At 47.0% G+C, this 58,281-nt stretch overlaps 2 protein-coding genes across 2 annotated transcripts; both read right to left on the reverse strand.

Moving 5' to 3' along the window:
• Positions 1-267: 267 nt before the first annotated feature.
• On the reverse strand, positions 268-27,643 carry ENDOD1 (endonuclease domain containing 1). The gene is made up of 3 exons (XM_059186140.1): positions 27,177-27,643; positions 1,926-4,520; positions 268-1,828 (listed from the first exon to the last, which is right to left on the reverse strand). The coding sequence occupies exons 1-2, from the start codon at positions 27,474-27,476 to the stop codon at positions 3,318-3,320; spliced, it is 1,503 nt and encodes a 500-aa protein (XP_059042123.1). The 5' UTR covers positions 27,477-27,643; the 3' UTR covers positions 268-1,828; positions 1,926-3,317.
• A 26,721-nt stretch (positions 27,644-54,364) lies between these two features.
• LOC131831824 (lysine-specific demethylase 4D-like) lies at positions 54,365-56,347 on the reverse strand. Its single transcript, XM_059174175.1, has one exon. It carries the CDS (start codon positions 56,345-56,347, stop codon positions 54,365-54,367), a length of 1,983 nt encoding a protein of 660 aa, XP_059030158.1.
• Between the last annotated feature and the right edge of the window lie 1,934 nt (positions 56,348-58,281).

Raw genomic sequence — 58,281 nt, forward strand, 5'->3', positions numbered from 1 at the left:
GCCCAGGACCCTGAGATCATGACCTGAGCCAAAGGCAGATGCTTAAGCAGCTGGGCCACCCAGGCGCCCCCAAAACATTTCTTAAACAAACTTAGATGTGAGCAGAAAACTGCCAGAGTTGATGTGCATAAAGAAGAAAATGGGCAAGAAATAAAAATCACAGATAATCACCAAAGCTCATTTCAACCATTAGCATTTTCTTCTTTTAGATATCTTATGGTTAATAATACAGATAGGCTAATAGAGATGGATGGATAGAAGAGCTAATGAGTTGTCAATGATTACTTTATTGAGCATTGCAAGGTGCACAGCATTGTACATAGCCTGAAAATGTCAAGGTAACTTTTGTCACACCCTCTGTTAAGGCTTCCCTTATTTCCATGGTCTTGTGGGCTTTGTTCCTGTGCTCCAGAGAGCACGTGCTGGAACCGATTCTGCAGCACTCCTACACTGTGTTTCAGCGGTCAACAGCACCATGGGTCCACTCCACTAGGTTTCTGGACTCCTCCAAGACGGGATCCATGTATTGCTGGTCTCTGCAACCTTCATGTTCAAATTAAGGTTTTGAATCTTGGACGGGATCCATGTTTGACAGATGAATGACCGACAGAATGGTGAGTGCTTCATTCTAGGTCCTTCTCCCAACTCCCTAGTCTGCATGTAGGTGGAAGTGCTGATGGGGAGTGAGAAGCCAACATTCAAAAGGCACAATGGAAAAGAGGGGGGGGGGCAAAGGCGTGGCTCATCCATAGACTAGAAATTAGCTCTGTAATAATGAAGAGCTGACTTCCCCAGGGCCCGAGAACATAACAGAGTGACAGAAAAATCTTCCAAGCTAAAGACAGGGGTCATCAATCCAAATTCTCACCTCAAAGCTCAAAGCAGCTTGGAAGGACCATCCAGCCACCTGCTGGTGTCAGTGTCCATAAATCAGGCTCAGCTACCTCACCCTAAGGGTTTATTTTGCCTTTTTATCCATTCCCAGATTTCACAAAAGGCCACACAAAAATAAATAAGACACTAAACAACTAGAAGTGAAAAGAAGGCATTTCCAAATGGCTCTCAAGAGGCGGTTTGGATGCCCCTGTTCCTTGCCTGGTGCCAAGGGGTTCAAGCTTCCATAGATGCCCTCTCTGGGCCTATCAGTATGCAAATACATACTGTGAGGGAACAAACATTCTTCGGGGGGCGGGGGCAGGAAGCATGGTGCTGTGCATGGACGGCTAATGGTTTCATCCCATAGGCTCAATCCATCCGATTGATGAGCCAGGGCTTGGGCTCTGTTGGTTGGGTGATGGAAAAAAACCAGGGAGGCAGCTGAGTACTGACACACACACCACCATATCTGACATCCCAGGTGCGACGGGACATGTGTGAAAGACATTGGCTCCTGATCTGCCATGAGCCAGCAGAGAAACTAAAGACAAGCCTGGTGCCTCCCTGTGCCTCCGTTTCTTTATCAGTTGAAGATTTGGCCAGACCATCTATCTGGTGGCTTTAAAGCTTCCCTTCCTTTCATCCAACAGGATTCTTGACCCATCAGTACCAAGGCAAACCTTCACCCTTCCACGTACCTCCACACGGCTGAAATGAAGGGAGGCCCACTACAGAGTCTTACACTCACAAACAGAAGTGTTGCTAAAATGCTGCTTAAGATTCTTGGATAAGTCTAGTGCGACACCCCCTACCATGGACCAGTATGGTGTTCATAATCCCCAACACTGTCTCACCAACTGATCTACTCTGGGTGTGATTCAATTCTTTTTCTCCAAAATGGAACTCACTACACTCACATTTCTGATCTACCTACCTTCTGGAAGTATTGTTTCTCTCCATTATTCCCTCCTTGTTGCCTTCTGGATCCCAGGTGTTTACAACCAACTTTCAGATGAATGGTACTCTACACCCCAATGTCAGTATTTTACATTTGGCCCATTTCTATCTCATGGCAACTCTTTAAAATGTTCAGAAAAATCCAGATGATTCCATTTCAGCTGTGGAAGGCAGAGCAGTTTGGAAGATGCTGCTTTCTCCTTTAGGGCAAGATTTAAAATGATAAGTGCTTGATCAGATTAGCTCCCAAATCAAAATTGCATTAATGGGAGAGTTGTGTTTTCTAGCCTCAAACACACTATAAAATGAATTTCCTAAGACACGGTGATTCTTAATCAAGTTTATGCTTATATAAACTTATATATGGATATGGGTTATTTGTTTTTTTCTGAAATGGATAGAATAGTTGTTTTCTTCTTCTGTGGCTCTTCTGTATACATTTATACCAAAACAATCATTTAAGGATAGAGGTCAGAGTATTTTACTATAATGAGTACTTGTCTGAGGCATAACAAAGACTGACCTAGAATGCTGGAGAGTACAAATTTTCCTATTGGCTAACATATCAGTCTTTGAGCTCATTCTTGTCAGCCAGAGACTTAATCTATGTCGAATTAATCCAAGCTTAGCTAAGGATTCTCAAACCTACACCACCTACTCAGAGCAGGGTTCTGAACTTTGTACTCTCCTCTTTATGCCCAAGAAGACTGTGCTACACTGTTCAAAGGGCAAACAATTTTCGCCCTTGCATTCAAACTTTGTTATGCCACATTTAACACAAAATGCTTATCATTAACTTAAAAAAAAATGCAGCAAAACTCATCTTGGGAGGGGGGAAAAAAAACAACTAAACACACACACACACACAAACGAAAACAAAAAACACAAAAACTTACACGTCCTTCAAAGCCATGGAAAGCTCAGGGATATTAGCAAATCTTTGTCCCTAAGAAAGTTATTTTAACAAGAAAGCATGTCTGCACTTCACCAAGGTCACCTGAGTTAGAAAGAAAGAGAAGCAAATGAAAACAAATCGACCAGCAACATTATATAAGTTGTGCCTCACACCTCATAACAGAAACAAGATTCCCACCCCACTCTCTCAGAAACTCTTTGGGTTAAGGTTGTCTCCTTCCTAATTCTTCCCTTCTCTGTAATTCCTAGTTATCAGAAATGAACACCAGAGTATCTCAAGCGGTCCATCTAGCAGCAGAGTGAAGGAAGATTATAATGGTTTGGAAGTTTGCCCATATCTCACAGATGATCTACCTACCCATAAGCCCATTCTCAACATCTCTCTTTGGTCAAGTCTAAATTATACCATCTTCCTTTGCAAAACATGCAAATACCCCTACCACAGGCCAAGATATAATGTAATTGAGAGCAAACAGAAACCCATTGTAAAGACAAAATATTCCAGCTTTCTCTATTAAAAAAAAAAAATCAAATTCAATGTTACTGGACCCTGCTAGTGTTTTTGAGTTCTATAACTCCCCTGAATTGTCAAAAGTAACCCGGTAGCCAATCCTCTTGCAGATACTAAAAATAACCTGAAACAGGCTCCCCATAGTGCCAAAAGCAGCGTCAAAGAGCAGAGAGAGGGTGCCGCCCAGGCCCATGGCGATGTCCTTGCACACAAGTGGAACCGCGCCTATGGTGTGCATGGGGAAAGTGGCCACGTCCACAAGGACTCGGACCGGAATGCCCAGAATGCGGCAAACAGCCTTCAGCAGACAACAAAGGATCCGTAGAACGGCCCTGATGATTTTGACCGTGACTTTGAGTACCTTCCAGGGAATGCTGGCCAACTCTTCCCCGATGGCCAAGAAGTAGGAGATGGTGGCTGAACCCAAGTGGTAAAGGCAACTTTCTATGCCGTTACACACTTGCTTGGTAACAAACCACAGGACGTACATAATGTTCTTCAGGACGCCCACGGCAATGTAATAAAACAGTTGGAAAAGCTTGATGACGGGCGTGGCGAGGAGGCCCATCAGCTTGCCCAGAAGGCCCCTCCCCTCCTCAGCCGGCTCCGGAGGCAGCAGCGCGGAGCCCTCGCCCTGGGGGCCGGAGAGAGGACGAGCGTCCTCTTTGGTCTGCGCCGTTCGCTCTTCATCCTGGACTTGGTTAACCACTTCCAGGATTTTTTTCATTCTCTCCGTGTCCTGTTGGGCTTCGCCGCAGTTGTCCTGGAACAGCCGGGGGCTGGACGGAAGCAGTTTCTCGAGCTCGGGCACCATCACATCCTCTATGATGTCACCGTCGCGCGCGTGCTGGACGAAGCCCATGGCCCAGCCGGCCCCGGGCGCGGCGCAGCAGGCGGCCAGCCAGACGAACGCGGGGATGGCCACTCTGTCCTTGACCTTGCGGCGGGAGGGCACGGCGCCGGCAAGGATATACAGGTCCGCCCCGCCGCCGCACTGCGGGGTCAGGGCCCGCTCCATCAGGCTGCGCAGATCCCGGTACCACCGCTCGCGGAAGGACGGGGCCATCGGAGCTGCGTTTGTGAGCGCGAACGTAGCCACTTGGAAATCATCGCTAAGGGAGACTGGGTACACCTGTCCGCTTTGCTCATCGGAGTCCAAGTAATCTGTGCTGAGGGCCTGCTGGCTTCCCAGGCTGTTCACAGAGGTGACGGCATCAGCCTCATCACTTGCCTCCTCGAGGTGGCTGGTGGGGTCGTCGATCTGAAAGAAGAGAGCAAGTGTTGAGATGCATCCTGTTCCCTGGAGAGAGGGTGCCCCTGGATCGCCTGCACTTGAAGCCGGGGCTCTAGAGTAAAGTCCCTAGGGCACCAGCCCTCCCAGCGCCCGGGTGGGGAAGGGCTTGGTTCTCTGGTGCACACACACACTCCTTCCTAGTATCCCAGGACCCTGGTGTTTGGAAGCAGCTGCAGAAGAGGCTGTTTCCTATTTTATTCTCTATGTACACTCCGCCCTTTCTCTGTGGTAAGATACTCTCTCTTTCTCTCTCACGCATACACACAGATTGGGTATTATGAAGCCCCTCTACTATATCATTTATTAAACATTAAATCCCAGGGTCTTAGTACAGTCTGCTCACTGACCTCCACTAACAGACATGCCCTTGCGATTCCTGCTTCTTGAATTATAACGGTTTTTTAACCTATGACAAAACTTTCTTCTGCTCCCAGGCTCACTAGTATTTGAATGTCACTCATTAAAGAACCATCTGAATAGCTAAATAAAATCAGAATAACAGCTCCCTGTCATCACTGGTCTTAACTCTACAGAACAGCCCATGGGTCTCGGTAGGCTTCCCTTTCTGAAGGAATGTCAGTGTATTTGTAACTAAAATACCAAACTCACCTATGGGAAACTGGACTAAAAATAGAGTATTTGATTTAGAGATTAGATTTAGAGATTCAAAAATAGAGTATTTGATTTATTTGATTTAGAGATTTGATTTAAATCAAATATATTCTTTGAGACATGATCGTGTAAAGGGCAGTGTATTTTTCCATGTTCTCTGCAGACACAGTTTAATCTGGTTATTGCCATTATAGTAAATTACTGACAACACTGCTCCCTGAAGACAAAAATATGCCTGTGATGTAAGAGGTAATTTCAGATTGCATTTCTGGGTTACACTTGCCCTTCAGCACGCACCACTAATCTTGCTCTTTGGTTTCCCAGAGGAACCTCTGGACCAAGGGACGGGTACAAAGCTCACTCTGTGTGCTCTACCTCCCTGTGGACCTGGTTCCCCTGGGCTGCCCACGTCATTTGATACAGTTCCTGTGTTTAATGGAAATTTTTTTCCCTAATCACAACATGCTAAGTAGGTTTTAGAAAAATGAACTCTTCCCCCTCCACCAGCATCCTGCTCCATAAATAATCATAATAAATTCCTTTTCGAATTTAGTATCAAGAAAAAAATGGTTTCTCTCTATGAGTCGGTCTCTGTACCAGAGAGTAAAAGCTCTTGAAACCCATGGGGTTTCTTTCTGTTTGGGAATTAACTGAAAGGAGACTTTCAGAGTTCCTGCCAACATGCATGTAAGAAAAAAAAAAAACTAATTGGGTGCGTGGGTGGCTCAGTGCGTTAAGCCTCTGCCTTTAGCTCGGGTCATGATCTCAGGGTCCTGGGACTGAGTCCCGCATTGGGCTCTCTGCTCAGCAGGTAGCCTGCTTCCCCCACCCCCCACCCCCGCCTGTCTCTCTGCCTACTTGTGATCTCTCTCTCTGCCAAATAAATAAATAAAATCTTAAAAAAAAAAAAAAAAACCTAATTTAGAGAATTGCAAAGGAGGGGCACCTGGGTGGCTCAGTCGGTTAAGCGTCTGCCTTTGGTTCAGGTCATGATCCCGGAGTCCTAAGATGTAGTCCCACATCGGGCTCCCTGCTCAGTGGGGAGTCTGCTTCTCCCTCTCTCCCTCACCCACCCTGCACTTGCTTGCTCTCTCAAATAAATAAAATTGTAAAAAAAAAAAAAAAAATCGCAAAGGAGGACTAGAAGGGAACTACCCATCTATTCAACAATATTTATTGAGCATATATTACATGTAAGCAGGACTAGGGAAGGAAGCAGTAGCATGGGTAACCCCCACACCCCACACCCCCGTCAATACTTCTTAAGAACTACACGCCAGGCCCTCTTCTGAAAACTTCACATGTATTAAAACAGCAAGTGGCTATGCTAAGTCTTCACTCATTTAAACTCACCAAAAAACTAGGTACTATGGCATTGCTATCACCTTTGGATAAATGAAGACACTGAGGCACATCCAGCTTAAGAAGCCTAGTCTAGGTCACACAGTGAGGGATGGCAACACCACGCAAACACGCCAAGCCCAGCCCCATGGCTGGTGACCTTAATCACTGCTTTATGTGCCTCCAACTAGACCTTCATAACATGAAGAAATGCACCATCTCTTTGGGGAAACAAGACGTAGATACAAAGTTAAATAGGAAACCAAGATAACGGTGCCTGCAGATTACCCTAAATGCTGCAGAAGTGAGATAAAGAAAAAGAGCGAATGAATTCCAAAGGAAGGAAGGGCACCATGAATGCAGTCAAGGATGACTTCTTTCTTCTTAGAGAAGACAGAGGCTGAGGCAGGATTCGAAGGATACATAAGACTTCCATAAATGTAGACACACAGAAAGGTCAGTGAGTCTTAACAAGACTTCTAGACCAAGGCATGGGGGCAGAGACCAGCGGCCTGTAAAAATAGGATTCTTTCTCTTTTTTAAAAGATTTATTATTTGGGGGAGGGGGAGTGAGGAGCAGAGAGAGAGAGAGAGAAAGATTCTCTATCAGACTCCCTGCTGAACACGGGGCCTGAAACGGGGCTTGATCTCACGACCCTGAGATCACAACCTGAGCTAAAGTCAAGAGTTGGACACTCAACTGACTGAGCCATCCAGGTGCCCCCCAAAATAGGATTCTAAGTAAGGACAAGCAAAAGGCTGAATTGGAAAGGACAGTAGGAAGCAGAGTATCAATGATCTGATACACAGAAAACTCACCATCGGAAAATTACCTCGACCAGGGAGTGCCCACTGTGCACCAGGCACCGTGGAAAAGGCTTTACACAAAGCATCTGTTTAATCCTAACAGGATCCCCATCGCCTCAGATATGGCAAGAACTGTAAAGCAAGTTTGCAAATAATTACAATTTGGAAAGCACTGCCATGGGGGCATTTACTCTTCACATAATCCAAGGGGCAAGGCACTATCTCTGTTTGACACACAGGAAAGTGCAAACTCAGAGAAGTGATAGGGACAAGGTCACCCAATACATAAGTGGCAGGCTGAGGTTTATAGCCAGCTTCTCAGACTCCAAAGCCCCCGCCCCAGGCCAGCAGCAGCCCACGCCTCTGGGCGAGGAAGGGAGCATGAGAGCCACATGTTGGCCATGCTGGAGGACAGGTGGGGGACAAAAGACACATGGGAAACACAGACAGAGCTGCAGGAGAATCAAGTACCTTGGGTCACACCAGAAGTCAGGGGAGGAGAAAGCTTTAGGTAGAGAAGGTCAATAGTGTGGCCCCCCACAGAGAGAGGAAAGGGAAGGGAAGGATGGAGACAATGATCAAAGTCTTTGATGATTTGAGAATCCTTAGTAAGACTTCAAAGCCCTCGATTTCCACTGAGGGCTCGGGAAGGAAGGCAGACTGTGAAAGTGACCGGATACAGGCAAGCGTGGACTGCAGACATGGATGGCTTGTAGGAGAAGTCTTAGGTAAAGGCAGACGATGAGCAGGCCCTCAGCCAAGAAGCAGGACTCCCAGGAATCAGCAAAGATGGTCTTCCAGCCCCCCCACACAACCCAGGGCCAGGGGCCCTGGGAGTGGGGGTGTTGCGAGGTCTCCGTGTGTGCAAGGAACATTTGGGGGCCTGGAGGCATCTCAGGGGAATAGCACCACAGCACCAACCGAGTCCCTGAGGGCTTCTGGGCTACGAAATCCATGCAAGCCTCAGGGACCTGAGTCAGCTGGTGCAGATTTGCCGCAGTGGAGTCTCTCACCAAGTGTGGTGGGAGGAGCTATTTGTGAACAGTGATAACGGTCTGCAGAACACAAACCTAAAGCTGCAGCAGTCGGCAGCAGTGAGTGCTGCTGCTTTCCCTTCTTTCCTCCTTCCTCTCACTCGCTTCTCAACTCCCCTGGGAATTCACAAGCACCTTTTCTGAAGCCGGTCAGAGGCCTGGCAGGTACAGGGGCGCCCCCTTCACTGCCTTCCTGGTACCAAGACAGCACAAGGATTTTGACGGGACAGATGACCCAACGGGGCCAGAAGAACAGAGTCCCAGCAAAGACCCCCAACACCAGTCAGGGGACTGTGCCGAAGGGTGAGAGAATGGTAGCAGAGGGAGAAGGGTTGTGTGCCCTGAGAGAATGCAGAGGCATAGAATGTTCCAGAACACAGAGCTGCACAGAGCCTTTGCAGAGGGCTGGGATGACCAGATCAGGAGGATGGGAATGTGGGAGAGGCTTACAACTAGTCACATAGTTTAGTTTTAAAAAGAGCCCACACGATGGATCCAGCAGAAAGAGATATCCAGGGGAGGGGGGGCTGTCCATGTGGAGATCGGGCTCCTGTGCATTTGCTTCTTACATTTTTACAGACAGCAATTTCCACAGACACCAGGATCATCTCTCATACTTTCGTCTGCCTAAAACATCATGAAGATTCTGGGCATGGTAGCTTCTAGGTAGGTGGTGACTGATTAGTATACTGGTGATGACGACAACACTGATGGCATTGGGGGGGGGGGGTGAGGGGAAGGATAGCAGAGGGAATGCTTCTGGGAGCACATGAAGAAGCCTCAGCCCGGGATCCAGGATGACGGAACCTCTGCTGAGAGCACAGGGGGAGGAGGAAAGGGGGTGTTGGGAGCCGGGACTGGGGAGTTCTCTGCCCTAAGTGGGGACATGCAGGCAGAGCCCAGAGAAGGTCTGCAAGCCTCTGGGGGTCACTGTGTCAGGGAATTCAGGAGAGAGGCAAGGAAAGATGCTGGAAGGAAAGGGAGGCTCTGTGGAGGCCGCCCAGGACTAATGGGCCAGGCCAGCTCTGCGTAGGCCAGGACTGTCATTTTTGTACTTGTCCTACCCACAGACGTGGCCCACAGTCCAGGGACAGATGCAGAGAAGGAACTGGTGACGATGAAGGGGGCAGAGGGCGTTGGCATCAGAGGCCGGGGGGCAGAGGCCGAGGGCGGCAGGTGACGGCTACGGGCACTGCTCACAAAGAGTCTGTATGCAGGTGAGAAGCAAGACAGGCTCAGGGGACGTGGACTGGGGGTGCCAGGTGGGAGTAGCACCAAAAGACAGAGTGGGGAGAAGGTAGCCAGGCCCTGAAACCATGTTTATCCATCTGTCTATGCCCCTGAATGGAAGAGTCCCAGCCCATGGCCAGTGATCTCTGGGTCCCAGCACCCAGCACAGGGGCCCTCCGCAGCAGGAGTGATTGGTAGCCGCTGAAAGAATGATCTCATCCTGCAACAGTCTGCCGGTGCCCCTCCTGTCTTCGGGTTTGCAGAGGAGAAAGAGAGGCCCCGGAGAGAACAGCCTGTTCTCCAGTTCTGCTCTGGGATCTGCTATGTGGAAAAGGTGGTCATCTAGAAGGATTTTAAACGGTTGTAAAACTTTGCAGTGATTCGGGAAGGGTGGAGTTTCTCCTCCTGGGGGAGAATCTTAGGCTGGGGCTAGAGAGGCACTTGCAGGGCTGATCCAGACACGATCCTATCGTCAGGAGAGACCCAGGGGGCCCCTATCTAACTCTGTGGGGACAAAGAGGCTATTTCGTTTGGGGAGTTGTTTTATTTTCAAGAAGAGCTAAGTAATCGATGGGCTGAACAGGTGCTGTTCCAGTTCTGGTTCTGCCCTGATCTAACTAACTAACTAACACACACACACACACACACACACACACACATGATGCTATCATTTCATGACCACCTCCAACACACACACACACACACACACACACACACGATGCTATCATTTCATGACCACCTCCAAGCAGGGAGAGGGCCCCTCCTTACAAGGAACAGGAGTGCTGCTGACAGTCGGAACATCAGATAATCTTATCAGACCCGGAGCTGGCTGGTGCAAAACAGGCCCTCTCCACAGACACGCACAGGAGAAGCAACATCAACCAGATCTGAGGCCTCGGGGGAATCCAGAGAGAATGCCCTCATCCCAGAAAATACCAAGCTGGAGGGAAAGCTGCCTTTCAGAAAAGGAGCAGGAGGCTGGTGGGACCAGGAAAGCAGAAGAAGGATATTTGAGGAGGAATAACCCTTAAGACCTTGCAGCTCTCCGGGAAGGCATAAACAGAGTTCTGACCCAGCCGTTTAAGGAAAAAAAAAAAAAAAAAAAAATCCTCCCTATTTGGCATCCAAAATATTCTTTATCCTCTTGAGAACAGAAACAGCTTTAGAAGACTTAGTAAGTTTTTTTTTTTTTGTTTTTAATTTTGATTCTTTTTTTTTTTTCCTTTGTTAAGAGAAATGCAGGGTTTTCCATTTCCTGACCAGCCCTTCAGCATTGAGGCGGGCTTCCCAGTCCTGTCGGGCCTTCCTCCCAGTGAATCACCCTTCCTTTGGGCCCCCATGGCCACTCACACACCTTCCTGCCTCAGGGAGCAGCGGAGCTGGCCACTGCGAGCCCTGGAGGTGCTCAGGGTATGTCCCCAAACCTTAGGGGTGCAAAGGCAACCAGTGAAGGGTTCTCTCCTCCTAAGTCAGAGGATGACAGAGCAGAAGATAGACTATAGTTCCGTTCCAGCTCCATCGCAGACTTTTCTTTTTGATTGGAAGTTTAAAAAAAACAATAGAAGGGAGGGAGTAAAAAATGCACCAAACCTAAACAGCAGTACCAGTGGGAGGGGACACCTGAGGGGAGGCTGGCCGCTGGCCTCAGGGACAGACCAACTCCCCACGGGCTCCTTCTCACACAAAGCGCCAAGTTTCAAACCCCCTCCAGGAGCCTCCCGAAAGTGGGCCGACTCCTTTAAGACCTTTCCAGAAGTGCAGTCCCTCCTCAGGTTACATCATCCCTGCTCTTCTTGGGTTTCCTGCCTTGCTACTTATTGAAGCCCGTTTTCCACTCTCTGCTCTGTTCTTTTCCAGAGCAATTATTCTTAGCATGTGACTGTGTGGTACAGAATTCTGAAAAGTCCGTTAAGCTGAGACATTTCCATTTCTAATTTTTTCCACCTTCTGGGGTCCAGACCAGATTAGAGGTTCTTGGGTCTGGCTGCGCATCAGAATCACCTGGAAGCTTTGAATAAAATATGTCCGAGGCCTCACCCCAGCCCAATTAAATAGGAATTCTGGGGTCAGGAGATGGCTGGGAATCAGGATGTTTTTAAAGTTCTCCAGGTGATTCTGAGCTGAGAACCTGTGGGGCTAGATCTGTATCAGTGTTTCATTGATCCCATCAGTCTCTGCTAGAATTAACTCCTGCCCAGATGGCCAGTATGAGGAATCAGGGACGGCTCTTTAAATTAGTAGGTTTCAAAATTCAGTTTGTATCAGAAGCTCCTTGGTCCTTGTTCTTGTGCTTCACCCCAGGGACAGACTGCGTGGTGTGGAGTGGGGCTCCGAGGGCACTTTTACTATCATCCCAGGTGATGCCGATGAACAGGGCGGGGGGGGGGGGGGGGTTCCCCATGAATCCCACACCTAAAAACAAATGTTTGAATCACCTTAGGGTAGTGCCCCAGCTGGGTTTACTGATTCACGTGATGCTTGTGATTCCGGAGTGCATTATCCTCGCCCTGCAAGAGCGCCGGTGATGATACCGAGGGAGAGAACGAAGTACCGTAGGGCCATTTAAGCCTGCCGCCTATCGGACCCGTTAGTAGTCTGGTCACAGATGTGTGTAAGCATGGATTTCCTGCCTTATCCATACGTGGAACCAGAAGCCCATTTTTGCTATTTATACTCTTTTGAGCGTATCTCACTACGCTAAGGTCTCACTACGCTAACCTCGATTTCCTGGTTAAATGACAAACGGGCATATTTGTCAGCACACCCCCCTCCCCAAAACTCCTCCAATCTCTTCCCTCAAGTCTTCCCTTACTTCAACCAAAATAGGCTAATCCGTCCCCAACCATGTGAGTTACATGGAGGTCATGTGACTGCTTCCCTGGTTCCGTCTGCACTGCCCCCTCCTCCCTACCCCCGTCACCTGTGACCTCAGGGGTTAGGGGGTGCCTCCACCATCCCTCTCTACTTGCATTCCACCTGGCTACTCGGGCCCAGCCCCGGCCTCACAGCCTCCCGTGCTGGGTGGTCCCCTTTGGCCTCCCACAGCCATTTTCCACTTTTCTCCACCTGCTCTGTGCCCCAGGAAGCTGACTTTTAGGGAGCACATCGTCTGAGCTCTCACGCCCTCTGGCTTCTGACTGAAGCAGCCAGGGGAGGATGGGAGAGAGAAAGACTGAGGCATTTCTTCCTTTGCTCCCCCCGCCCCCCACCTGGCTGCTGTGGTTCTGGCTCTGACTGAGTTTCTCAGTGGTCATGGCTCCAACCAGGCTCCCGCCGGATCCCACAGGCTTGGAAGGGTGACAGCCTCCTGTAAATGGCTAGGCCCTAGCTTTGCCATACCTTGTTGACTCCCTTAATTCTCTGGAAATAATTTCTTCATTCCATTCTTTTGGTTAAGCTACACGGAGAGTTCCATCCGTTTCCTTCCAGGACCCTGGTGCAAACAACCTTCCCAAGATCGCTTTCCCAAGATCGCAACTTTCCCAGTCCCGGGAGACTGATTCCACCTTGGGGCCTTTGTGGCATGAGTTACACACAGAGTTGGTACACAGAGCCGGTTCCGTTGAATAGGGAAGGTCCCTTGGGTAGTCGAATATGGCTACCCAGACTGGGGTCTCCCAGACAACCCAGCTATCTCAGCCCTCATCAATCAGTATGCTATAGCTAATTTCTATTTCGAAAGTAACTATTTCAGATACTCTCTCTGAAAGAAAGCACTTCTTACCACATGACCTGACCCCCTCCTACCCACCTCCTTGCCAGTCACATCCGGCCAGCAGCCCATCAGAGGGCACTCTCTCGGATTTTCAATCCAAGAAATTCAGAGACTGACAACAATCAGAGTGTGAAGCAGTTTATGGCTGAGAGCCAGGTTGACTCACTGAAAAGCAGGAAAGCTGTGAAAAGACCAGGAGAGGAGGATAGACACTCTGAAGACGAAAAGACCATTTGACTTCTAGAAGTTTCCCAGCTCTGGTTCCTTGGAGGCCTGTGTGTATCTCGGTTCCCATGTCTGTGAATCTACCAGGGATCTATTACCACAGCCCTGCCCTTCACCTGAATAAGCTTGCATAAGCCTGTGATTCATATGCCAACCAGCCTGAAGCATCAGGAGAACCCAGCAAGTCCCCTGTGGGAGTTGGGGCAGGAACCTTATAGGCATGAAACCTTCCAGACACCTGGATTAAATTTCAGAAGCAAATGAAGAGATAGGCCTGTCTTGGTTCCAGAAGTCTGGGAACAGATCGGAGGGGCACCCCATGGAGCAGAGAGAAGGAACTTCTACCGAGCTCCCCAACAAAGACCATATCAATGGGCAAAGGAACATGGAGGACAGTGTATGAGCCACTGAACTCTGAGAAGAAGCTGAGACCAGTCACAAGGAAGGTAGCAATGGAGCAGGAGTATGGATTTTTGTTTTTGCTTTTGACCAGCTCAACAGTTTTATTAGAGAAATCCAGGGTTACACAGGACTTTAGAGTTGGTGTTGGGACTTATTATTATTTTTTTTTTTGCCGAAGTTGCATACGACACTGACAAGCACTGGTTCTGCATCTGCTTGGCCTGACCTGTCTTCTTGCATTTGGCCACCTTGAGAGTCTGACCTCTTGCTTTCCTGGCACAGGCCAGGAAACCCCTTGAGAAATAATAGTAAGGCCAACAGGAGCATCGTGACCCTCAGCCTGGCATGGTCTGGGAAGCAAAGTTTACTTGTTCATTCTGCATGCTTAATGTATGCATACTGAGTGCTTGGACACAATGGGGAGTGCCTTTTGCATACACTGTCACACCATCTTCCCAACCCCCACCGGTGGAATGGGGACAATTTGTTAGGCCCATGCCACAGAGAAGGAACTAAGCTCCACGAAATTTAGTAACATTTCCAAGGTCACAGAGCTGGTAAATGACAGAGTTAGGACTCAACCCAATTTTGTCTCTCTACAAGTCCCACCCTCTTAAACACTCTGTATGCTCGTTCAGTCCTTGCCCCTTTGGGGCTAACAGTCTAGAAGGAGAGAATTCAGTGATGGTCACGATCTGCCTTCCTGACTTAAGTAACAAGACACCTGCAGAAACGGACTGCGTCTTGATCCAGGGCGGTGTCTGAGACTCCTACTTCTTGGCTTGGTACTGAGAACTCACTAAATGGTTTCCATGTGGATGAGAATGGCAACACCCATCACAATGTCAATCAGCAACTGGGGGGTGTGGCTCCCAGGTGGCTCAGTTGTTGAGCATCTGCCTTCGGCTCAGGTTGTGATCTCAGGGTCCTGGGATTGCATCAGGCTCTCTGCTCAGCGGGAAGCCTGTTTCTCCTTCTCCACTCCCCCTGCTTGTGTTCTCTCTCTCACTGTCTCTCTCTCTCAAATAAATAAAATAAATCTTAAACAAACAAAAAGATGCAGTCTAAGCCTACCTCTTAAACCCCAAGTCACTGATGATACTCTCTGGTCTCTGGTCAATTATGACCACATTTATTACATACATGAATGAGAGAAGGTACTCGGGCGCTGGCTATGGCAAGAATGGAGGAGCAGAATGGAACCCAATACTGACAGCAGCAAAAGCAACCGTACCATGCCTGGTCCATGAGCCACAACCTGCGATATAACCACTGTCAACCCAATTATGGGGTCACCCTTGTTGGAAAACTGAGAAAGGCTCAGGGCCTGTCTCCACACAAGATGACAGCTATAAGAAATAGCCTTTCTCTGAAGCCGACTGACAGATTTACCCTCCATTTGGAAGACCATTAGAGAAGGGGACCTGACAGCCCTACTGCCTTTCCCACAGCATAGTAACTCTCACTGTGGGGAAATGGTTTATTTGCCTCCTCGAACTATTAAATCTTAACCCTTGTGTCTTCAGCACAAAAGAGACAGCATATGCTTCTCATGTTGAATAATAAATATGATTTGAAGCTAGTAAATCTGCCCTCAGGCAAAACCATTTCCATTTGTTCAACCTTTTCTCCTGGGCTTTATGAATTATGAATGTCGCTCTTTTTTTTTTTAAGATTTTTTTTTTTTTTTTAGGTTTTACATATTTTTTTGACAGAGAGGGAGAGAGCACGAACAGGGGGAGCGGCAGACAGAGGCAGAGAGAGAGAGGGAGAAGCAGGCTCCCCTGCTGAGCAAGGAGCCTGATGTGGGGCTCGAGCCCAGGACCTCAATATCATGACCTGAGTCGGAGGCAGACAGGCGCCCCAAATGTCACTCTTCTTCAAGTTCTTCTAAATATGAGACTATACGACATCAGGGCTCAGGAAAAGACCCAGATTAGAAATGAGGAGACTAGTCAGCTCTGCCACTAACTGGGTTCCTGATATTGGGCAAGCCAGTGAGTGCCCCATAAGAGCACAAGCATCACCCCTGCTCAGGAGCACAGGAAGGGGCAAGAAGTAAGATTATTTTAGGCTACCCTTGAGTTATCTAGACAGTGACTGGAAAAAATGTGATAAAGTAGACTTTGTATTTGAAGGGCCCAGGCCTTCTATATCTTTTCTTTTCTTTTTTCTTTTTCTTTAAGATTTTATTTATTTATTTGAGAGAGCAAGAGCAGGGTGAGGAGCACAGGGAGAGGCAGGCTCCCCGCTGAGCAGGGAGGCCCACGTGGGGCTCTATCCCAGGACTCCAGGATCATGACCTGAGCTGAAAGCAGACGCTTAACTAACTGAGCCACCCAGGCCCCCAGGTCTTCTATTTCTAAATTAAATAAATTATTTCTATCACTCATGAAGAGCCCCTTCACTTTCTCACTCCATGGGTATGGTGGTCCTTTGAGGGTCTTGTTAGCTGTGACTCCGGGGTCCAAAAGGGTGCTGAATCTTGTTGACTAGAATGAAAGGCCTGAGAGCCTATATGTATCTCTATGTGAATAGAAATTTCTAAAATGTTAGCGCACATGCACACACACACTCAACTGTCTGTGAGAAATGAGATCCTTTCCTTTACATACTTCTAAAATGCTCAAAAAGTATTTTTACCATAAGCATATATTACTTCTAAAATCCTAAAAATCCTTACTATAAATGATGGCCATCATCATACATTAATAGGATTAGTTGAAAATTGTCTGCGGGTCCAGATCTAGGGCTGCCAGGATGCAAGAGGACTAGGATTTCCCACGTTTCAAATTGCACTGTTACTGTTCAATCCATATTTGCTAAGTGATCCACACTGAGCAACATTTCTTCATCACTTAGAAAGCGTTGGCATGAAGCTCGACCAGGGGCTGGCAAGCTACAGCCTGTGGAGCCAAATCCGGCTAACCACCAGTGTTCATAAATAAAATTCCCTCAGGACACAGCGATGTTCATTCATTTACGTAGTATTATCCAGAGCTGTTTTTGTGCAAAAACAGCCCAGTTGAATAGCTGCATCAGAGACTTTAAGGCCCACAGAGCTTAAAATACTTCCTATTTGGCCATTTACAGAAAACGTGTGCTGGTCCCTGGGTTAGAGACAGAGGCTCGGACAGTGAGCAACCAGAGCCCTGTACTCTCCTTCATGGCACTTTGTGTCTCACTGGGTGGCACTCAGTCCCACAAAGATGTATAACTGTGACACACTAACAAAGAAAGGTGAGCTCTGGTGCTTAGAGAATATTCTGGGCAGTTGCCCTCTTTGGGAATTTCAAGGAAGACAAAATGCAAAACCAAATAGCAGGTACTTAAGTCCTTTGACAGGAATTAGGAAAACAGCATTACCACCACCCCCATCGCAATGATCCAAAATGGCTAGAGGTAAAGGCATTGCAATGTGTGTGGCACCAGATAAGGCTGGGTGGGAAGTGGGAGACACATGTGCAGGACCCTAGGGCACTCTGGGGACCATGATAAGGACTTATCTTTACATGAGGAGAAATGGAGAGCCCAAGGCTTTCCAGGGAGGCTGTTGGAGGTACGACGGGCTTGATGATCTGAGAGGATTTCTCTGGCTTCCAAGGGGAGTAAGTTTAGAGATGCAGGAGGAGCAAATAACCAGTGCGGAAGCTGTTTTGCAGAGGCCTAGAGGAAGATGAGGGGAGCCTGGCCCTCCAGGTGCAGATGGAAGGGATCATGGGGGCAGGTGTGTCCAGTGAAGGTCCAAGAGCAACGGCCCCAAATGGTGCCCTTGGCCATGAAGGAGGAATCTGCCATCCTGGGCACCATGGTTCCACACTGGAGTTACTCAAGAATGAGAAAAGATCAGTGGTGGTTCATAACTTCACCTTTCCCTTCCCCAGGCTTCCGTGCACCCTGACATTTTGGCAGATGATCAGTCTTTTGGAAACATCGACAGTGGCCATTTCCTTATGCGGTCCCAGTCAGTCCTGCATCCTGGTCAATTCACTCAAAACACTGATGTGATATGGGTCCACTTCTTCCCTCGGTTATAAATAGTTAAATAATGATACAAGGACCTCCTGAAACCAATGCTACCATCTCCCAGACACAGTGGGAACTCGCAGGCTGGGGGGATATCGGGTGACCTAGGACATGAGGGCAAAGGTAAGAACGTGCATGGGGACGGAGGACATCAGTTTCCGAACAGTCCTAAAGGAAAAAGGGAATTTCTATACTTTCAAGGACATGGGAGGTGCTGAGTTGGAGCGAAGGCCCTCTCCCGGTCCCAAAGCAGGGTGTGTGACATTCCCCAGGTATGAAGTGACAGAATGTGCTGGGTTCAGTGGTCTCTCCTACTCTGGGCAACCAGGCAGGGGGCACCGGAGGGACTCTCAAGCTCTCAAGGGCTGATGGATGGATGAGCGGGTACTCTCTCTCTGTTCCAGAGGTGGGGCTCTGGAGGGTGTGGTTTTCTTGCCCCCCCCACCCCCCTGGGGCAGTTGGCACCTGGTCAGGAGCTGGACTCTCCTGAGGCTCGTACAGGGCACCCATCCCACTTTCAGCTGCAACAGCTCCACACCCCACAAAAGCAAGAGCCCTCCCTCATCCTGGCCACACTGAGACTCAGTGATCCTTGCTGCCTGACAAGGGTTTTTAGAAGATCCCCCCTTCCCCAACCCTTTGGAAAATGTCTGTTTGCACAATGGCCACAGGATGGACTCAGGGTGGACTGGAGCAGAGCACGATTGCAAAAGGGGGGCAACAACCCCCTTGGCCCAGCGCAGCACCTCCGGCTCCTGTAATCCACTGTGGCTTCAGCATGAGGGGGCCCCTGAGGGCCGTGAGCATCCTCAGGTGTGGGCATGCGGCTGTGGGCTGGGAACGTGCTTCTGCTCTATAAAATCCTGATAAGTGAGCATGCGAACTTTGCAAAGAGCAGCTTCACTCCGCAGAGGGAAATAGGAGATCCCCGCACGTTAACAGGTTTGCTAAGACAGGCAGCTCCACGAGCTCTCTGATGTCAGAGAGCCCCAGTCCCACCCTTCCTGGCTGTGTGAGTGTGGACGACAAAGCCACCCTCTCTGTGCCTCAGGAGGATCACAACAGCACCAATTTCCTGTGGCTGCCATAAGGATTATATGAGATCACATGTGAAAACAGGCCTGGAAGAGTGCCCAGGGTGGTAAGGAAACCCCCAGCGAGCTCCCAGCCCGACCTGAAGCTCCACCAAGGATACGGAGAAGCATCTCGTACTTAGCACGGCTAACACGCCAGCTCCTCTCTGAGATCCTGGTCTCATTCGCGGCAACCCCATTCTTTCAGTTGTTCTGGCCAAAGTCCTTGGAGTTGTCTGCGACTCCTCCCTTTCTCTCCCTCTTGGCTCTTCCTTCAAAATAGCCCTAGAACTAGATCACCACCCCCAGTGCTCCAAGCCACCACTGTCTCTTGCCGGATTATTGAAAGTTCCTATCTGGCCTCTCTGCTTCTACCTTTGAACCCACACAGCCTGCTCTGAATGCAGCTGCCAAGATGATCCCATTAAAATTTAAGTCCGAGCACGTCAAAACCCCCCTGCTCAAAGTCGGCTCAGTGGCATCCCATCTCACACGAGTAAAAGCCAAGTTCCTTACAAACAGCCCAGGAGCCCTACGTGGTCTGCCATCTCCCACCCCACCTCTTGGACCTCATCTCCTGCTACTCTCCTCATGAATCTTTCTCTTGCCCTATTGGCCTCTTCGTCAAACGTGAGGAACACTCCTGCCTCAGGCCTTTGCACTTACTGTTCTCTCTGCCTAGAACATCCAACCCCCAGGTACCTGCATGACTGGCTTTGTCTCTTCCTTCAGGTTTGTACCCAAAATCACCTCCACAATGACACCTTCCCTGAAAACCCTTTGAAAACATCACCTTTTCCCTGCAGCTCATATCCTCCTGCCTTGCTTTATTTTTCTTCTTAGTATTTTCACTATTTAATTTGTTATATCTTTTATTTATTTTATCACCTGTGTCCTCTATCAGATAGTAAGCTCCACAAGAGAAGGTATTTTTGTTTGATTCACTGCTCTGTTCCCAGGGCCAATAACGGTGCCTGACACATAGCAGATGCTCTAATAAATATCTGTTGATTTAGGGAATTAACTAATTCCCTAAGTTAGTTCCTAATTCCCTAATTCCTTAAGAAGGCCAGGGCCGAGGGCCTTGTTAAAGCATTAAGCATTCCTGCCAACCGAAACTCAAAACCAATCATGCCTAAAATTAAGGTCCAAGTCGACTGGAACATTGTAATTTAACCTTTATTGTCACACACTATTTCAGCCTCCTCTTTACTCTGCAAAATGAAATGTACCCATATTTTTTATCTTGATTCAAAGTATAAGATGTTCTCAACCTGACCTCTTCGGAGGGAGCCATACGCTGTCCGGCACTGGGTCAACAGAAGCTGACCAGAATACTAACGGTGTTTCTATTTTTGGTTCATACCATGAGTCGGTTTCTCTTTTATTCCTCCTTCCTTTCAGTGGCCAAGGAGATACATCAGCAGGCAACAAATTATGGCTGCCACAGATGCCGCGTTCCATGGGGCCGATCAGTTATGCGGCCACTCCGGAGACATGATCTATGAATTGAAGGGGGATGAAGGGAGACCACATTCTCAATCCAACGGCAATTCTAGGAGTAAGACCAGATCACAGGAAGCACCAGCTCCTGGCGAGTGGGAGGATTTATTTTCTCATATTCTCACTTGTACTTCAGAAGTTTCACTGGCTGTTTAAAAGGAAGAGAAATCTGAAACCCGAAGAATAAACTCTTTATTCAGGGAAAGTTCCATTGTATCACCATGCGCTCATAACTGAGCTGAGGACAATCTGAAGCCGATTCCAAAGCAAAGCCACAAATCATCCAAAGAACTAGATGAATTCAGTAAAATGAAAATAAGCGAACAACCCTAGTCCGTCAGTTTGGAATCTGGAGAGGAAACGTGAAAGCTGTCCCTGGAAGACCTCACGCTCGAGTAGGAAGGACACGAAGAACTTGGGAATCAGGCAGCCGTGACCTCCCATCCAGGCTCTGCACCCAGCAGCTGTGGGACCGTGGGTAAATGGCTTCAGCACGCCGAAGCTCAGTGTCCCAAACTCTCAAACATGGGTCCCAACATCTAGTTATAGGATTGAGTTAATTTGCGAAGACGCTTGTCCACAGTGAGGGAGTCGGTAAGTGCTAGTTCCTTTCCTGCACTGTCCGAATTTGAGTCTGAACTGAAAGAATGGTGCCCAGAGATGTCACCACTGAACTGTCTGGGGCCAAAAGGGCTTGGAGATGTTCTGCCAATGTAGGGCAAGGCCCTTTTCCTGCTTCTGAGAACGAGCACAAATCCAACAGGAACACTGAATTCCAAGAGAGAAAAAGGCAGAAGAGGAGAAAAATGCAAGGAAAGAGTCGAGGTGATTTGTGCTTTTGCTATGTGCACCCAAGGAAGGAAGCAATTGTGAGTGACTGACTCTGGAATCATCCCTTTGAGTCAGCCGCTTCCCAGGCTTGCCCAGAGTCAGCGCTGCAGACTGCACTGCCATTGTTCACTGTCTGTTTTGTGACAACACACCTCTTGGTGACTCAGGAGAGAGAGGGTGGAGGTGTTTCTGGCACCAATTTTATTTTTGTTCTTTCAATCACCTCAATTCATTCATTCATCCATCTAGCCATTCAATGTCTCACCAAAGCTCTTTCTGAGCACTTGTACAATGTGAAATATAAGCCTGGTGTTTGAGATGGTGCAGATGGAGGGTTTATGTTTTAAGAGAGTTGTAGAATTTTAAGAGTCACCTGCCTAATCCAACATTTCATTTGTGTGTTTGTATTTGTGTAGGTCTTTCACATTTTATAGCACATGACTCTTGATCTCGGGGTCGTGGGTTCAAGCCCTACACTGGGCGTGGAGCTTACTTAAAAATATAAAAATAAATATATTTTATATATTTAAATTATATTATTATTATTATTTATATCATTATTTTATATGTATTATTTATATTCTTTTATTATATTTTTATATAATAAAATAAAAAGGGGAGCTGACTTAGCAGAGCATGAGATTCTTGATCTCAGGATTGTAAATGAGTTCAAGGTCAGTATTGGAATTCTCTCTCTCCCTCTGCCCTCCAACCCCCTGCACTCTCTAAGTAAGACCTTAGTAAAACAGATACCTTTGTATTTCCTAAGACCTCACCATATTCCAGGTACCGTGCTATAGATTCATGTGTGTTACTCTGGTCATGTGTCACAAACACTCTATGAAGTTAAACACTGTTGCTGCTTCAAATAAGCAGATCAGAAAAACAGGACTCAAAGAATTTAAGGTCACATAGCCTATATGCAGCAGAGCAGGAAGTGTGGATTCAAGTCTGGATTCAAACTAGAAAGTCTGTATCAGAATTGTCCTGTTTGCTGCACAGGGATTCAAGTATATAATGTCTTCTATGTATCTGTTCTCTGACACAATGAAAAAGGGACTGATGTTAGAATAAAGGCCTGTGTGAGAGTTTCAGGGTGTGTGTAGGTGAGAAGCCACTGATAGAAATTAAAGATCCAGAATTTAATCAAGTTCTAAATTGCAATCACTGTTCCCAGGCATTTACTGAAATCTGAAATATGGCCTCACTGGGCCCTTTAGGACAATGCTCTTATAGCTAACCAGAATGTACCCTTCACTCCAGAGCCACTTACACCTAAGCCTCGTAAGTACGAGGTCAGATTTCTGCTCCCACTTGTCCTGCTCACTATTGAAATGAGCAATAGAGTGGAAATTAAGACCCCCACATACAAAATGAAAATTAATAACCTACGGCCATTAATGCGGTGGCTCGACTATGAGGTCAAAGTGATATATGCAAAGAGCACTGGACTGAGAGCACATAATCATGAGTTCAAATCCAAGCTGTGTGACCCTGGGAGCATTGCTTAACCCCTCTGAGTCCATTTCCTCATCTCTACAATGAACACAATGACATCTACCTCCGAGTATTTTTGTGAGATTAAATAAGTATAAGCCGAATACAAAGCCAGATGCGTCCAGTGTTCATCTTGATAAAACAGTAGTCATATATGACGGCCTCCAGCATAAAGGGACAGTGCACGTTGGTAAAGCATCACTGATATCTTCTCCAAAAATGCTTCCATTAAATGGAAAGGAACTGAGAGATGAAAAGGTCTGGGGCTCCCCGTACAAAAGAACAAGTTCTCAAGTCTCTCAAGTCTTGACTAGAAACTTTTTAAAGCATCTCCACCATGCTAATGGGGGGAATATTTTCTCACATTTTTTGCCTTTTCCTGCATTCCCTATTTATTTATTTACTTATTATTTATTTCTTAAGATTTTATTTGTTTGACATACAGAGTGAGAGCATGAGCGGGGGAAGGTGTGAAGGGAGAAGGAGAAGCAGACTCCCCGCAGAGCAGGGAGCCCAACGTGGGGCTCAATCCCAGGACCCTGGGATCATGACCTGAACCAAAGGCAGATGCTTAACTGACTGAGCCATCCAGGCACCACCCCCCATTCATTCCACATAAAACTACAACAGCCCACTGTTTTCTCTGCTTGCTTTGGAGTTCTCCTTCTGCCCCTCAGAAGATCCCATTTAAATTCTTCCCGTGTGGGTGGACATGGGATCCTGTATCTGACACCAAAAGCTGTTGTCCCAAGAAGAGATCTAAACCCTTTGGGGTCATTCCAGAAGCCAGAGTTGGGACTAATGGGGTGGACTTAGAAGAAGGTTCCAGCTCTGTACATGGAACATGTTTGTATTAGCAGCTGCTGGCCAGCTATGGGGCATGCCTGTGCAGCAGTGTGGGTTCCACCACGAAAGCTCAAGCCGAGCGTCTCACCCGCTGCTGCCTGACTGAGCCCAACAGCACATTATTTGATTCAACCCTTGCTGAGGGACTGTGTGTATCCCAGGCACTAGGAACACAAACAGAATGAGTGAGACGCAGCACTCTCCTCTCAAGGCCTCACATGGAGGAGCTAAGTCAGGTGGGCAACTCCTTCTTGAAGAGAGGATACCTTGGCAGTCTTAAAGGATGGAGGAGGGGAAGAAGTGAGGGCAAGAGAGGACAGTACAGAAAGGGGATTCGGGGCCAAAGGAATGAGCATGAAGACAGAAGTAGAAGTGACAAGCAGTATGGTTTCTGAGGGGCATGCCAGCAGCTGGATAATGCTAGAACAGAAAATGCGAGGGTGGGGAGGAGTGAGAACCAAGGCTGGAGCTGGAGCCAGGAGCTAGGATGTGGAGAGCCTTGTAAACTGCACCCTGCGGAATGAGTTTGGTCTGGCAGGTGTCAGGCAGCCAACACCTTAAGAGTTTTAAGCTCAAGAGTGATGAAGTTTCTCCAATCTTCAATTTTGGGTTTTTTCCCCCAAGGGAAACAGGACAGCTGTGAAAGCTGCTGAATTGGGCTGTGGAAGCCCCCCAGGGACCAGCGGAGCCCTGCCTGACTCATCACTCAGGGTAAGCACGAAGCTCCTTCAGCCTCCCACCTCTTCCTCCCCCGTCTGCTGGGCCTCTCGGTAAAGCAGACTTCAGAGAAAGGAGATGTAGGCACAAGGCAGCTCAGCATTATAAAGTGCTCTGAAGCAGCCAGAAGTCCACAGTGAGCCTTGAGCATCCTTCTGCAGTGGGGACCTTGGCTGGAAGGCAGGTCCTGGGATCCAGGCCAGGGGGTGGGGCGGGTGGGGGGGGGGGAGAAAGGTCAGGTTTGCTGCAGTGTGCTCCAGAGCCCGCCTGCATCTCATCTTGCAGCTTTTTCTCCTCCCTTCTCCCTTCCCTCCCTCCTGATACCCTCTGGCTCCGGACTGAGGCTGGGGGGAGGGGCGAGGAGGGGCGGGGAGGGGCGAGGAGGGGTGGAGTGGGGTCAGGGAAGGAAGGAGGGGTCAGGAACCCACCGTGCAGGAAAAAGCATCAGCCACCACCACCATTCTGACCTCCCAGCCAGGAACTCAATGGCCTCCTGTCCTCTTCCAGATCACTGTTCATCTCCCACTCTCAAGCTGCCATTTGGACCCATGTCTCCCCTCCTTCCCCATCCTCTTTTACCTCTCCAGCGCCAGTCCTCATTTCCTGCCCCCCAGGGGCCCAGGATCTCCTCTGCCTCTGTGACTTGGTTTTACCCCCCAACTTGCTCCACCTCTTTCTGGAATTGCACCGATGGCTCTGCCTCACTAAGCCTCGATGATTCCTTCACACCTGCTCTCTCCCTTCTGTAATTCCCCTCCATTGGGAACACCTGAGCAGACTGTCACCTACCTACTTCTACTAGTTTATTAGCTCCAACCACTCCCCACACACTAATCCCGGACCGTCCTCTTGCTCTTTGTCTCCTGAATTCTGCCTCCTCCTCCAACCACTGCACAAATGTCATCCTGACCCTAAGGCTTTCCCCTCTCACCTCCAAGAGAGATGAAATCTAATAGAACTTTGTTTACCTTTATTAAATATGGGCTTTGCTTAGGTCCTAATAACACTAGTACTTATGTGCCAGGCATCTTTCAGACAACTTTATATAGTCACTCATTTAAATCCTCAAGGCCACCCTGTTATTAGCTCCAGGATAACCTGCCCAGTTTTACAGCTAGTCAATACAGAAACATTCTCAAACCCACATGGCTTGGCTCTGACCAGTTGTTTTGCCACTCTCCACCCAGCAGGGTTTTTCACCTGCACACCAGGAAGCCTTAGAGCACAAGAGCCACCCCCTGTTGTCCTGGTACCCTAAGTTCCTGGCACCCAGCAGGTGATTATTAAATGTGCTCCGAATTCAACTGAAATACAACGCACATTCCTGTGTCTTCCTCACATGTATGTTCTGTCTCCTCGAGCCATCCAGGAGATCCTCAAGGAGAAAAGCTTAGGTCATCCGTTTCTTGAGAGGCCCACAGTCGTGAGGCATAATGAATTGGGGGATAGGGAGAGAGCTTGAAGCTGGGGCAAACTATGGCAGATTAATATATGTCTTATGTGCGTACAATTTACAATGGCATTTTCACACATGCCTGATCTCCTAGGTCTTGACATCAAGGTGAGGGCTATGGATTGGATGTGGACAGGAAGGGAAGAAGACTTACGTGCAAGATGGGATGAGTCCTGGTCAAGCTCTCAGAGCTAGAACTATCTGGACAACATTACAGGGATTACCGCCCATGGCTCTGAATGCAGCCCTTGAAAGCCAGTCTGTTCCCGAGTGTTTTTGGCCAGCTGTGACCATCAGGGATGTGTGGGCTTAGTGAGGAGCTCTGCCCCCTGCCAGGGTGGTCTTGGTGGCTGGGGCCAGCATAGGAAATAGTGGAAGATGGGTGAGGGACAGAGAACCTACCAGAAGGGAGCGTGGCTGGGTGTGCAGAGGGGGCTAGCTAAGCAGAGACAGGATGTGTTAAGGCAGGTTCAGCAGGGCCTCTGGGAACCTTCTGCAGTGTCGGGTCACCCTCCCCAGAACACTCATGACACGGTTTCCAAGTGGTCTGATAATATAGATATGACGAGTCGGGCAAAACTAGTTTGCCCTTCCCACTAATTGAAGATACTCAGTCTCCCTACTGCTTATAACTATGCCATGGCATTTCTAAAACCATGTACCTTTATTGTCCTAACTCAGCAAAACCACAGGTCAGAGTTACTCCACGTCCTGTGCACAAGGGGTTTTCAGGCTCAGGTGGCCTCAGCAGAAGAGCAGCTTTTCCGTAGTAGAAAGGGAGGTAAACTTCTAAGCCCAAACACCTGTCCCATCTTACCAGCTGGTTGACTTCCACAGGTCTCTTCAATCCCTGGGCCTTGATCTCCTCTTCTGCAAAATGGGCATGAAAACGCCCACCCACCCGCCTACCCCGGCCCAAAAAACTGGCGAGGCCCTGCGCCACGGCCTGTGGGCTCCCAGAAGAGGCTTTCCGCTGATTTGAACTGTCCGTCTCACGCCCCTCACCGGTCGGGAAATGAAGGAGACAGTGCAGACATCTACCCCGAAAAGCAGGGGAGAACCTTCTCCCACTGGGGACCGCGGGGGCCCCTGCGTCTGAAGCGGAGGCTTACGGATCGCCAAGCCCTGGCTGCGGCTCAGACGGGGTGCGGCGGGGAGGCTCGGAGACTCGGGGTTCCTGACCCGGCCCCGAAGACGCGGGGGCTTCCTTTCCCCAACCGCGCCCTCGCGGCGGCGGCCCAGCGCGCCCCCACCTCCCCTACTCCCCCGGGGCCACAGCCCCGCGCCCGAGCTCGGGCACCGCTCGCTCACCTGCGGCTCCACCAGCCAGCGGGGCTCGGCGCCGGCAGCCGCGGGGCGCGCGGCGCGGAACGCCGAGTACACGGGGATGCGGTCCCGGCGGCTGTACAGGGTGGCGAAGCGCTCGGCGCCCTCGAAGCGCTGACAGATCTTCACGTGGGGCTCGGCCGCCAGCCCCGCAGGCGGTGTCCCGGCGTAGAAGAACCGGTCGCATTCACCGAAGCCGGCTTCCTCCTCGCCCACGAGCCGGCCTTCCAGCAGCCCGGCCAGGGCGAGGAGGCTGCCCAGCGCGAGCCAGCGCGCGGTCCTCATGGCGGCCTCAGCGGGCGCGGCGGGGGCGGAACGGCGGCCGGCCGGGGGCGGGGGCGCGCGGGTTGTGCGGGCTGGGAAGTCGCGAGGGGAAGTCGGGACCCGGGCGCGGGCGCGGCGCGGCGGGGCGAGCGCACGGCGGGGCCGGGCTGGGCGGCCGGGCGGCGGGGGGCGGGCCGGGGCGCGAGGCCGCGCCTCACTCCCTCCCACCCGCCCGCGCGGAAGATGGCCGCGGAGGCCTGGGGGCCCGCGGTTCGCGGGTGCGGCGGCGGCGTTCCCGGCTCCCCCACCCGACCCCACCCCGGTCGGCCTGCCCGCCGCCTCGCCTCTGCAGGCCGCGGGGACGCGCAAGGGTGGGGTGCCCGAGTCGGGTGGGCCTGATCCGAGTGGCTGGGCAGGGACAGTCCCCTGGGCGGGGCGCTCGGAAGCCTCTGGAGCCTTCGCGCGGCGGGAGCGGTCGGAGATGCTGAGGCGCGGCGGGGGATGCGCGCGGACCTACGGCTCTCCCGGGCGAGTGGGGCAAGAGGACCGCCCCCCAACTCTGAAATCTACTGAAAATCCAAAGGCTCCACCGGGCGCACACGTAGAGCTTTGATGTCATTTTAGCAGATCAGAAGCCCAGAACTTCAAACTGAGAAATTCTGTTGTAGGAAGTTCCCGACTTAGGCAGACAGGAGAGCCCGGCTGTGGTTTGCGTGGTGCTAGGCTGAGAAACAAAACCAAAACCAAGAAGGGACACCGGCGGACATCCTTGGTTGATGTGTTTATTTGATTCACTGTTTGCTTCACCGCACTGAGTGCCTTCACGCCAGCCGAGGTTGGGCGCGGGGGTGAAGCCAGAACAGGGCCCCTGCGGCATGTCGACAACTGCCTAATGGGAAACCTTCTCATTAATCAAAGAAGCGTGCTATTAAAGGAATCATTAAAAGCGGAATATGGAACTTTGAGAAACTGACCCCTTCCCGTCTGTTTGCTTTCGTTCCAAAGGTAACATTTTATTCTAAGATTGAGCTGGCTTTTGTAAATTACACGTGTCCTCACCCCCAAGATTCTGGAACAAACTACAGGGTGGTAGCGGCTGGATCTAACTAAAGATTTTGCTGACTGCTCATTATGGCCACGGCCACGGCCTTCGTTAGCTAGCTGTGTCTTTATCTGTGCAGCCACAGATCAGGGCGCTCTCTCCATTTGATGGTGCCTAGTCCCTCTTTTCCACTGACTCACTTCTCACAGGGGAAGAGATTTCAAACCACACCCCCTTGGGCTTCTGCACTCATACCCCGCCTCAGTGGAACATCAGTAGATAGCCTTCAGCAAGGACCCGAAGAGGAAAACTGATGGCTGGTGTGGAATAAAATGACATTCTACTTACACTTCTGCCAGCTGGTTGGTATTTCCCCTCGTTTGTTTGAAATCGGGAGGCAAACTAGAGACATCACACCCCTGTCCACACCTCCGTGCTCTGATGACAATTCACCCCCCACATTCCCGCCATCACCACCTTAGACCAAGCCAGCTTAGTCTCACACCCAATTTTTATCCTTCCATCCCCTCCAAACCATTCTCCAGCTGGAGTGACTTCCTAAAATAAATCTGATGATGTCACTCAACTCTTAACAGCTGTTCAAGTGGAGACTTGCCTGAGGATGCCCCCAGACTCCCTGCTTGACCCCATGACCACTGGGATCTGGCCCTCCTGACTCCTCTGCTCTAGTCTTCCACCACACCCCCTGCTCTGGAATACAGCTAAGCAGCATTCAGTCTTTGCAGTTCTTCAGATGATAATTGCATCATAAAGGACTTCTGCTGGTCTGGAATCCTCACCACTCACGCATTTCCTCCTGCACCCCTTTCATTTAGCCCCCCCCCTACAATGATCTGGTTGAACATTAGTTCTGCAAATCACCCGCCTTCCTGAAAAGCTTGCCCTTCCCCCTCCCCCTCAGCCCCCTCATCCCCGATCCCATACCTGAAGTTAAGGGTCCCATGTTATCCTGCCTGCCAAGCCCAGTATATCCCGTGTATCTAACTATTATCTCCCCCCTTAGAAATTCATATAGTTCCTGTCCTAGGGATTCAGTGCAGTGAGTGAGTATATCAATGAATGAAAGAAAAAAAAAAAAAAAACCCTTCCTCCATGAAGTTTTATTTGTATTCTCATTGCTCTAGTTCATTCATTTTCAAGTGTTTTTATTTTTTCTATTTTTTAAAAGATTTTATGTATTCAGAAGGTAGAGATAGACAGAGAGAGCACAAGCAGGTGGGAAGGCAGAGGGAGAAGAGGAAGCAGACTCCTCACTGAGCTGGGAGCCAGACAGGGAGCTCAATCCCAGGACCTGGAGATCATGACCTGAGCTGAAGGCAGGAGCTTAGCCATCTGAGTTACCCAGACGCCCCTCATTTTCTAATGTTTTTCAAACATCTACCATGAGTCAGCCATTGTGCTAAATATCGAGTATGCAGGAAGAGCAAAGTCAGATCTGGTCCCCACTCTCGTGGCACTCATGCTAGCACCTTGAATGGCTGCTCAGGTAGCCTGAGCTAATAGGCTGCTTCCTAATACCTTGTACCTGGCTCATGGAACTGCTGGATCATGGAACTGTTGAATTATTCAGAATTTTCTGGATCATTCAATGGCCTTCTTGATATTGTCCAGACATTTCTATCCTGATTAGGATAGAAAGCAGAAAGTAATGGATCCTGCTCACCTGCTCTGCCTCAGACCAGAAAAGGCAATGCTGGGAGCTTTCTGGAACGTGGACTTCATTCCAGTGCAAGACTGAGCCACGCCAGCCTTAGCAGAATAGAACTGCTGGAAGGCCTGGAAGACAGATAAGCAATTACAAGACAGTGGAGGAAGTGTGATTCGCTATGAGGGGCCAGAAGGCTAATCTGGGGAGAAGTTCTCGAAAGACAATGCGTACAGCGGAAAATCACACTTCATAATGAGACATGTTGAAACAATGGCTCACAAACTACCACAATAATTCATTTCTAGCCAACATCTCTGGCTCTTCTCTCAGGGCATCATTTAGCACTTGCACAAATGTGACAACTAATGAAGAAGTTAACCTCCTTTGGATCACTGGGAGTGGTGAGGGGCTGGGAAGTAGCTCCTCTTTGGGTTAGAGTGCCTGATTCATTTTCCTAATGATGACTAAAGACGAGGAAGCAGGCCTGGCTCACCACTCCAGTGAGGGCGGAAGTCCCCTGAATCATAGGGGCTGTTGACACCCACACCAGCAGGGGGCTAAGTCATGCTTACCTAGACTGGTGGCAGAGCTGTCTTCTTCCCAGCAAAGCTAAACTTTGGATGATGTGTAAAAGTAATAATCAGACAACCTCTGTTCTCATAGAAACAGCATCCATGGGGTGCCTGGGTGGCTTGGTCAGTTAAGCATCTGTTGCTGGGATCAGGAGCAGCTTATCCCTCACCCTTTGCCCCTACCCCCTCCACCCCGCTTGTGTTCTCTCTAGCTTGCTCTCTCTCTTTGTCTCTCTCTCTCTCTCAAGTAAATAAAATCTTAAAAAAGAAGAAGAAGCAGCAGCCTCCATATGTGCACACGCACCGTTTCTCCAATACCTTGTACCTGGCTCATGGAACTGGGGGATCATGGAACTGTTGAATCATTCAGAATTTTCTGGATCATTCAATGGCCTTCTTGATATTGTCCAGACATTAAAGGATTACCTCAGGCAGGAAGAATAACTTTGAACCCCACCAATGGACAAATATTGAAAATAATTTCTCTAATATACCTCAATAAAAATGGATGAAATAAAAACAGATCTTTTTGTAACTTTTTTTGACTTTCCATATCTATAGGGAGAAGGGTGTAGTGGTTATGAGCTTGGACTCTGGAGTGAGACTGTCTGGGTTCCTATGCTGGATCCTCTTCCTGGCTTTGTGATCCTCGGCAACTTGTGGAACCTCTCTGTGCTTCGAGCTTCTCGTCTCTAAATGAGGACGATGGCAGTACCTACTTCCTAGTGTTAAATGTTAAATGCATGAATGCACCCTGTTTCCTTGAGTGTAAGACATGCATTTTCACACTGAGCATTTCTGAAGTTGAGGTGCGTTTTACAATTGACAGTGTGGCAGAGTTTAATTGTCACAGGGCTATGTGAAATAATGGTGCATCTTATCATCAGTCTTGTCTTAGTTTTAGATGTGATGAAAATCAGGATACAAAATAGAGCTTAGAAAAGTGCATAGCAAAAAAAAGGAAAGAAAGAAAGAAAAGTGCATATCACCCAGAAAATACTATATAAGTATTTAACAGGTTATAGATACAAAATATAAATATAGCTCCTCTGACTTCATCAGAGCCAATCAGTATAGCTCATCTTAAAACGTTTGTCCATGTTGGCAATGGCAGACCATGGCATGACTGATCCATTTGCCAGGAAGGAGAGAAACTGCTCTTCACACCTGGTGTGCGGTTGGAGGATACATCTGATATCCATCCCTGTGTCTTAGCAAGATCTCGGAAAGTATGTATTTGAGAGCTGCTGAGACACAGGTACCCTGAATGGGTTAATAAGGTGGCATCCCTCTAGGTCAATGTGCTTTATCTATTTATTGGAGAGACTGGGTGCTCTGACACACAGCAGAGAAGTAGGATCTCTGACGGTGGGGCTCAGCAACCCAGCTGTGGCCCCAAACCTGCATACATCAGGGGCACACCAACACTGTATAGTTAACCACTACCTTTACAAGGATGATGTGCATCCAGCTACTGGAACTATCCGTCTAGCTACTCAAGAGGGCCCTTTGGAAATTTTACACCCCTCTCCAAGTGGCTAAAAAAGTATTGCTTTCTAATCATAAGCAAAGTATTGCTTTCTAATCAGAAACAGCACCCTTCCCAAGAAAGGGTTCTTTATAAATATATATATATTTTTAAATCATCACATTTCTGGTAATGCTTTAGTGGACCTTGGAGACTTGTCCTATGAGTAACTCCCATGCCTCTTGCCACCAGCCATAATTCAACTCAACTTCTGGGCCCCAAATGGCCCAGATGGACAAGCAAGCAGACATAAGTGGGTGTTGTATAGTTAGAGAGGGGAGCAAAAGCAGCTTCTCTTGCCTTTTATTTCTCGCTGATTACATGTTCTCTCTTAAAATGTATTCAACTGTCAATGTGAGAATGCAGAACATTCTGTGTTAAACTTTCATTATTTTTCATTCTCTTCATTGTGAACAATTTGTATAATTCTACTTATCTAGAACAAATGTCTATTTCCTTTGTACCAAGAAATTAAAAAAACAAAAAACAAAAAGCCTTCCCAACAGCAATCAGAAGAAGGAAATAAGGGCATCTGAATTGTTAAGGAAGAAGTAAAACCCACACTATTTGCAGATAACATGATACCATAAAATTTATGAAACTATAAAGACTCCACCAAAAAAATTACTAGAACTGATAAATGAGTGCAGTAAGGTTGCAGGATACAAAATCAATGTACAGAAACCTGTTGCATTGCTATACACAAATAATGAAACAAAAGAAAGAGAAATTAAGAAAACAATCCTGTGTTGCAATTGCACTAAAAATAATAAAACATCTAGAAATAAAAAGTAAATAAGTTTGAAAAAAGGAAAAATGTCTAGAAATAAACTTAAGGAAGGAGGTGAAAGATCTGTACTCTGAAAACTATAAGTCTCTGATGAAAGAAATTCAAGATGACACAAATGGAAAGACGTTCCATGCTCATGGACTAGAATGACCAATATTGTTCAAATGTCCATACCACTGAAAGCAATCTATAGATTTAATGTAATCTCTATCAAAATACCAACAGTATTTTTCACAGAATTAGAACAAAAATCTCAAAATTCATATGGTACCCCAAAAGATCCTGAATAGCCAAAGCAATCTTGAAGAAGAAAAACAAAGCCGGGGTAACACAATTCCAGATGTTAAATTATATGACAAAGCTGTGGTAATCCAAACAGTATGGTACAGACACAAAAATAGGCACAGATCAATGGAATAGAAAAGAAAGCTCAGATAAAGCCACAATCATATGGTTGATTAATCTTCCACAAAGGAAGCAAGAATATAAACTGGGGAAAAGACAGTCTCTTCAACAAATGGCGTTGGGAACAGTGGACAGCCACATGCAAACGAATGAAACTGGACCACATTCTAACATACACAAAAATAAACTCAAAATAGATTAAGGACTTAAATGTGATGTCTGAAACCATAAAAATGCTAGAGGAGCACACAGGGAGTGATTTCTCAGACGTTGGCTGGAAAAGCATCTTTCTAAATACGTCTCCTGAGAAACAAAAGCAAAAATAATTCTGGGGACTACATCAAAATAAAAAGCTTCTGCTCATCAAAGGGAACCACCAACAAAACTAAAAGACAAGCTACTGAATGGGAGAAGATATTTACGAATGACACATCGGGTAGAAGATTAGTATCCAAAAGGTATAAAGAACTTACGCAACTCAACACCAAAAGAAACAAAATAATCCAATTAATACATGAGCAGAAGACATGAACAGACATTTCTCCTAAGATGGCCAACAGACACATGAAAAGATGCTCAACATCACTCGTCACTGAAAATCTAAACCACATGAGATGTCACCTCATACCTGATAGAATGACTAAAATCAAAACCACAAGAAACAGTAAGTGTTAGCAAAGATGTAGAGGAAAGGGAACCCTTGTGCACTGTTGGTGGGAATGCAAACTGGAGCAGCCACTGTGGACGACAGTACCGAGGTTCCTCAGAAAATTAAAAATAGAATTATCGTATGACCCAGTAATCACACTACTGGGTATTTACCCCCCAAAAATACAAAAACACTGATTTGAATGGATATAAGCAGCCTGTGTTTACTGCAGCATTATTTACAATATCCAAATAATGAAAGCAGCCCAACAGTCCATCAATAGATGAACAGATAAGGATGTGGAGATAAAAACAATGGAATATTATTCAGCCACAAAAAAGAACAGAATCTGGCCATTTGCAACAACATGGATGGAGCTAGAGAGTATGATATTAAGTAAAATCAGTCAGAGAAAGGTAAATACCATATGATTTCATTCATATATGGAATTTAAAAAACAAACCAAGTAAAGGTGGGGGGAAGCAAACCAAAAAAGAGTATTAACTACAGAGAACAGACTAGTGGTTATGGGGGAGGGGGGCGGTGAAACAGGTGAAGGGGATTAAGAGCACACCTGCAGTGATGAGCACAGTGTGATGTATGGGATTGCTGAATCCCTGTATTGTACATCTGAAAGTAATGTAACACTATATACTAACTACACTGGAATTTAAAAAAAAACTTTTCAGGAAAAAAAGGAAACTAAAGTTCTAGTAACATGTTTATAATAGAAAAATCAGAAAACTAGAATAAACAATTGTATACATGGCATGATCACACTGTGTGAATATAGGCAAAAAATAAAAGACTGACAATTCACTAATTGTCTAAATCTGCATGATAGGATAAGATTATTTTATTCTATTTTTGGATATTTTAGAGAAAAATATCTTACAAGAGAAAAAAATTAACCTTGTTCTTTAGATAAAAAAACTCAGAAGTATGGGGAAGGGCAGAGGGAGAATCTTTTCTTTTCTTTTCTTTATTTTTTTTTTTTAAGATTTTTATTTATCACAGAGAGATAGTGAGAGAGGGAACACAAGCAGGGGGAGTGGGAGAGGGAAAACAGGCTTCCTGCTGAGCAGGGAGCCCGATGTGGGGCCCGATCCCAGGACCCCAGTATCATGACCTGAGCCGAAGGCAGACGCTTAGTGACGGAGCCAACAGGCGCTCTGAGAGAGAGAGAATCTTAAGCAGACCCACTGCTTGGGTGCACCTGAGACCACACAGTCTCTCTCTCTCTATAAAAAATAAATAAATAAACAAAGCAAATAATATTAAATTTAGAAAACACTAAATTTAGTAAGTATAAACTAAAAAAAAAAACCAACTCTCAGGAGGATTTCCTTCCACTGTTCATACATCACCAAGGCGCTTGGTCGTTCTTCATAATACAAATACTTGGAGGCTCCAATGAAGCAAGAAGACTCAAATCCATACTCTCCAGATAACAGATAAACTGCTTGGTTTGGTTGTCTCGCTTAACAAGACAATTTAATATTATTACTAAATTAATATTAGTGTTATTAATGTTAATATTATCTAGTATTTGTGGTAGCCTGTTGGGGGTGCTATGACAACATACCGCATACCAGGTAGCTTGTAAACAACGAACATTTATTTTTCAGAGTTCTGGAGGCTGGGAAGTCCAAGATCAAGGTGCTAACAGATTCAGTGAGTAAATTTCATCACATCCAATCACCCCTGATTATCAGAGGCACCATTAAGGTAATTAAACAATTCCACATTCATGCTAAAACCCAAGAGGTTCATGGCATGTCATTGCCTTCCTTTGATTTGTCTAAAAGGCTTTATTGAGAAAAATGGAAAGGAGTAACAAGAACCATGCTTTGTGTCCCTGCCCTCATCCCTCAAGAGTTCTGCCTATGTTTCCAGTGACGTCTAGAACGTGGCCTTGGGTCCCGGCTCACCCACAGGCCTGTCCCCGCCTCCTTGCCCAACACTGTGTGAGCCCATGGCTCTTGCAAGTTCTGCTATTAAAGATCCTGTTCATTTAAGGTCTTGTCTTGGCTTTATTAATCTGCTCTCTCATGGACCCAGGGCCCAACAATGAGGGCATCTGTTGCAATTCTAATATTAGCAACAAACACAAGTCACATCATCTTGTATAAAGAGAACATTGATGGAGGAACATTCGGTCACTAGCAGAGACATGGCAACATAAAACAATGACCTCTGTCAACTGCTGGCCTGTCTGTTACTCAGGGGAGAGAGATGGAGGAAGAGAGATTAAATCTTCCCTCCTCCCTTCTGTTCTGCAGTCCTAGGGAAAGGCACATACTCTGCAGAATTCCCACGCAGGCTGAGAGTTGTGCTGCGACCCTCAGAGGACAGAGGTCTGAGAAGGTGAGTCAGAAACAACCGTGCTTAGGGCTAGGCATATGGAAGGTGTGCAGAAGGTATACTGAGCTAACAAGTCATCTGAATTACACACCTTGGGTCACACGACTTAGAGGACGCCAGGCATCTCACCTTTTTACCAGCTCTAAAGGTAGGGTGACAGCATTTAGGTTTGTTGCCATGACTATGGGATCTCTGCAACCCAAACCAGCTGTTTAAAACAGGGGGCATGGGGTGCCTGGGTAGCTCAGTGGGTTAAGCCTCTGCCTTTGGCCTAGGTCATGATCTCAGGGTCTTGGGATCGAGCCCCGAGTCTGGATCTCTGCTCAGCAGGGAGCCTGCTTCTGCCTGCCTCTCTGCCTACTTGTGATCTCTCTGTCAAATAAAGAAATAAAATCTTTAAAAATAAATAAATAAATAAAACAGGGGACATGTCTCAGAGATCGATGGGCTAATTCTAACCTCCGGAAACATTTCATTTGGCATTCAGGGCTTTTAAATTTGGTAATTAGCTGCCAAATTTTAAAAACCTGAAGATTTTTTCCCCTAAAAGTGCCAGTTGCCAGCTACTCTGGAAGATTCAGAAAATGGCAACGGCATGACCCCCATTCCCACAAAACCACAGAAGACTGGCCCCAGGGAGAGTCCTCGGTCTTCCTGCCAGGCTTTAACCAACATCTCCACATTACCACTCACTTAGATAACTCCCGTGAGCCCAGGCGGAGGGCGAATTTTCCATCAGGGGTCAAGGGTCTCACAGGGAAGGTCAGGAGATCCTGGCCAGGTTTTCGCCAACCAAGCAGCCTCTGGCCCTGAGCAGTGGCAGGAACGGGTGGAGAGAGAGAAGGACCCCACTGCAAAGAAATCAAACTCCCACAGCTGAAAAGCCAAGCCCCATCCGCACAGTGACTTGAGTGAAGGGGACGGTGGGAGCCAACACAGCCTGGACACACTGTGACCCGCAGCAAAGAGAAAACAGAAATGCTGGCCAAGAAGCCTGCACAGAGCCTTGTCACGTGTGCTGTTCCCTGGAATGAAGATGGGAATGGCGGGGGCAGGGAAGGAAGAATGTGTCCTCTCTGTGTCTCTTCCTACTTCCACGGGGCCGAAGAGAAGGAAAACAAACCAGAACTCACTGGCACTTGCCAAAGACACTAAACTCCCATGCAGCCCTGCAGCCCAACTACTCAGGGACCGAATGCTAGGTGGGTGGTCCTCATCTTGGCTGCACATGGGCGTGGCCCAGGGAGCTTTCAAAATCTTGTCCTGCCATTGAAATGAAACTGTTGGAGGGGGGGTTGAGGGAGGGCCACCAGACATCAGTATGTTTCAGATGTGATACCAACGGGCTGAGAACCACTACTCCCCAGCAATGCTCCTCAGCCTTAAACTTGACCATGACTCACCTGGGATCTGGTTAAAAATGTAGATTTTGAGTCATAGGTCTGGGCGGGAGTTTCCACATTTCTGCCAAGCTCAAAGGCCATGTCCATACTTCAGATCTAGACCATGCTTTGAGTGACAGGAAATCACGGCCCTTTTCCTTTGTCTTTCTGTTTTTAAGTAGTTTAGCAAGGGAGACTGACGGCCTGTCACTTCCGATTCTGAAACGTTAGTAATAACAACAACAACAAAAAAATTAAAGTAATAATCATGTTATTGAAGTAATACAAAATAATAATAGTATCAGGAATAGCAAGACTTTGTTGTGTGCTTTTTTTTAAAAAAAATGGTTTATTTATTTTAGGGAGCTTGGGTGGTTCAGTGGCTTAAATGACCTCATCGGGCTCAAGTCATGATCCCAGAGTCCTGGGATCAAGTTCCACGTTGGGCTTCCTGCTCCTCGGGGAGACTGCTTCCCCCTCAGCCTCTGCCTCACACTCTCGCTGTCTCTCAAGAATAAGCAAATCAATTCTTTAAAAAAATAAAAAATAGAGATTTATTATTTATTTTAGAGAGACAGAGAGAGAGAGCATGCAAGCGAGCAGGGAGAGGGGGCAGAGGAAGGGACTCCTCACACAGACTCCCCACTGACTGTGGGTTTCCTTCACCGTCACCAGGCTCCATCTCACAACCCAGGAGATCATGACCTGAGCCAAAACCAACAGTCAGATGCTCAACCGACTGCGCCACCCAGGTGCCCCTGTTGTGTGCTTTTTTGCCAAACACCATGCTGATGCTACACTTTTTAAAAATATATACACTCAACAAGAAGTTGTGGATAGCTTGTTCTTAACTTCGAGGTGGTTACTCCTGAGCATTTTACTTGTGGTGACTTATCTGATCTTCACGACCCGTCTTGTCATGGGTGCTGCTATGATCATGTCCATGTCCGGGAAGAGGAAGCTGAAGCAGAGACGAGGTCAAGTTTGTAAGTGCAGTCTCCAGGGCACCTCGGAGTTGTCAGTCACCTGCCCATGGTCACGCTAATAAGTGGCCGAGCCAGGCTTCAAAGCTCCATCTGCTTGACTCTGCTGACTGACTTCTTGGAAGGAAAAACGAATGATGTGTATCCTCTGCAAGTCAGTGTTCTCAGCACACTGCTGATATGGTGACTGTATCTCCTTGTCTCTTTAGCCCTTTCTTTTACCTTTCTTCTAGACAACCAGTTTGGGGGGTGTCTTTGCCCATTCCTGCTGCTGTAACAAAATACTATAAACTGGGTGTCTTAACATTTATTTCTCAGAGTTCCAGAAGCTAGACTTCCAAGATCAGGGTGCCAACATGGCCACGTTCTTGGTGAGAGCCCACTTCCTGGTTTCCAGACTGCCACCTTCTTCCTATATCCTCAGATGGTGGAGACAGAAATCATCTCTCTCGGGTTTTTCCTTAGAAGGGCATTAATCCGTTCATGAGGGCTCTACCCTCATGCCCTAATCACTTCCCAAGGCCCCACCTACAAATATCATCATACTGGGGATTAGGGTTTCAGTGTATGATTTTGAGGGAACACATTCAATCCATGGCCAGGGGTGGGGGCAGATCGTGGGAAGACAGAATGAACATAGGAAATGGAATTTAAATAACTCGGCTCCCTGAAGGAGCCGAGGAATGTCAATGCCATGGGCAGAGGAAGGGCGGGGTCTGACAGCAAGCCCCACTCACTTTCCAGGGTGAAGCAGCCAGTGGGGAAAACTCAAAGCCAGCCCCCTTCCCCATGCAGAACTGGCGAGAAAGGAATAGAAATGTCTGGAGCAGTCCTCCTTCCCCCCAAACGATGGCAAGTGTCCATTTGTCAGCCATTATTGAGAAAAAGCCAGCAAGAGGGCTGCCATCAGCCCAGGAACAGATAGAAACAGCTCAGAGAGCCCCACAGCGCTTTGGCCCTGAACTTGAGGTTGTGGACTCTCTCAGAGTTCCATCTCTCAAAGGGTCTATAAAACCAGTGGCTTGGGGAGCCCCTGAATATGGTTATGGCTGCTGAGGAGGAGCTGTGGCATGGAGAAACTGCCTAGTGCTTGTCTGTGTCTCCAAGCAGCTCCCAAACTCTGCATTATGTTGTTCTCTGGGCGCCTAGTACCGTGCCAGTCAGTGATGGTGTTTAGCATGTTTGTTGAGTGAATGAATGAATTGTGTTTGGAATATGAGACACAGAGTTTATTCTCTGGCTCTGCGAGTTATTTCAACCCCCTAGCTGAGAACTGGGTATCTTATTTTAAAACATACTTAATACGAAAGCAATAATGCTATCCTAGAGACTGTTCATTTATTTTAGCCATTTCTTATGATAAACCAAAGGTAAAAAAAAGTTCTTAGGGTCCTGGGGGTCATAGGTAAATACAGTCAAGATGAAACCACCACAAGAGAAGGAAATTTAGGCCAACTGGTTCCTAAGGAGTTTCTCAGGAAGGAGAAACTTACTCAGTAGACCTTGGACATTCACAGGGAATGGATCCCGACATCTTCATCAATTCCTAATGCTGGCACTTTCCAGAATAGTAAACTTATCTGGACCTGGGATTTTCCCAGGCATAGCCTCTCTCTAAATCTACCGCCTCTTCAACTCTCACACCTGATTGTCCACCTTCGAGTTGTTTTGCTAGAAAATGCCTGCTGCGGGCGCCCCAGGAGCCAGGTGTCTCCCTCCTTCGTACTAGTGCCATTGTCCTCTGCGCTATTCACGTACGGGCCTCAGCAAAGCTCCGGAATATCGAGCGCCCGCCACTCCTTGGAGTTGCTCCTAAGTAGCTGAAATGGCTGTTAATGGAGGGACTCACGCTCTGTCTGCTGGAGTCCCTGCTAATGATAGTACAAGTCCGACACACTCCATGGGAGCAGGTCCAGCAGGGCACGAAAACCTATAGAGCTCCTGCTCTCAGGATTTCCATTTATAGAAAAGACAGACCAGTTGACTGTCTTTAGAAAAGACAGACAGAGTAGACTATGAATTATGAGTGATTTCAAAGGTTCTCTGAAGAAGAGACTCTTCTATCCCCAGCTTCCCTAACACACCAACCACCATAATCACTCGGCAGTCTTCTAGAGCGCCGTGCATTAACTGAGTTAAGATATTCTGTACCTCCCCCTGAACACCGATCTCCACGGAGGCTCCCACTCCCTCACTTTTACTCTCTACCCCCTTTGCCGATCTGTAAGACCATTAAGGAGGCTCTTGCCGCAGCCTCCAGCATTTACATGTGTTGTCCCTCAGCTATAATGATACCCCATGTCCTCATGGCACACTTGAAGACCACAGCCCCAAGAAACCTTCTCGGGGCTCCTGGGTGGCTCAGTGGGTTAAGCCGCTGCCTTCAGCTCAGGTCATGATCTCAGGGTCCTGGGATCCAGTCCTGCGTCGGGCTCTCTGCTCAGCAGGGAGCCTGCTTCCCTCTCTCTCTCTGCCTGCCTCTCCATCTACTTGTGATTTCTCTCTGTCAAATAAATACATAAAATCTTAAAAAAAAAAAAAAAAAAGAAAAAAGAAACCTTCTCGAAGTCTCTTCCCGTATCCCTAAAAGGCCACCCTATCAACTAGAGGCTTGTCACCCTCTAACCCCTTAACTCTGTTTGTTACTGTATATCACTTATTTATTTATTTATTTTTAAGATTTTTATTTACTTATTTGTCAGAGAGAGAGAGAGAGCAACCCCAAGCAGTGGGGAGAAGCAGGCCCCCGCTGAGCAGGGAAACTGACACAGGACTCAATCCCAGGACCCTGAGATCATGACCTGAGACGAAGGTAGCTACTTAACTGACTGAGCCACCCAAGCATCCCCGTTATCTCAGTTTTATAATGAGAATCTAAGCTCCAGGAGAGTTGAAAGTTTGCCTTTTCCATTGTTGTGTACCCGATCCCAAGAACAGTGCCTGGTACCTAGTAAGTGCCCAGTAACAGGCCGACTGACTGAATGAATGAATGAATGGTCCCCGAAAGGGCTCTTCACATGAGATGTGGATCTTTGAAGAAGAGGCTCTGAGAGATGGGACAGAGAAAAGATGCTCTCTGAGGTCTAGAGGCTTGGAAGTAAAGCTAGTCTTGGTAGAGGACCCTGAACATTAGGGCAGAAGGACCCTGGAGGCCAGCAAACAAGGGCTGTGGAAAGAAAATGCAGAAACCCAACAACACAAATGTTGGGTCTGTGTAGGGTTGCCCCTCCAACAAGGTACCCTTCCCCCACAGTGCTCAGCTTTGCTCCTCCCCAGTCCTCCCTTGAATCACCCTATAGTCCCCTCCACTTACTGAGGGTTACAGCGAGAAGGGTGTCACTCTCACCCCACAGTGAGGGACAGTGAGGGACAAGGGCATGTGAGGAATTTCAGGGTCAGAGGCTGGCGTGCAGCACGGGAGGGCGAAGGCGCTGGAGCGAGGGGCTGTTCCTCACCCCAGTTCTGTCCAACTCCGATCGGTTTCCTTCCGCTTATCTCTGCGGCCAAGTCCTCGCAACGGTTTGTGGTTTCCTACTTCAAGGGATGACAGGTAACCCAAACACTGTGGGGGTGGAGGAGGGCAGGGAAGTAACTTCAAATCCATATAGAGCCACAATCCAGGGAAATAAATATCGTGCTGCAGATCTTTCTGAATCTCTGGAAAGGACCCCATTTACACGCGGAGACTGAAATAGGGTCCTGGTTAATCCTGCTGAAGAATGCAGAGTCTAGACAGACAAACCGATAACTGAAACATTTTAATAAATCTTACAGGAGTCCCAAGACCCAAACACAACCCTGCAAGTCCGGTTTCTTCTGTCTGTCTCACAAGTTTGGGCTTGTGAGTAATAATGACCCCAGCTAATATTTCTTTAGCACAATTTTGTTTGCACTGGTCTGAGCCGGCTGTGGGCGGCCTTCAGAGCAGTTGCAATGTGGTAACAATTGCCCTTGCCTGAGAAGGGGAGTGGAGAGCCAGAGGAAGGAGTGACTTATTGACAGATTACTTAACACAACGGCGTAGGAGTCTGAATCCACGTTGGGTCTTCTGGTTCTTGAGCCTGGATGAAATCTTGACCTTGCCTTGGTAACATTACAACAAGGCCAAACACGACAAGGAGTGAAATTCGCAAACAAGCAAATGTGACCTCTTGTACAAATATGTGGTAGATCATGAGGGAAAAAAAAATAAATAGGCTTTCTACCAGGGAGAGGAATGGGTGGAGGGCAGTTGGGCATTTTCTTACAAAACTAAGTATACTTTTACCATGTGATACAGCAACTGCAATCCTTGGTATTTACCCCAATGAGCCGAAAATGTCCATCTACACAAAAACTTGCATGCGAATCTTTAGAGTAGTTTTACTCATGATTGCCAAAGTTTAGAAGATGTCCTTCAGCAGGTGAGTGGGGAAATAAACAATGGTATATTCATACAACGGGTTATTATTTGGCACAAAAAAGAAAGGAGCTGTAAAGCCACAAGACACGGAGGTAACTTAAATATGTATGACTACGGGAAAGAAGCCAATCTGAAAAGGCTACATACTGTAGGATTTCAGCTAGATGACATTCTGGAAAGGGCAAAACCATGAGGTCAGTAGATAGACGAGTAGGTTGCCAGGAGGTTGGCAGGAGGAAGGGAAAAACCCAGGCAGAGCATAGAGGATTTTTAGGCAGTGAAACTACACTTTGCTGTCTGTAAGGGTAGACAACACGTCAGCACACATATGTCAACCCCACAAAATGAACATTTCCAAGAGCGAGCCTTAACGTGACTATGGACTTTGGGCGAAAATGGTATGTTATTCCAGAGTCATCAGTTCTTTTTTTAAGATTTTATTTATTCATTTGAGAGGGGGAGGGAGAGAGGGAGAAGCAGACTCTCCGATGAGCAGAGAGCCTGCCTCAGGGCTCGATCCCAGGACCCCAAGATCATGACCGAAGCCAAAGGCAGACGCTTAACCAACTGAGCCACCAGGCACCCTCCAGCTTCATCCTTTCTACCAACTGTGCCCCATGGGTGTGGAGGCTGATGGAGGAGCCTGGGAATGTGGGAGTTTCTGTACTTCCTGCTTCATTTTGCTGTGAACTATTCTAAAAATAAATCAAGAAGGAAGGAAGGAAGGAAGTTAGTTCCCTTAATTAAAGAAGGGAAGAAAGAGAAAAGTCATGGGTAAGCCTGTGGGGATGCTGATGAGAGCAGCAGTATAATGGAGCAGCTCAGAAAGAGAGCATCAGAGAGCACGTCCTTGGCCTTGTGCTTGCCCGAGGGGCAGCGAGGATGTGTGATACCCCGCCAAATGCCCGGGCACCTCCAACATGCCCATGGCAAGGTCATCCCGCAGCTTTGCACACACTCTTGCCCTGTAACATTGGCACGTCGGTGAATGCTTGCTGCAGATTGCCAACTAGAAGGTGGCAAAGCACAGGTCCAGATGACATTCTGATTTTGAGTCGGGTTCTGCCCTATCAGTCACTGCTGACCAGGGAAAAGCCGTGACTGGGGAAATACGTCATGATTCAGAATCAGCTTCGCACATCTGGAGCCTGAGCGTGTATATCGATGAACTGAGTTTGTGGACAGAGGGAAAACACAGAGCCACCTCAACGGCATGATTGTGTCTCTCCTTTACTACCAAAAGAAGAGTCAGAAGCTACAGGGAAAGAGGTAAGGAGGAAGAATGAATAGAGACTCATGACTACTCTCCAGCATGACAGACTTCCCAGATTTCCCAGACCAAGGACCAAAGGCCATTTGTAATGGACAAGCAGAGTCCCAAGGTTCCTGGGAGTCACCCTGGGGAGTCGAGATCTGTGAGGTGGTGAGGAAGGCGAGTCTCTGCAGGTCTGGAATCAGGTCACAGCGACGCCATGTGGAGTGGCCCAGGCAACCTGGCTCAGTTGTCACAACCAGCCTGAATGGGCCTCAGGCACTGGGTTTCCTAGTGGGAGGGCTGAGGGGACGGGCAGGTGCACAAACACAGAAGGGCAAAGAAGATGAGCAGGGGGGAGCCGGAGTAGAAAGTGTTATGCTCTCCAGAAATAGGGTCTTACTACAGTAACTTTAATTCACTAACAATCAGCCAAGGATCCAGTCCAGCAGCTCTGATTTCCTTCTTGGTGTCCTCACTGTAGCAACTTATGTCTTTTAAAGTGTCTCACATGATGCATGATGTCCTGTGTAATTCCAATGACTATGGAGTTTTCTCCACCCACAGGGGCTGACTACTCTCCCTGGCCAACAGCAAGTCTCAGGACCCCAAAGATGTGTTACCCACTGTCCTGGGACCCATCTTACACCAGAAGCCCAAAGAGGAGGCAGGCAGAGCTCACACAGCTCCCCACACTGGCCACTTTGCAGATATCAGAGCCTCAGTCCACAGTTCTAGTTGTATGTCTAGAGAAACAAGTCCTGCTCTGAATGTCCTTGCCAACATTTGATGAGGAAAAGCACAGAGCCTTTGCTGTAGTTAAGTCTCCCAGACTGCTCTAGACCCAGGCAGGCTTCCCCAAGTCTCCTTTCTTGTCTACCATGCATCCCAAGGACTAAGACCCATCTCCTCACCTCTTCGTGGCCACACCATCTCATTCTTCCTTCTCCAAGCCCGGCTGGAGAAAGAGAAAACCTACCTCCCTATTTACTTGCTGCTCCAGGAAAACTAAGACTTCATTCCTTACAGCTGCAGGAGAGCAGAAAGGAGGCAACACACACACACACACACACACACACACACACACACACACTTACATACACACACAGACACACACACTCACACACTTTCAGTGCCTTACAAAGCTCTGGTCTTAACGTCATTCATCTGACTTTAAGCTCCCTTCCCAGATGGTAAGTATAGGTGTCCTTTGGACTTTCTCTTCTATTTTTATTCTAAGAGTGCTCACCTAAAATCTTTCTTATTCTGACCCAGACTTTCCCAAAGGTGATGTAGAACCCATATTCCCAGGTGGCCCCTACAGAGGCAGTCAAGATCAAATGTTAACTACTGTTAGTTGATTACAAGGTAGAATACAGCAGTCACTGTGAAAAGATAGCTTGAAGGATTAGCTAGTAAGATCCTCAGGGCAACTGTGAAGTGGGCATAGTATCTCCCTTCACAGACAGCAGTCGGACGCTCTAAGAGGGGGAATTAACTTGCTCAAGTTCCCATAACTTCTAGGCAGTGACAGAGCTAGGGTTTGAACCCGGCTGATGCCAAACCTAATCTTTTTGACCACAAGCTTCGAGGTGCAAAGGAGATCAGGAACTTATGCTACTAGTTGCCAGGGATCCAGACAGAATTCTGCAGCGTCCAGGAGCGTTTTTGGAGAGCTCCGTCAGAAACACAATAGCGTTTTGCAAACTCCACTTTGGCCCAGAGCTGGAATGATGGTTAACAGCGTTAAGTGGTGGCACCAGTGAGGCAACCAGGAAGGACTGGGAGGGACGGGAGGAAGCCAGGTCCAGGGGCCGTTCAAGGACTCTGAGCTGCGGAAGCCTTAGCCTGATGACAGATTGCCGGGCTCAGGTCCCGAGCGTCGTCTTGGGGCGGGACTAGCCTCCGGGTCCGGAGTTGTGCGCACTGTGCCCACTGAGGCGCATCCTGGCCGCGGGCCCCGGCAGCCGACTCCCGAGCCTCCTGTTCCCGAGGACGGTGACAGCGACCCTGCCTCCTAGCTGAGCAGGTGGGTGGAGATTCGGGGCAGAACCTCCCTCCAGGCGCTCGGCTCCGGGCTGGGCGGCCGCACGGCTGGCTCCGACAGGTCCTGAATGGTTCCCGGCTTTCAGAGACTGGATCATATAAAGAGCCTTTGGATTTTAATGCCATAATTTGGTCGTTTGTATAAGCGTTTCTTCAAATATTTTCGCTCCAAATCTTCATAATCCACCTATGCCTGGATCTGATCCTTGGGCTTCCCCCCCAGCGGGCGGTGCTTCCCCGCAGCCCGGCCCTCTCTTTCGGTGTAGCTAATGACCAGGCTCCCCGCCCCCTCGCCCCCTGCCGGAGAGGAGTGGCTATTGCAGCGGTATGCGGCGTTCTGGTTTCCCATTTCTCAGCCAGGCGGGTTCTGTGCCTGTTTGGACTCCGTGTTCCATGTAAGCAACGTATTCCTGAAATATTTAAATATTTTTCACGACTGGACGAACCGTCCTTATTTTACAGCTTATATTCTAGATGCCATGTTCCTGAGATGCTATAGTTTCAAATGAATAAGCATCAAAGTCCTAAATCCCAATGTCTTTTCTGGATAGAGCTGAAGTTGCTGGAGGTCCACGTGAAACCCACAATCGTATAAACGTAAGTATTGGTTACTACAGTGCTAAAGGCTCTCATCGATGTCAGGAACCACCACCACCCATTCTAACTTGAACTCTTCAAGCAACTAAAATTATAAGAATACCCCCCAGCCTGCCAATTCGTTCAGGAACTAAATCCTATTTTCAGCAGTTTCTTGCACAAAGGAAATGGGATATGTTTTGATTGGCATTTCAATCAAAAAATATTATTGAAGATAGTCATAATTGAAAGAATAATTTTATTCAGTCAGCTCCAATATAATTCCATTGTCAGCAGACCCATCAGTCTCCAAAATGTTCTTTTTCACTGCTAGTAAACCTCAGTTCATTACCATCTCACAAAAAAAAACAAAAACAAAAACAAAAACTATTTGGGGTAAAAATATTTTTTTCAAGCCTGAAGACGAAAAGGTACGAAGACTCACATGCCTTAATAGTGTGAAGATTTGACTAAAAACTTTTTAAATGTTCTTAATCACCAAAATAAAAAGTAAAGATTAAAAAACTTTAAACTCTATTTCAAATGTAAATAGTTCCTGCTTTAATCTCTTGTACATGCTTGTTTGTTTTAAAGAACAAGGGTGGAGGAATAAACAGGCAATTGTCCAACAATATGAAATCCTGATTTCCCACGAGCATTTTCCAAGACCCAGAAATATGCTTTCCTATTTGCAACCTCAAAATGAAGCAGGATGAATTCATTATGTGTTCTGTCAAAAACTGAATTCACGGAGCTCTCTTCTCATCCAGTCCCTCGATATCCTCAAAATCTTCAAGTCAAATTCTGGTCTGCTCCTTCAGTTTCCCATAAAATAAAGACTGCCTGATAAAATCTGTCTTTAAGACATTTTTAAAGATTTTATTTATTTATTTATTTATTTAATTATTTTGAGAGATAGACGGGAGTGGAATAGGCAGAAGGAGAGACAGAGAAAAAGAATTAAGTAGGCTCACGCCCAACACAAAGCTCCAGATGCGGCTTGATCTCACAACCCTAGACATTTAACCAACTGAGCCACCCACTCACCCGGACTTCAAAACTTATAACTGACAACATAGCAAAACTAGTTACCATCCATGAGACAATAACTTAATGTGTGTATATATATATATATATATATATATATATATATATTTTACTTAATTATATATATGTATTCATTTTTAATCCAGGAGAAATAGAAACCCCACCTATCATGATTTCCAGTGCAATAATTAGAAAATGTTTCCACAACTGAAAAACAAAAGCTTTAGACTTTTATCAAGAGAAAGTTCTCCCTTTCCATCAATTTCACATACTTAACAATACAAAAAACCCTCATAAAACAATAATACATAGCCTATCTTCCACTGATATGAAATCCCGATTTCAAATAAGACACTCCCAGACCCATAAAGTGCTTTCTCACTGGAGCTGTTTTCAAAATGAAAAGGAATGGGGTGATAAGCCAACAACATTTTATTTATTTTATTATTATTTTTTTTAAAGTAAGCTCTATACCCAAAGAGGGGCTTGAGCTCAGGACCCTGAGATCAAAAGTCAAGGACCTAACTGACTGAGCCTTCCAGGAAGGCCTCAATAACACTTTAATTCAATCAGCTGTATCCTAATCCAATCCCATGGATCTGCACTGTAATTCAAGATAGAATTAAAATTAAAATCCACAAAAAGGTGGAAAAATAAGGATACAGAGAATTTTTTAGTCAGGAGAGAGTTGAAAAACTTTAGCTAAATGAATTGAGTGACTACAATGCTTAAGGTATCAATATAAGTTCAATGGAGAATACAAAAATGAGTCAGAAGATGTTTATATCCATGGGGAGATAAGACATGTGCAGAATGAGCATTAATTGACAACTTGGCTTTGAATACTGATCCCAGTATTTACTAAATGGTAACCTTAAGCATTTTATCCAATTTTTCTGTAATTTTATTTTTTCATCTATATAATGAGATTAGTAATACCTTCTACCACATTAGGCAGTTTTGTGTATGAAATGATCTGATGATGTTGATGCTTGGTATGGTTCCTGGCGTATTGTCTGTGCTCAAGAATCTAATAGAGTGTTGCCGAAGTTCGAAGGAGAAAGGTCCGAGATCATTCTGGAGAGTTCGTTAGAAAGTAGGGATTAAGGTCATCTGCCTAAAAATGGGAGAAGTGATAAAACAGAGTTTCTGGAAAAGGCAGAAAGTTTAAAATACAGTTCACCTTTGAACAATGTGGAGATTAGAGGTAACGTACAATTGAAAATCTGAAAATAACTTTTGACTTCCCCAAATATAAAGCCTAATGTTGACAAGAAGCCTTACTGATTAGTCAATTAACACATACTTTGTGTTTTTTTTTTAATTATATACTGTGTTCTTACAATAAAGTAAACTAAAGAAAATGCTATTAAGAGAATCAAAAGGAAATGGGGGGAGTGGTTCTCAGTCGGTTAAGCATCCAACTCTTGATTTCAGCTCGGGTCAAGAGATGGAGCTGGTGCTGGACCAAGAGCCTGCTTAAGATTCTCTCTTTGCCCCTTCCCCCGTCCCTTCCTCTCACTCTCTCTCTAATAAGAAAGAAAGGAAGGAAGGATCAAAAAGGAAGAGAAAATGCATTTCCAGTACCATACTGTATTTATCAGAGCAAATCTACATATAAGTAGACTCTCAAAGTTTAAACCCATGTTGTTCAGGGTCAACCAAAATGACTGTGTGCGGGTGACCACCGATATAAACAAGGAAAATGGGAAAGGTGACAAGCTTACCTCTCCCCTTTCTTAAATGATCTTTATCCTCACGCCAACTTAGTCACCCTGTGACCTCACCTTTTCTGAAATTATGACTTTAACAATCCTTAACCAATGCTGACTACTCCCTCAGTTTGCATAAAATATACCCGATATGTATCTTTTTTTTTTAAATCTAATTGGAAATATCCAGATGTCTGGTTGTCTTGGTTCTCTCCTTTTGCTACTCATTTTAGATAAACAACAAAGTTGTGTGTGTGTGTTTTAAGATTTTACTTGTTTATTTGAGAAAGTGAGAGAGAGTATGAGGAGGAGTGGGAGAAAGAGAAGCAGACCCCCGATGAGCAGGGAGCCCAATATGGGCTCGATCCTGGGACTCTGGGATCATGACCTGAGCCAAAGGCAGACGCTGAACTAACTGAGCCACCCAGGCACCACAGGACAACAAAGTTTTGATTGAATTGTTCTTCCAAGAAGTAAAACCTGGGAGCACAGAACCCTGCTAGGGTGGAGTAAGATGAAAACAAGAAAGATATAACTATACTCCTTCTTGAGCTTTCTAGGTTTTTAATCATATCTACTTAAAAAAATGACTAATTTCATCACTTCCCTTCCATCAATTAAAGTTCTAATATTTTGCCCTGGTTTATACTTCTAATTCTATTGTAATTGCTGGTAGAAATGTCTCAAATATAAAATAGCTAACTAGATACAGAAAATGCTTTCATTTTAAGGAATTATTCTTTCATAGATTCATATGTGGGGGTGTATTTAAAGCATCCATAAAAATGGTCATATAACTTTCATTCTTGGAACTGTTAATAAGGTAAGTTATATTACCACATTTTTTAAAAATTTTAAACCAACATTACCTTCCTGCAATAAGCCCCACTTAGTCATTACATTATTTTTATAATGTAGTTACCTTGTCTTAACTAATTTTAATTTAAAGCTTTTGCATGGATGTTCATAAAGAACATTTGCCTATTATTTGCTCTCATTATTAGGTTTTACTATAATTTATTAGGTTTTTCTATCAATGTTGTGCTTGCTTTAAAACTTTGAATTTTGGGGGGCATCTGCTTGAGAATTCTTTCCCTTTCCCTCTGTACCCCCTTTCACATGCTCTCTCTTTCTAAAATAAAAAGCAAAAACAAAAAAACTAGAAATTAATTTTTTAGAAATGAAATTAATGTCTCACCACCTGAGCCAAAACCAAGAGTCAGATGCCCAACTGACTGAGCCACCTAGGCACCCCTAATTTTTAGGGTTATTGTGTGATAATCACACAATAATGATAAGGGTTTTTTCATACTTTGTTTTTGTAATTATTGATGCTTTTTTTCACCCTAATATATTGTCAATTTTTGTGATTGATCCAATGGCACTTGACAAAAGTGTTCCCTATTGTCAGGTACGTAAGTTCTGCCTATTGATAATGCTGTTTAAGTTTTTGACATCCTTATGTCTGTCCATTTTTTCTGTCTTGCACTAGGTTAGGTAAAGGGGGTTCTATCCACCCAATTGTGATGTGTGTCCCAGTTTCCCCACACCAGCACCACTGCCAATTCTGAAAATACCAGCAGGTTATACAAGAACTCAACTCAATTCTGAAACTGTTAGGAGTCAGGTGCATAGGTAGGTAGTTGGGGCCAAGGTCCCCAGCAAGGAAATATAGAGTCAGGACAGCTAAGATAAAACAGCACTGACGTCCTGTTTTGCAGCTTAGACAGGTCCCTACTGACATTCTGCTTTGCAGCCTTTGCACAAATGACTTCTGTAAAACCTCCTAAAATAAGACAATTAACTGCAAAACCATTTGTTAAAAATCACAGGTAAGGGGCAGGTAAGACATAAGCCCCCACATGGCAGCAAAAAAGAACCATCAGCACATGGACTAAAAACCCAATAAGTACAGTTACATGACCAAAGCCCTGATTGGCACGACTCAGCACTCCCTGATTGCTTAAGAAAGTTCTGCAAAAGAGCTCATTAAAAACCCCCAAACTTAGAAACTCTGGGGACAACCCATTTGGGACCCCTCCTTCTCCAGAAGCTTTGTACTCTTGCTCAATAAACCTTGCTTTGCTGCCTACCACTCTCCATCTGGTCTTCCTCTTCATTCTTCAAAGGAGCACGACCAAGAACTATGGGCACTAGGGGGACACAAATCCTGTAACAAAACTATCTACCTGGAGATAGTATCAGGTGCTACAAGTGACGGTGTCAAGACTGCTGTACCCCCTGCATTCCCCCCCCCATCTTGCCCACCCCCCCTTCAGCACTTGCCTGTACTTCTGACCAACTAGCTAAAAATCCCTCGACCCCTTCTTCTGGCTTGATTAATTTGTTAGAATAGCTCACAGAATGCGGAAAACATTTTATTTCCTAAGTCACCTGTTTTTTAATAAAATGATAGGACTCAGGAACAGCTGGATAGAAAAGATGCCTAGGACAAGGTAGAGGGAAGGGGTGCAGAGCGTCCTGGCCCTCTCCAAGCACCCCAATGTATTCACCAACTCAGAAGCTCTCCAAACCGGTGGTTTCATCGCCTAGATCTGATCGGTTAAATCATTGGCCGTTGGCAATTGATTCAACCTCCAGGCTCTCATCCCCTTGCTGGAGGTCAAGGACGTGGGACTGAAAGTTCTAACCCTCTGGTTTCTCTGGTGAGTCACATTTAGGTGACCTACAGGCATTGCAAAACTCACATTGCTAATGTAACAAAAGACACCTTTATCGTTCTTATTTCTTATGAGATTCTAAGGGTTTTAGGAGCTCTATGCCAGAAATGGGGATAAAGGCCAATGTCTATTTCTTGTTACAAATCACAATATCACATAAAGTGACAAGTTCTCCTATTTTGATGTGATTCATAGTTTGTCAAAGTTGCATGGACTTTCATGATGGCTCTATGTACTTGGTGAAATTTAGCCATTGGTGTTATGAAAAACCTTTCTATGTTCCTTTTAGTCTCCATTCTGGCGTGTCTGATATTAAGACCCAAGACACCTGCTCTCTGCTTGTATTTTGTGTGGCATCGTTTTGCTTGTTCTTTTTAATTATTCTGAATCACTCTGTGTTCAGACTGTTAAAAAACTGAGGCATGTAAAAAATTTTTAGAGTTTATTTGAGCAGAAATCAATTCAAATCAGGCAGCATCCAATCTAGCAGATAGATAGGAACTCCAAGATGAAAGGCTTTCATAGGCAGAAGGGAACAGGAACAAAGAAGTCATAGTAGGCCAAAAACTGGGCTGAGTACAGCAGGGTTACTTAAAGGATGGGGGGAGGGAGCCAGGGTGGCTCAGTCAGTTCGGTGTCTGCCTTTGGCTTGGGTCATGGTCCCTGGGGTCCTGGAATAGGGTCCTGCATCAGGATCCCTGATCAACGGGAGGCCAGCTTTTCCTTCTCCCTGTTCCCCCTGCTTATGTTCCCTCTCTTGCTGTGTCTCCCTCTGTCAAATAAATAAAAATTTAAAAAATTTAAAATTTAAAAAAAAAAAAAAAAGGATAGGGGGAAACTAGCAGGCAGATACCCACACTAGTACTGGCCAGGCAATTCCTGATAAGCTGATTTAAACTCCATTGCTGAGAGAGCTTAAACTTACAGTTAAGTCTCTCTTTTGTGACATGGGGCTTATCACAAGACACTTCATTTTGGACCTGTTGTCTTGTTTTAAATACATTTTATTTTATTTTTATTGTATTTATTTATTTTGACAGAGAGAGATCATAAGCAGGCAGAGAGAGAGAGGGAAGCAGGCTCCTCACCGAGCAGAGAGCCTGACCCGGGACTCAATCCCAGGACCCTGAGATCATGACCTGAGCTGAAGGTAGAGGCTTAACCCACTGAGCCACCCAGGCACCCCTTAAATACATTGTAAAAATCTATTTTAAGAATTTTAACCTTTCTTTGCTTTGCAGATACACAGTATAGATAACAACTTTAAGAAACATCAATAAAGTTAAAAACATCCCTGAGGTGGAATTGGCTGACAGACTCAATGCGCTCTGGTTTCAGCCTGAGCAGTGGCCTGAAAGGTGGGGTGTATCAGAGCTGCCGAAGCAGAAGAAGCTTCTGGGGCTCAGTTGTGGCTGTGGCAATGTCCAGGGGCAGCCAGGATCAGTGACTTAGAGGCCCAGATGTAATATGAGGATGGAGGGGCTCGGTCAGATTCTCAGCAACATCCAGTGTTGCCTCGAATTACTGCAGGGCAGATATCCGGGGGGGGGGGGGGGGACCTCAGAAACAAGCAGCGTTCATGGCATCTAGGCCAAGGCAGAGTCCAAAGACCTTTTGGTCTTCAGGGGTGAGCTGAGATTCCCTGAGAAGTACTACAGCATTCTGTGGGCAGCTGTTGGGAGCCACTCACTGGGAGTCCTGGCTGTCCAAGCGGGAGAAAGTCCCTGGCAACTTTGGTAACCTCTCTTTTCTAGAAGACAAAGCCCCTCTACTGGGATAGGCCCAGCCTACACTTTCCCAGGTTGACAGTCAGATGCAGCTATATTGGGCAAAGTCTTCAAAAGTCAACAGCTCAAAGGCTGAAGATCTTCCATCAGGCCTGAACAAATCCCAGGATTCAAAGAGCGCAGCTGCCCTTGGCTTTAATCCCAGAGGATCAGAATCAGGGACGGAAGAGACGCTGGCAGCTGGAACTGGCGTCGGATTCATAGAGGCATAAGTGTGGTCCATCATTACCAACCTCGAGAGGGTTAGAGGGGCCCTGCAGTGCCCATCAGCGTTCCTGGGGAATGTTTTCTGCGTTCTGGCGACATCAGGAAGAGCGAGGGGAATACTGTCAGAGAAGCTGACTCTAATATTGTCCAGGGATAGCAGGCACGGGCCAGGGTGCATCTGATAATCAGGATCCAATGGGGGCCCTAAGGGTTGAAGATCAGGGGCACAGGAGCACCCAGAAGCCTGAGCGTAAAACCGGAATCCAAGGCTCAGTGGTGCTGCCTTGTCCACCCAGCCTCCATCCACAGGAAAGGGCTGAGCCTCCGAGTATGGAGCTGGGTACCCCGCTCCCCCCAAGACACGCCTCTTGGCCCGGGCTTGGAGGCTAGGCCCCTGAGCCCCCTGAGCCCCCTGTTCCCGAGGACGACGACCAGGACCACACCTGCCAGGGGAGGGCCGGGGACCTGGGGCACAGGGAGTGGGGGGCTGTGGCCCAGTGGGGCCAGGCTCCCCGGAGGGGCGGGCGGGGACAGCCCCGCACTGGGCAGCAGAGGAAGAACTCTGGGCGGGTAAGGGGTGCGGGGAGGCCTGGCACGGAGCCAGGCGGCGGCGCCGGCGGCGGGGGCTCCAGCCAGCCGCCCCGGGTCGCGGGGCCCGTGGGGCCCGGCGCCGTGGCAGGTGCCGCAGGCTCCACGTGCCTCTCCCGGGGCCGCGCACCTCCCGCCAGGCGCTCAGCTCCAGACCGCCGGGCGCCACGGGCTCCGTGTGGTCCACGGCAGTCCGGTCCTGCCCGCGCTTCCACAGCTCATAGCGCTCGGGCTGCAGGATGCGCACGAAGGCGTCCATGGAAAAGGTGACCCTGGCCTCCCCGCAGCTGCACTGGGAGGCCACCTTGCCGTAATCGATCCAGCGCGGGGTGGCGAAGTTGATGGCTTCCGCGCAGTTGAAGCCGTGGTTGAAGCCAGAGTGGTAGCCATAGGGAAAGGTCACCATGAACTCGCCCGCCTCCTGCGTGATCCGACTGAACGGAATCCCGTTGTCCTTGAGCACCGTGGGCGAGATGAGAGCCACCTTGTGCCGCAGGAAGGCCTCGCAGGCGCGGGCGCTGCCCGGGAAGAGCTCCTTGGCCAGGCGTTCCAGGCGCTGGCCGTGCTCCGGGGGCACCGCGTACCAAGTCTTGGGCTCCCCGAAGTGCAGGTAGTTGATGCTGTACAGGTCCATGTCCTCCGTGTGCCAGGCGAACGTGGTCTTCCACATGCCGAAGTACAGGTAGGGGGTGTTCACGCCCTCGATCACCACACCGCACTCCTGCTCCAGCAGGTCCTGGATGGTTCCCAGGTGTCCCAGGTTCCACTCTTTGGTGTTTTCGTCGAACAAGGAGCCGCTGATGTCAGCGCCATAGATGGGAGAATCATAGAGACGCGTCTTCCAGTATTTTCGCTCCAAATCCTCAAACCCCGAGTGTGGTGGAGTCTGATACTTCCCGCTGTTTGCCAGACGGCGGTACTCGCCCACTGTCATGGCTTTCTTCTTTTTATGGTATTGAGTAAACACACCTGCCTGCCCAGAGACCACCTGCTGGAGGGGAGTTGCAATTAGGATGTCACTGATGTCGTCATAGGTCGGCCTGGCCCTCCATTCCTTGGGTGGAATCACCTTGGCGAGGCCTGCTCGGTGTGCACCCTGGGATTCCATGTAAGCAATGTATTTATTGAAATCTTTAAATTCCTCCGCGGTTGGGCAGAAGGTCATGACAGCACAACTTGCCTTCTGGGGACCACAGTGGTTAGACTTCATGGCAGCAGAAAGTCTCCTCAAGAACGTTTAAAAGCTAATTCTAAAAAAAGCAAACAGAATGTTTGAAAACAGATGACAAAAGAAACACCAATTTTGCAACAATTAGAAGAAAATTGGTACAGAAGTGCTAAATTCAAAGTTGGAAAGGCAGTGCAAAAATTGCACTGTTGGCCGAAGTGTCTATTGGTGTAGCCCCTATGGAAAACAGTGTGGAGGTTCCTCAAAGATGAAATAGAGCTAACACATGGACCTAGCAATCCCACTTCCCAGTATATACCCAAAGGAAATGAAAGCAGAGTACCAAAGAGAGATCTGTTCCCCCATGCTTATTGCAACATTATTCACAATGGCCAAGATATGGAAGCAATCCACGCATCCACGCATAGATGAATGGATAAAGAAGTGGTATATATATACAATGGGATCTCATTCCACCATAAAAAGGAGTGAGATCTTGTGGTTTGCAGCAACATTAATGGACCTGAAGAGTATAATGGTAAGTGAAATAAGTCAGACAAAGACAAAGACCCTATAATTTCACTTATATGTGGAATTTAAGAAACAAAACAAAAGAATAAACAAAAAAGAAGCAAACGAAAAGATAGACTCTTAAATACAGAGAACAAACTGAGGGTTGCGAGGGGGGTGGGGGGATGGGTGAAACAGTTGAGGTGATTTAGAGTACATTTATCGTGATGAGCACTGAGTAATGTATAGCATTGTTGAATCACTATATGATACACCTGAAACCAATATAGCTCTGAAGGTTAATTAAACTCCAATAAAAATAATTCTCAACTTCTCTATTAACAAGAAAGGTGTGATATGTGTGTGTGTGTATATATATACATGTGTGTGTGTATATATACATATGTATATATGTGTGTATATGTGTATATATATATATATATATATGCGTGTGTGTGTATACACACACACACACACACAAGGGAATATCATTCATCTTTCAGGAGAAAGATGGAGATCCTACCATTTGGGACAACATAGACCTTGAGAGCATGATGCTAAGTGAGGTAAACCAGATAGAGAAAGACAAATACCGCATGTTATCCCTTATACATGGAATCTTGAAAAAAAAGTTTTTTTAAGTTGAAACAGAAACAGAGTGGAAAAGTCATTGGGAGGGGCTGGGAGTAATAGGAAGAGGTTGGTAAAAGACAGTAAGTTGAGAATGTTCTGAGGATCTAATGTAAAACACAATGACTATCCTTGATAAACTGTGCTGAAATTTTATGAGAGTAGAACTTAAATGTTCTTACCAAAATATACAAAATAAAAAAGTAAATACTCGACGTAACTGAGAGACCCCTCAGTTTGTTTTCTGAGGCTATGAGCATAACCTTGAAGCTAAACCCAGAAGGGCCAACATTGGATAAGCACTCTATAGGGTAAATGATATCTAGGGCAAAAGTTGCAAAAACCTTAAACAAAATTTTATCAAATTTTTACCACAATAGGGCATTAAAAGAATAACACACCGTGATAAATTATTGCAAGGATGCTTTAAAAACTAACAGTTTTGGGGACCCTGGATTGCTCAGTCAGTTAAGCAATGGATTCTTGATTTCTGCTCAGGTCATGATCTCGGGGTCCAGGGATAGACCCCTGCATCAGGCTCCACGATCAATAGCGGAGGCTGCTTATCCCTCTCCCACCCCCATTTGTGCACTCTCACTTTCTCTCTCTCTCAAATAAATAAATAAAACCTTTTAAAAAGTTTTTTTAAAAAAAACCTCTAGCAGTGTTACTGAATACCATAACAAATGAAATGGAAAAGTCATCGTCTTATATCATGCAGAAAAGTATCTGAAATAATTCAAAATCTATTTCATTATTTTAATACACGTATTTTAAAAAAGAGGAAAAGAGTCCCAGAACAGAAAAAAAAAGTGCTATGTAAACTACAAGCAGAC

This window comes from Mustela lutreola, chromosome 1 (assembly GCF_030435805.1).
Source record: "Mustela lutreola isolate mMusLut2 chromosome 1, mMusLut2.pri, whole genome shotgun sequence".
In the NCBI taxonomy this organism is placed as follows: Eukaryota; Metazoa; Chordata; class Mammalia; order Carnivora; family Mustelidae; genus Mustela; species Mustela lutreola.

What these genes read in the sequence shown, in the direction of transcription:
- ENDOD1 (XM_059186140.1), bottom strand. Translation starts at nt 27,476, where the DNA reads ATGAGGACCGCGCGCTGGCTCGCGCTGGGCAGCCTCCTCGCCCTGGCC. An exon ending in GCTGGCTGGTGGAGCCGCAG is followed by an intron (nt 4,521 to 27,176) that starts GTGAGCGAGCGG and finishes CTCTTCTTTCAG; the next exon opens with ATCGACGACCCCACCAGCCA.
- LOC131831824 (XM_059174175.1), bottom strand. Translation starts at nt 56,347, where the DNA reads ATGAAGTCTAACCACTGTGGTCCCCAGAAGGCAAGTTGTGCTGTCATG.